The 72,089-nt window shown below is 42.1% G+C and overlaps 1 protein-coding gene and 1 pseudogene across 1 annotated transcript; both read left to right on the top strand.

Moving 5' to 3' along the window:
- The first annotated feature begins 18,366 nt into the window (after positions 1 to 18,366).
- On the top strand, positions 18,367 to 18,484 carry LOC124778850 (annotated as a pseudogene).
- Positions 18,485 to 29,243: 10,759 nt separating this feature from the next.
- On the top strand, positions 29,244 to 64,944 carry LOC124776069 (chymotrypsin-like elastase family member 1). Its single transcript, XM_047250912.1, has 6 exons — positions 29,244 to 29,250; positions 29,355 to 29,485; positions 43,203 to 43,294; positions 49,274 to 49,389; positions 53,779 to 53,978; positions 64,801 to 64,944. The coding sequence occupies exons 1-6, from the start codon at positions 29,244 to 29,246 to the stop codon at positions 64,942 to 64,944; spliced, it is 690 nt and encodes a 229-aa protein (XP_047106868.1).
- Positions 64,945 to 72,089: the final 7,145 nt, after the last annotated feature.

The raw sequence follows: 72,089 nt of genomic DNA, 5'->3' as shown, positions 1-72,089 counted from the left end.
TGCAGTAATATTTGTGGTACAACTACCCCAAAGTCTTACAGCCACCAACTCAATCACCAGATCTCAACCCCATCGAGAACGCGTGGGGCGAGCTGGAGCGACGTATTAGGACACCACCGTCCAAGGAAAGTCTGAAGCGTCGATTGAAAAAAGGACAATCTACATGCGGACTATTTAATAAAGATCATCTGCAGTATGCCGCAGCGTTTGAAAGAAGGGATAAAACAGAATGGCTACCCGACAAGATATTGAAACATTTATATTGAAACATTTAATGTTCCACAAAATCTTCTCTTGAAATAATTAGTTTTGCAAAGTGTTCGAATATTTAAGTAACGTGAATATAGGACTGAGTTGTATTTGAATAGTATTATAAAAGAACTTACGTACGTTATCTTAATATGGTTTATGCTATTATTTACGAGACACATCACGGAATATAATACTTGGTTATATGTTTTATTTGCTTTGTTACGAATAAAGTTATGATGCTACAAGGTTAACGTATTATAGAATCCGAACATTAAAGCGATTCACTGTATATGCGCGGAGGGAAACATTGTGGGAGGAGAACTAGGAGAACACTGAAACACTGATAATAATTAATGACAAGAAGACACACATTTATTGACGAGTACTCGACTTCGTACACATCGGCTCATGCAGAAGTTCTACTCCAGATGCTATTGCTGGATTTTAAACAATTCTTGTCCCACTAGAATGTTCACTGAAGACGGGCTTGTGAGAACTCGCTATATGCAGACGTTGCAACGCGAAGCACTCAAGTAGAGAGCGGTCTCCTCCACAGACGAGCTGACTTGGAACTGGCCGAGCTGCTGTAGCGCCCGCGCGTATCACTTCTCTAGCGGCACCACTGCTGCGATATCTTGGTGCGGCAATCGATGGTCTATACGCCATCTCTGGAGAGGGTTGCCGACCTATCGACGCCTCAGGTGCTGTCTGGTGGGACGTGCTAGGGTTACGACCCAAGCATGTCTCCCCTGTACGGGAATGTAGGTACGTAATGGATGTACGAGTGCAGCCTGTAGACACATGGTTGATGACATATTGAAGTTTGGGCCTGGCCGTGTGCAGTACTCGAGTAGCCAGATAGTAAGGTGACCTCTCGCGGTAACCGGGAAATCTGGTTTCGAGTCCCGGTCCGGCGAAAACTTTCATTGTCTTCATTCCCGTTTACAGCTGATGGTTGACATATTCGCAAGTGCGAGGACGTATCACAACATTTTCAGGCTGTTTATTGCTTGCCTGTTTCAAAGACTGTTTTCCTAATATGCTATACTTGTAATAAAACACTGTTATTTGGACCTTTCTTCTAACAAAGCAAAGGAAAATTTTAAGAGACTGTTTTACAGATCATCATTAATTGTTCTTAAATCGTTTTATCTAATAGGATGGTTTTGTCTTGGTATGTCGAGGTCCTGTTGATGTAATTTGTAAAATTACTTCTCCTGAGGAATAGTGATAAAAATCTTGACATTAATGACGTTAGATCCTCATTTTGCTTTGTCTTTCCACTCCCAGACAACATCAACCAGTAGAGCGTACCACTTTCTTGTCAGTGTTTTCCCGTATGTTCCTTTCTTCACTGCTTCTACGAAGTTGCTCCACACTCCATCCCTTATCAGTCCACCTAAGATTCAACATTCTGTAGCAACACATTCGAAATGGTTAGATTCTCATCTAGTCTGATTTTCCCACAATCCAAGATTCGGTACGATCCCACATATGAGACTACTTGGTACTGCAGGTGAAAAGTACTCACATTCCGCAGTCCGGTAGTTCTGCGGGATATAAAAAGCAATGAATGGTCCCAACTGGATATGGTACATCTCAAGAAGCTCAAGGGCCTTCTTCCCCACTAATTGAGGCCGTTATCATAGAGACCGCTGGTGAGTAATTCTAGTTCAGTGTGCTTTGTTTCACTTTAGTCTCTAGCGACAAACTTTATTACATGATTTCAAAAACTAAAAAATAAGGAAATATTCCATTGAAACGAGTATTTGCTAAGAGTTTGTAAGAAAGCACGTAAATGGGATTCAGTAATTAGCCTGGTGCAGTTATTTCTACTTAAAATCGCTTCAGACACTTACGCTCCCGTTTTGCTACTTTCTAGGTCAAACAGCATATCGTTTCGTCGCTCTAAATATGGTAGTTCCTGATTCGAATCTTTTTCATCGGAGAGGAATCTGATTTGGAAGCCGTGTAACCACACCATTAACTTTCGCTTAATTGCTACGATTGAAAGGGAGCGTGCCTATGTCTTGGAGGTAGGGCATCCGATTTTAGACAGACCTCTGCTCTCTTTTGCCAGTGATTATATGCGTCATATAAACGTGAGCTTTTCATGTACACTACCTGAAATGTTTGCACACTGAAAGCTAGCCGTTGTTTTGTATTTTACTTAAATGCTCATTTGAAACTTCGAAATAGCTCCAAACAGACGCTATTGCTTTTTTTCAGGCAAAGCCATGTGATAAAGCTATTTGGCTCAAAATACTTAGCGATAAAAGGCTAAAGTTTCGCAAGTGCAGCGTTAACACATTTGCGAATATTGGCAAGGAGCACTGCATAGCTAATGAACTCTTCTTGTATTGAGTCCTGTCTTTTAGAGCAAGACTCGTGCAATGCAAATGTATTTGCCATTCGTACTATCTGAAACTGAGTATCCAACAGTATCAAGTTTTAAATCCTGAATGATTATTATGTACAAATCTGAAATGTAATGTCCACTGTTCAAAGTGCTGTCAATGCGAACAAGAGGTGACTGAGACGTGTAGCCAATGGCACCCCGTACCATCACGCCGGGTGATACGCCAGTATGGCGACGACGAAAACACGCTTCCAATGTGCGTTCACCACGATGTCGCCAAACACGGATGCGACCATCATGATGCTGTAAACAGAACCTGGATTCATCCGAAAAAATGACGTTTTGCCATTCGTGCACCCAGGTTCGTCGTTGAGTACACCATAGCAGGCTCTCCTGTCTGTGATGCAGCTTCAAGAGTAACCGCAGCCATGGTCTCCGAGCTGATTGTTCATGCTGCTGAAAACGTCGTCGAACTGTTCGTGCAGATGGTTGTTGTCTTGCAAACGTCCCCATCTGTTGACTCAGGGATCAAGACGTGGCTGCACGATCTGTTACAGTCATGCGGATAAGATGCCTGTCATCTCGACTGCTAGTGATACGAGGCCGTTGGGATCCAGCACGGAGTTCCGTATTACCCTCCTGAACCCACGGATTCCAACGCGAGCAGCAGTGTTGCGATACGATAAACCGCAATCGCGATAAGCTACAATCCGTCCTTTATCAAAGTCGGAAACGTGATGGTAGGCTTTTCTCGTCCTTACACGAAGCATCACAACAACGTTTCACCAGGCAACGTCGGTCAACTGCTCTTTGTATATGAGAAATCGGTTGGAAACTTTCCTCATGTTTGCACGTTGTAGGTGTCACCACCGGCACCAACCTTGTGTGAATTCTCTGAAAAGCTAATCATTTGCATATCACAGCATCTCCTTCCTGTCGGTAAAATTTCGCGTCTATAGCATATCATCTTCGTGGTGTAGCAATTTTAATGGCCATTAGTGTACATACATACAAGACTGATAGGAGGTCGTTGCTGCCGGTGGAGAAAGGAATTCAAGGAGATATTGCAACACAGTACTTACGCTGTTGCTGAAAATATTACGTAAGACAAAAGAATACTCTTCGGAGATGTAGAGTGTGTGCATATCTTGAAGCGAAACAACCGTTAAAAAGGGAAAAGCCTCATGAAAAAAGAAGTACCTAACGTGGCTTCATGCTCAAAGAAAGGAATTTTAATATAATGAGAAGACGAATGCTGATAATTCAAGAGAAGAACTGGGTGACATTGTTGGCTGGGAAACCGCGAAGGACCGGTTCGGCCGTAAAACTGGAAGGGTTTTTCGATTCCTTGATTCCTTTGCGCACACTGACACTTCCTTCTCGAATTTTGGGTGCCTTGCATTTTAATTGTACCCGATAAACGTAGCTGGCTGTAAGGCCTGTTTCACACGTATACGGTTCCATTCGGTTCGGTTCGGTTCGATTCGTTTTCAGTTGCAACCGAAAACGAATGAAACGCTTTCATACATACACGATTCTCACACAGTTCATATTAGGTTTTGTGTTTTCTTCCTACACAGTCTCAGTGGTGATCATGAAGAGAAGCCAAGCTGTTGCCATGTTGTTCGTCTATGAAAGAATAAAGAGGAATGGTAGAATTAATTGGGAGAACCCTCTCGTTACTTTATGGCAGGAATTTGGAGCATTGTACACCATTTTCCCGAAGCTGCGAGAGCATGAAGACGAATTTTTTAATTACTTCAGGATGTCAATGAAATCAATTGATGAATTAGATGTGAAACTAAAGGACCGTCTTCAACGCCAAGATACATTTATGAGGGAATGTATTCAACCGATTCAGATGCTGGCCGTACCTTTGAGGTAAGACAGTACAATTAACACAATTTTTTGAAAGAGTCTCTTTTTTATTTAGATTTTAATATAAAACTGACATAACATATGTTTGCAAATAATACATCAGAGTAAATACAAGGAAAAGCGAAGTTAAATAATGTTTTACAAATTGTGAAACGCATATTCTGAGCTGTCATCGGAAGAAGAATTGTGACGACAGTTCAGGCCAAGGTTGTGAGAGTCCTCGTAGAACTGAACAGCGGACACTTGTGAATGAATACTGGCTTCAGGTAGGCTGACGTAATGTGCTGCGGGTTTGGCTGGCTCTGCATATACTGATTAGGGACCATCGGTGAGGTAGCAGATGAAGAGGCCATCGGTGGAGGCATATGGTGGAGGAATATGGTGTACCGGATGTACACAGTAGAGGATGCTTCCGCTGCCTGACTTTCTTTAGTACTTGCAGCACCCCCATTTGAAAATCTAGAGTGTCAAATTCATCGGAATCGTCAAGAGAAGGGAGTAACGCTTTAAAAAACGAAACGTGACGATTTGGTGTTTCCTTCAGGGCTGTAATCATTTATACACTCCTGGAAATGGAAAAAAGAACACATTGACACCGGTGTGTCAGACCCACCATACTTGCTCCGGACACTGCGAGAGGGCTGTACAAGCAATGATCACACGCACGGCACAGCGGACACACCAGGAACCGCGGTGTTGGCCGTCGAATGGCGCTAGCTGCGCAGCATTTGTGCACCGCCGCCGTCAGTGTCAGACAGTTTGCCGTGGCATACGGAGCTCCATCGCAGTCTTTAACACTGGTAGCATGCCGCGACAGCGTGGACGTGAACCGTATGTGCAGTTGACGGACTTTGAGCGAGGGCGTATACTGGGCATGCGGGAGGCCGGGTGGACGTACCGCCGAATTGCTCAACACGTGGGGCGTGAGGTCTCCACAGTACATCGATGTTGTCGCCAGTGGTCGGCGGAAGGTGCACGTGCCCGTCGACCTGGAACCGGACCGCAGCGACGCACGGATGCACGCCAAGACCGTAGGATCCTACGCAGTGCCGTAGGGGACCGCACCGCCACTTCCCAGCAAACTAGGGACACTGTTGCTCCTGGGGTATCGGCGAGGACCATTCGCAACCGTCTCCATGAAGCTGGGCTACGGTCCCGCACACCGTTAGGCCGTCTTCCGCTCACGCCCCAACATCGTGCAGCCCGCCTCCAGTGGTGTCGCGACAGGTGTGAATGGAGGGACGAATGGAGACGTGTCGTCTTCAGCGATGAGAGTCGCTTCTGCCTTGGTGCCAATGATGGTCGTATGCGTGTTTGGCGCCGTGCAGGTGAGCGCCACAATCAGGACTACATACGACCGAGGCACCCAGGGCCAACACCCGGCATCATGGTGTGGGGAGCGATCTCCTACACTGGCCGTACACCACTGGTGATCGTCGAGGGGACACTGAACAGTGCACGGTACATCCAAACCGTCATCGAACCCATCGTTCAACCATTCCTAGACCGGCAAGGGAACTTGCTGTTCCAACAGGACAATGCACGTCCGCATGTATCCCGTGCCACCCAACGTGCTCTAGAAGGTGTAAGTCAACTACCCTGGCCAGCAAGATCTCCGGATCTGTCCCCTATTGAGCATGTTTGGGACTGGATGAAGCGTCGTCTCACGCGGTCTGCACGTCCAGCACGAACGCTGGTCCAACTGAGGCGCCAGGTGGAAATGGCATGGCAAGCCGTTCCACAGGACTACATCCAGCATCTCTACGATCGTCTCCATGGGAGAATAGCAGCCTGCATTGCTGCGAAAGGTGGATATACACTGTACTAGTGCCGACATTGTGCATGCTCTGTTGCCTGTGTCTATGTGCCTGTGGTTCTGTCAGTGTGATCATGTGATGTATCTGACCCCAGGAATGTGTCAATAAAGGTTCCCCTTCCTGGGACAATGAATTCACGGTGTTCTTATTTCAATTTCCAGGAGTGTAGTTCAACAGAATCCATCTTCCTTTTTTTTTTGGTGCAGGATTTTTGAAAAAGGATTCAGGTTTTTCAGCTCCGCCAACATAACGTGGTACGCTTGGAACTGACTGTATGGGATTCTCATAATTTTCAACAGTTACATCCGCAACACAGCTATCATTGTCATAAAAATTTTGCGAGAGAGTGTCCTCTGTTCCCTTTCTTTAAATATTTTGTACAGGAACTGCAGGTGAGATGCATTAATGTAGGCTTTTGCTTTTGATGCCCCTGCTCCCGATTTCTCCTTTGTGTTGCTAATTGATTTTCGTTACGGGTCTCTCTCTTGCGTCCACTTCTTCAGAACGCGTTTACCTGAAAAAAATTTATTTCATTAATCACAAGACCTGTCAATCTCCCGTTCGTACTTTTATGTATCAACTTGGGTTACAATATTTTAAATAATTTTAATCTAGTGGTTTTTCTTTTCTGTTTTAGGTATTTGGTGAGTGGTTGCGCTTTCTCAGATTTGCTTTACACGTATCACCTGGAGAATTTCGGCTATAACCAAGATCGTCAGTTAGGTCTGTTGTGCAATATGGACGGTATTACGATTGGAAAGCATTACTGCTCCAGATAAGAAGAAATGGGAATCAATTGCCCAGAAATTTGAAACTATCGCTACTTTCCCGAACTGCTTGGGCGGTGTTAATGGGAAACATAAAAGGATCGCGCACCCTCTCAACTCGATGCATATCAACTATAAAGGATATTCGTCTACAGTTCTGATGGCAGTAGCTGATGCAGAATACCGATTTGTTTACGCTAATGTTGGAGCATATGGTAAGGAGTGAGACTAACATTTTTCAAAACTGTCAGATGTGGAGATCTATTATTAACGGCACCATACCTGAGGACAAGTGTCTTCCAGGCACAAATAACCCAAAAATTCCTCACTACCTCATTGGAGATGATGCTTTTGGCTTACATAAGCTCCTCAAACCGTACAGTGGAAATAGTTTGACGGTAGAGTAAAGGATCTACCACTATCGTGTGTGCAGAGCTCGCAGGTACGTGGAATGCACTTTTGGAATACTTAGCAACAAATGGAGGATCTTCCATCGCGCACTTAACTTGGATCTTGACTATGCTACGGACATAGTGAAAACTTGTGAAGTTTTGCACAATTTCGTACGAGACCGAGGTGCTTTTCAAATGGAAAACACGTTGTCCATCTCGGGTTTTGAAGATGTCCTCTCGGGTGAAATAACGAGAAATCAGGCAACTATGTTGGCAAAAAATGTGTTGAAAGATCATTACCGAAGTGGGTTCAGTGAGTTGGCGATTTTCTAAAATCTGATTTACCTCGATGCTTATGACAAAAATGGTGCTCTGTACTATAGTATGATATGTGTTTTAAATAAATGTCACTGATTATTTTCTTAATTTTCAAATCAGTTCCTTTTAAATGTTCTCAGATTCGCCGTGAGTTTACCTACTGCCATAATGTGCTACGCGTCTTACTCAACAAAAATGAATTCGTTACTTACCCAATTCTATATTTTTAGAGACGTCAGATTCATCAAAGTCGTTAAAAATTTCAACACAAACATCTTTCTATGCTTCCTGTGTCATCAATTTATCCTTATATTTGTCACAAGTTTCGTCCCACAGCACTGGCTTAGATTGCACTGTGGAAATCATCCGATCCACATCAACATCTGGTAAATCGCTCATTTTATCAGAAAAACTGCGACAACAAATAAACAAGAGATAATGTTTGAAGACCTCCGCTCGCTATCAGGTTAAAACAGAAACTGAACCGTGCGTGTGTGAACGCCTTGATTGCTCTCTGTTTCGTGGATGCGAGTTCCAACCTCATAGAAACCTGATGAAACCTATTCGGGTGCAGGGAGTATTCGGTGCTACACTGTTTCTATTAGGTACCGAATAGGAACCAAACCACCGTTTCACACTTGTCGGTAGCGACCTAAAAGGAACCGACAACTAACCGAACAGAACGGAACCGCGTACGTGTGTAACAGGTCTAACGCATGTGTGTAATGTGGCGTCAGCTTTGTATTTGTTGATGATGAGAGAAGGGATAGGGTGAATCCTGGTGTACTCCTCTTGAACGAAGCACCAAGAGGGCCACCGAGTTTAACGCCCCCATCTGGTGGACGTCTTGCCATTGACGGTGTCACATGTCCTCACTTAATGAGGATACCGGAGAGACTTTTGTAATTGAATCTATGACACTGGTGCAAAGATTACGCCACCACCCCTCCTGACCTTTGCCACAAAGACAGCCGCTGACGTACCCATCCAATTACTGGCCACGCTCAACGTTGCTTATCTTCGGTGATCTTACAAGCCAAGAATGTTGGCATACTTTTAGTAAATGTATTATAATATTTAAGTATTTTAATTATAGAACTTGCAGACCTATAGTTATGACTAAAACTCGCTTCAAACACTGCATAAAAACCTTTAAATCCCTAGATTTACAACAAGAGTATAAAGAAAAGAAGACCAAAACATCCAGAAGCATTCGGAGCTCATATTGTAGCAGACACTAGGATCCGGTGGGTCCCTGTTAAGAATCCAGCAAGTGCTTACGTTTTGAACAGATGATGGCTCTGAGCGCTATGGGACTTAACTTCTGAGGTCATCAGTCCCCTAGAACTTAAAACTACTTAAACCTTACTAACCTAAGGATATCACACACATCCATGCCCGAGGCGCGATTCGAACCTGCGACCTTAGCGGTTGCGCGGCTCCAGACTGCTGCGCCTAGAACCGCTCGGCCACTCCGGCCGGCTTACGTTTTGAACACAAAATGATCAGTAATGCTAACCGGAGACCTCTGGTGTGAGGAATACACTATTTTTGCTAACAGCGTTGTCAGAGAGGATGGACGAGCGGATAGAGTTTCAGGAAAACATCTGGTTTTGGGTGGAATCTGTACCTGAAAGTCAAAAGCATCTGTAGTGTTCAACGTCATGAGATTATAGAGGGCAATGCAAGACACTCCATTAGAGCCACATAATGTATACCTACAGGACATGTGCGTTGTCCTGGTGACCTCTCCATTGGCAACATAATCCGGGATAGCAGCTGAAAACGGTATAAAGGCAGTAGGATTAGTTACGAATAGGAGGGAAGCGTATAGAATCTGTTAGTGTGAACGGTTCAGCAGTGTAGTTGGTCTCATCAGATGGGGTAACAAACCAACGCCAACAACAATATTTCAAGTATATATGCCGACGTCACAAGCAGAAGATACAGAAGAAGAGAAAGCACTGAGTGGAAAATTCAGTACGCGAAAAGAGAGGACTCACGGCCACATGGAACCATGAAATAGGGGAAGGGATAGAAATTTTGTGCTTGGTACCAGTAACGAGAGAGGAGATAGGCTAACTGAGTGCTTCATTACATTTCACCTGTTAACAGAAAATACACTATTGAGAAGCCGCAAATGGAGGAGGTGTTTTGGGTGAAGTTCCAGAGACACAGGAATATTCTAGGTGAATTAGGTCATGGCCAAATAGCGATTCGAAAATGAGATATGGGACCGCAAGGCGTACTGAGTAGTGGATATAGCCACAAAACATAATGTAATGGTCATGAAGCGTAGAATAAGAGAACCGTCCGATAGACTCAGTGTGAAAATAAGTGGGCTATTGAATTGCTGAGCACTGATGAAATGCGTTCGTAGTTTTTTTTTTATACTGTGATAATGAATAACACAATAAGCAGTTCCTTTTAAAAGGAATGGACCAAGACAAAAATGGCATTCTTCGCCAAAAGAAGTTTACTCATTCCAACATAGGCCTTAATCTGACGAAGTAATCTGCGAAAGTGAAATCTTGGAGCGCAGCATTGTATGGTAGTTAATCATGGACTGTGGGAAAACCGTAAATGAAGATCATGGAAGCGTTTAGAGTAAACCGCTGTAAGAGGATGGAGAAAATTAGGTTAACTGATAAGGAATGAGGAGGCCCCCCTCCCAATCAGTGAAGAAAGAAACGTACGGAAAACACTGAGAAGAGAACGGAACAGGATGATATAACATGTGTTAAGACGTCAGGGGATAACGTTTAGTGTAATAGGGGAGGGTAAAACCTGCAGGGGGAGGCAAGGAGTGGAATACATCCATAATAACTGACGTTAAGGTTCAAGTGCTACGCTGAATGAGAAGGTTGGTGCAAGAGAGGAATTCATAGGCAAACAAGTTACCAGACTTATAGCTAACAAAAGACGGGAATGGTCCATAGTTCTCTGATGATTACAATATGACAGATTCCCCTTTGCAACTGCTATACTAGTAATTATTTCACGTAACAGTATTTAAAATGTGATTCGAATATTTTCTTTATTGCCAATCAAAAGTAAGCTCCTAATTGCCCCTACAGTATGGTACTGAATATGTCGTGGTGTTGACATAGATCCCTTTTGTGCCCATAATTTAACACAGCGTGCAGCCATTCAAGCAATACGTTGATTACATCCAGCGATACGAAAAAACAGATCTTTCGAAAGTGACTCTGTCTTCTGTAGCCTGTGAGAACTCGCCTTATATCGCCTCAAAATCTAAGATTTCATATCCATCAATAAGACACTTAGCTTCAAGATTAGACGTAATGATTCTAAATGGTGAAATAAATGGCGAATTCATGTAGTTCCACGCATCATTGCAAATATTTGCTTATCACAATCACATTAAGCGATCATGAGTCGTATTCAAACGTCCCAGAATTGAGCCACATTGAAAACAGCTCATTAAAATCTTAACTGAAATAACAATAACATCTGGCATTTAATAAAACATCATTTTACACTTCTTTAGCCACTTTCAAAGAGCGACGATTGGTATCTGAACTGTTGATAACATTAGCTAATGCCACTTGACGTTCTATATAAACTGGAGCACACACTTTGACGTCATCACGATGCCGGTCAGTATGCTACGAGTTACGTTAGCGCTATTAGCTCTCGCTCCGTGTGTGCTTGGTGGGTTTGTTGCAAATGTTCTTCAACTACTTTGCGTTTCCGACAGCTATAGTGGTACTTTCGTCACACTCAGACGTTTCCGTTTCCAGGGGCAACGCTATTCCCAAGTCGCAAGCTGGATGAAGATCGTTTTAGCGGCAAGGAGTTATACAGCGAGCGTATCTATGGGGGAGAGGACGCCGTCCCAGGCGAGTATCATTGGCGTCGACGACTGATGTCAGATACGACTAAACCCAACCGTATAACATGAAAATAGCAGTCGATAGGGTGATATTCATTGGGATATTTCGCGGAGAATCGTACCGATTATATTTGTTTCGGAATACTTTTGTACTATATCTCTTTATCAGAAACACGGCTAAGAGAAGAGAAAGACAATGTTTGACACAAAAGCATTAGTGGTGTTGGTTTTTTTGCAGTTCTCGGTGTTGTATAAAAATAACTTTCTTCAAACTCTTCTACGAACACGTTACAAGGAGTGAACACAGGAGAGAAGGTGTTTTCTGGATGTATGATTTTTCTACGGATTTGTTTACATTAAAGTAGAAGACGCTGAAACAGTCCGACTGAAATTAACGAAATTAACGCTCTTGAAATTCACAGAATGTAGAGGAGCCCTGTAAGATACAGCATTAGCAATGACCTTCACAATAAATATAGATAAATTAAGTACCTTGGCCAATGCAATAACGTGATGTGGAATGGGAAAGGACGAAGTGCTGCAGATACGTAATGACTTCGCTACCGTGTGTTGCTGTGTATTGCTATGAATCGTTCTATTTTAGGCGTCGGCCCGATGTGTTTCGGAGGACTGCAGTGGTGGAGATTTAGACTGACCACGAAAGTACTTGGGCTCGAACAAACAGATCTGTATGAACGTTTGCTTACAGGACCATTATGTACCTCTAAATGTGTTAGTGGGTGTCGTTTTCCTGCAAAACTCTGCAGTCATGCTCTAGATATCACTGTAGATGTAACTGTAGACGCCATACGCAATGCAGCAATCTTAACTATAAATGTAAATGCGGAATGTCAATAAAATGCTCCGAGGAATACGAATTACTGCAAAACGCACAGTGCAGAAATGCAAGTTGATCGAATGGCGTATTTGCACATTCTATAATATCAGTGTCGGACGCCACGTCAATGACACTTTTGAAGTTGTTCTCTGGTTCACCAATATCGTAGCCAGCGTTCTGCCACGCGTAACGAAGCATTAGTCTGCATACTCCCGCAGATAACTGACTGTAAACGACAGAATGCATATTCATGGTAAAAAATCTGTCGTGCAATTTCGGCTGCATATTATTACTGGAACGTAGTTTAATGAAGTCTGTTATTCTCTTGGCATATATTTTACATTGCCTGAAGAAATACACATCCAGAGGTTGTGCATATTTTGTAGTTTTAGGCGGAATGATTTTTAAATCTACATGTTTTCCGCCAGATGCTTCCAGTAGTACTCGTTCATCCTTATGTCCAGACCAGGAGTCACAAAGTACTAATGACTAACTCGACAAATGTGGATTCAAAATTGACAGAAAAAACGTCTTCAGATGTTGTTTCGTCATCTTCCCAGTCACACTTGCATCGACGACGACATTTGGAGGGCACCGCGTTTCTATTTCCCATTACACGCGGGGTCCAAACTTTCCACTGGATTCTTGGAAGCAAATATAGAGTTTGTCTGCCAATCGTCCGTCCATTGATATAGTAACATCGATCGTGTAAATATGTGTTGCACAGTTAACTGATTTGCAACATCGCGATACTTTCATGGATAGTGTTCTGTCACAAGAAAGTTCATAGTTGAACTGACTCTGAGCACAGTTCCATACAGAACTAATATCGATGTTTTCTCTCGTGATATGCTCATTGACGTCAGCAACAAACGTTTGAGCTCTTTCAATCAGCACTTCTTCGTCATCCTTATCTTTTCGTGCTTGGAGCATAGTGATACGGCGTGATGTTATCCTAAACTCCTTTTTAAAATTAGTAATAAATCCTAGCGAAGCTGTAAAGTTTGTACACCCGAGATTTCTGGTTACGCCCATTGCCCAATGTTGTAAATTCCAATAATGAACGGCGGAACCGCATTCTCGCGCTTCATCGAATTTCGCCATTACACGCTCATTGATGGTCTTGAACAGCAGTGTACGATTTCCTATTAAAACTGCATTTCCTTCTCTTTTCTTTGCCACGTAATCCAGTATGTTTTTAATATTGCTTTTAGACTTCAGTTTAGGGTATCTTTTCAGAAGCTTGTCGTATGTGTCGAAACATCTTATGTAATAATCATCGTACATGTTCTCCAGTGTGTTGTCATCAAACGCCGTGATGATACTTGCAACTTTAACCTTCTTCTTGGAAGACGGTTGGTATTCACTGTCACTGCTTCCATCGCCTCTTCCCGTACTTGCCGAAGCACTACCGTTTGCAATGAGTTGTTCGTCATTATCATCCCTATCATCATCATTATGTGTTAGTGTTACAACAGTATCTGTTTCTAACTTATGCTCATTTTTCTGCACTATAATAGATACTAGAAAACATCCGAATGATTCGTCTTCTACACCGATATCATCTTCACGAAGAAGGGTTCTTCGTAACTTCATCTCAACCAATCGCAATACATTTGCAGGACTGAGTACCAATCGCCGAGCCATCTGACGCTTCAATACACAAATAATGTCACAAAACGCAACTTCAGAGGCACACTGCACCGTCCCTACTGGTCCCGACTGGCGTACCGGCAGGTCAGTGTGCAGTGCGGCATGGCATAGGCAGAGGCCTCTTACGGACGACTGCAAAGTTTTGCCGATGTGGGAGTATCACTAGTGCAATACGAGACCTTTACATTATTTCTCAAACGATTTTGGTGTATTTGTGTTTGTTCGAGCACAAGTACTTTCCTGGTGAGATCTTTCCAACTACTTTTGATGTGAAGGTCACCAGGTGGCGTGCATGTGATTTCAGTCGCGTCACGTAAATATTTGAATGAACATTTTGTAATCAGTGCAGAACTTGCAGTGTCTTGTAACGTACTGTGATATTTATGCGCGTGGCGTCACAAAGATTCAGCTCGCCCGTTTTCGTAAACTAGAAGCTAATTTTTGGGATCGAGTTTATCTGTTCAATCCATTGTTTTCTGTTTCCAATCCTACCAGCCTCTTCTGCATTATGAGTAGTTTATTGCCCTTCTCGAAAACGTGCCTATGGAACTGTAACTTTTACTAGAACTTCAAATTACGTCTACTGATAAAGTTTTTGTTATCTATTTGCACAGCCTGAGTACATTATACTAACTGTATTTAGTAGTCCTGTTTATTGCTTTGTTCTTCCTTATCCATTAATTTATTCTCTGATACAAGGTAGCTTCACGCCGACGTGCCGCCATGTTGTCGACACCTGTTGCTAAAATCTTTGTCTCATAAATGGTAAGTCAGTTTGCGAGTATTCAGATTTTTCATTCGTACACAACTATTTCGGTTCATTAATAATAAATAATAAGTAATATACAGATACATTAACGTGAATTTATACGCTATTGCGGAATGCCGGCCAGGGTGGCCGAGAGGTCCTAGGCGCTACAGTCTGGAACCGCGCGACCGCTACGGTCGCGGGTTCGAATTCTGCCTCGGGCATGGATGTGTGTGATGTCATTAGGTTAGTTAGGTTTAAGTAGTTCTAAGTTCTAGGCGACTGATGACCTCAGAAGTTAGGTCTCATAGTGCTCAGACCCATTTGAACCACCTTCCGGTATGGAGACCCCTGTGGGAAACTAAATAGTTTGTTTCTTCGTATAGCAGTGAAGCATTTTGTAGAGTACATGGTATTAACGCGTATCCCATTTTCAATAATGTGTGCAGGACTTGCTTTCGAATTACATCATGTTCAAACTGACTTGCCGAAGTGTTTCAGTGATAAACGTTTTTGAGTCAATGTTCAGTAATTACAGTCACGAGGAAACATATTCAGAGCACTACTTTTGGCTGTAAGCCGGAAGTATCCACATTATATGATTTTTGGTTAGGACTTTATCAGCGTTTGTCAAATTCGTTTACCATTGCGCACTGCGTAAGTGTATGTGTTGCTGTTACTGTTTCATTGATTTTTTGTGGTCATATACCGTTTTTAATTGAATACGTGCGCACTATAATTGATATTTTAGAGCACAGCTTTATATATCAGAGCTTTATCTATCTATTGATGATTGTAGGTCAGTTTCAGACACAACTCACAAATCTGACACTTTGCAATAAGGAGCTGCAGTATTTGAACAAAAACCAATGAAATAAAATACTGTTTTTTAATAAACCACTTTCTAAGACTAGATAATTTGCTCTTGAGGTGTAATTTTTAGCAGAGTCCTACGCTCTAAGAAGTAGGTTACTAGTCATCCAGAATATAAGAGGCTGTAGAGCTATTAACAGTAAAACGTCTAATTTCCTCGAAGGAGTTACCACTGCTCAGTATACCCACCAACTGAACTGAGGCGCTTGAACCGATAGATCCACATTATATTCCTGTGTAATAGAAATCTGCCTATTGTAATCGGAACCAATATGTGACACCCGTCTGAGAGCTTTCGTCAGTACGGAAACGTTAGAAGTGTCCACAGGTGAAAGAAAAAATATAAAGTAGTCGGATGGATGTCTGCACTGTATGAAGGAAGGTCAAAACACTATACAGCGGAACTGTGTCACAAAATATGATGCCTTTGTGTGTGACCATTGTCGAAGATTAGTACAACTACGCTGATTGGCGCGGGACCCCCCGTCGGAGGTTCGAGTCCTCCCTCGGTCATGGGTGTGTGTGCCGTCCTTAGTGTAAGTTAGTTTAAGTTAGATTAAATAGCGTGTAAGCTGAGGGACCGACGACTTCAGCAGTTTGGTCCCATAAGACCTTACTAAATTTTAGCGCTGATTGTAAAGCACATTTAGTTCGAAACACTTCATCACAATTTCAAGAGGTGTGCCAAATGATTGTTGTGTTTAAAATATTACAGAAGTGACGGTTCTCGACAATGGAATGCTGCACCTACTCATTAAGGTCGACAGACGGCCTTGCCGCCCTTTCTTTTCGGTACAGAAGTTTGCAAGTCTTTGGCAAACTACATGCAGCAACAAGATATCATCATGAAGTCCAGTCCGTCTACAAGTCAGAGCAGAAGCCAAAATTTCGACCGCCTCTAATTCGTGTGTAATCGGAAGCTTCCGTGTTGGCCAGAATAAAACTAAATGTTGTGGATTGGCAGGAGAGCCAACCCACGAAGTTTAGAGGAAGCCGAAAGGCACGCGTTTAAGCTCACGCAGGCTGGCGTGAGGTCTGGAACACGACAAGGAAATTAGAACTTAGAAAAACGGACGCATATGTTGGAATACTTAACTTTAATCCATAATGTTGAACGTAGCTCTTGGCTGTACATTATTTACAATATCAATAGCAACTGACAATGGCGCCTTGCTAGGTCGTAGCAAATGACATAGCTGAAGGCTATGCTAACTATCGTCTCGGCAAATGAGAGCGCATTTTGTCAGTGAACCATCGCTATCAAAGTCGGCTGTACAACTAGGGCGAGTGCTAGGAAGTGTCTCTAGACCTGCCGTGTGGCGGCGCTCGGTCTGCAATCACTGATAGTGGCTGCACGCGAGTCCGACGTATACTAACGGACCGCGGCCGATTTAAAGGCTACCACCTAGCGAGTGTGGTGTCTGGCGGTGACACCACACTAAAAGCCCCACTTATCATCCGCTGAAACGGTGATATTGTGAGCGATTTGGAAGCACTGTTTGTAGCACAGCTTCATGTTGGATGTTTCACACATTCTCGTCATTAGCATCGCACGGCATACTATAATACGCCTGCGTAAGAAACTTACTGTAAGAACTGCTGTTGAAAAGTGTCCATATCGGAAAATAGAAATATTTTTAAGGTGACGTCCTTAAATTACTGTAATACATTGCCCGAAACTACTTGCACTCTGACAGCATTACTAATAGAAATCCTTTAACCATCATTTCCAGGCCATCGTAATTTGCTTCCTATACCTAGCAACATCTCATCGAAGTTATTTAAATTATTTTTCAACAGTCGTCACATTTCAGAATAATTAGATACTCGTTAACAGCACTGACCGCCGGTTTGCAGTATTTCATTCTCGAAAAAAGAAGCAATGACGCACAGAGCCCGCTGAATGTGTGATCTGTAAGTAGTCGACAGGTACCTTTCTTTCACATTGCCACTTTTGCGTGTGACAGATTTGCTAGAGCATGTATCAGCAAGACGTCCTTTCTTCCGAAACTGGTATTGCTTCAATTCTTTCCCTTCGTTTAAATGCTGAGACATCATTCGCTTGCAATTTACTTATTTAATAAACGCTTCAAACTGTAACCGCTGGGATAAAATCGGGTGTTATAAATATACTGTTCCATGTTCCTAGGCTGTAAGACAAACTTTAAGAGCAGTGAATTTCGTTCCCTGGAAAAAGACGAACTATTTTCCCTATGTTCCTTTTCGCACATTTCTATTTTAGACTATCCCATGTTGTCTTATTCGTGGTATTCTTCTGGTTTTATTAGGCGGTAGAGACGCGAAGAAAAATAGCAACCGCGGTCGCAGTCTGATAAATCGTCTCAGTTGTGTTACTTTTCTGCCTGTGTTTTCAATTCTTTATTGGGTAATCACCGTCAGACAAGTGAGAAATGCCCCTTAATGTCGCAAACGGGGATTGGATGACAGTTTTGGGGAGGTGGATGTTCTTCATTGCTATGCTGTTTATACGTAGTTAACGGATAACAAATACAAACGTTTCCGTCTGTTAAAGTCCGCAAGTTGTCACGATTCCCGTCACGATGCACTGTACATATTGTGCTTCTTGAATTTTTATTGTAGGTAGTATTGGCTGAGGCAACGACCTTGCCGCAGTGAATACACCGGTTCCCGTCAGATCACCGAAGTTAAGCGCTGTCGGGCGTGGCCGGCACTTGGATGGGTGACCATCCGGGCGGCAATGCGCTGCTGCCATTTTTCGGGGTGCACTCAGATTCGTGATGCCAAGTGAGGAGCTACTCGACCGAATAGTAGCGGCTCTGGTCAAACATCGTAAAGACCGGGAGAGCGGTGTGCTGACAACACGCCCCTCCTATCCGCATCCTCAGTGAGGATGACACGGCGGTCGGATGGTCCCGATGGGCCACTTGTGGCCTAATGACGGAGTGCTATAGTATTGACTGAGAAGTGGATTGCAAAGTATGAGTGCTATACTCCGTACATCACAAGAATAAACCTCATGTAAAGATTACTCTATTCTTCCGCGTTCGCTGAAACCTAATTCGATGTCGTTTCACGTGGAGTGGAAACCAAGCTTTCTCTAGTACAGTCAAGTACGATAATGAGGATACGTATTATGCTGTGTGTTACGCGTACATCGACTCAGTGATAACACGGGGCAACAGCCTTACCGGCGCATTAACGTGGACAGTACTGGCCAGGCAAGTTATATTGGGGTAGCTGCAGTGATGTGAATAGTTGCAGTAAAGTAAGAAGAAAAGAGACGAGGGAAGAACAATATAGCTTTGAATACCTTTTAATTTTTAAACAGAAGGAAATTATGTATGGCAAAACTCAGGAGATAAACTTCGTATGTGACCTGACGGAAAACATAACACACCCTCGACCTTAGCCAACGTAGGTTTGCAATTAAAAACAAGACTGATGAAAATTTCTGACTTTAACGAGGGTAATTTTGAGCTACGCGTGGCGTAATAACGCACTGCTGATTTCCCATGTAGTTAAATATTTAAGCCACAGAGCGTGTTACAATCAGTTGTCTGCCAATCTCCGAGCTCCACCCATGTCGGACTCCGAGGAATACATTTCAGTGCTGCTATGTAGATAACGATGCCATCAACGACAGAATCCCAAGCCATCAAAAAGTCATTTCCTCCCGCTCTTTTACGACGTGATGTTCTGTATTTCGCCATCGTTCGGCAGTGACATATCACAAAGCTTCGTGCATTAGTTCCAGTACGTTTGACATCTTAAATGTCTTGTTATTTCTCGCTACAAATCCCTTAACTTCGTTCTAGTTCAGTTCTATTGGGTTCGGATAGCAGTGTTACGGTGGGTGACAACTGTAAAAATTTAGCATTTCTACAGTGTGCTCGACGCCGTGAAAATTGTTTTCCAACGTCATCATTCTGGCTCGCAAGAGGCCACATCTGTCGTAGAGAAAAATGGACATAGTCAAATAAAAAGTGTTTGATTTTTCATTTTGTCTCCAAAAAATTGTTTGTGTGACGTTTTCTTAACTTCAGCAATCTTTAACAATCTTTTATAAAATATCGATACTTAAGAATTTATATTTGCAACGAAAACCAGAGTTCTGCGAGCGATATGTAATTTAGAAGACATGAGTTTTCTTGAAAAATTATGTTTATGTATGAGTTAATTAACATATATTTGATGAATTTCATATTTAAATGGTATACGTATTCAAACCGAAAAAAATTGTATACTTCAACAAGCTTCGAACTGCCGCCCCAAAGCATAAATGGGGAATATGCTACGACGCTAACGATTACGCCACGCATATAATTTACTCAGCAAATATTATTTAATACATAGTGTTTCTCGGAAAACGCTAGAGCTGATTTTTCCCTGAAAGGTTGTGATAAACATTAAGAACAACTTGAAGCTCGCCATTAATGGTCTTCCGCACGCATGTTTCACTACGAAGCAGCAGGCAGTGACATTCATTTTCACAATATATTTTAACAGCGATTCAATCAGAGCACTAGTAGCGTTAAGAAGACTATGACCGTACAGATTTTCAGATTTTTTAAATAAGAATTACGTAGCTCAAGCATGATTTAAAAAAAGAAACGTTGATAACTGTTAATATATCAGAATGTCCAAAGGTTTCATTTACAATGACATAGTATTAAGACATCTAATACATAGACCATGTGATCAAAAATATCCTAACATCCCCAAACACGTATGTTTTTCATAATAAGTGCATTACTGGTAGGTACTCGATATCAGCAACCTCAGGAGTCATTAGACATCGTGAGACCAGAATGGGACGCTCCGCGGAACTCACGGACTTGGAACGTGGTCAGGTCAGTGTGTGTCACTTTTGCGATACGTCTGTACGCGAGATTTCCACACTCCTAAACATCCCTAGGTCCACTGTTTCCTACGTGATAGTGAAGTGGAAACGTGAAGGCGCACATAAAGGACAAAAGCGTACAGGCTGACCCCGTCTGTTGACTGACAGAGACCGCCGACAGTCGAAGAGGGTCGTAATGTGTAATAGGCAGACATCTATCCAGACCATCATACAAGAAATCCAGACTGCATCAGGATCCACTGCAATAACTATGACGGGAGGTCAGCAATCTTGGATATCTAGTCGAGCGGTTGCTCGTAAGTCACACATCATGCCGGTAAATGGCAAACGACGCCTCGCTTGGTGTAAGGAGGGTAAACATTGGTCGACTGAACAGAGGAGAAACGTTGTTTGAAGTGACGAATCACAGTGCTCCATGTGGAGATCCGATAGCAGAGGGTGGGTATGGCGAATGCCCGGTGATCGTCATTTGCCATCGTGTGTAGTGCCAACAGTAAAATTCGGAGGCGGTGGTGTTATGGTATGGTCGTGTTTTTCAAGAAGGGGGCCTGCACAAAGTCCTGACCTGAATCCTATAAAACACGCTTGGGATGTTTAGGAACGCAGACTTCGTGTCAGGTCTCACAGCCCGACATCGATACCTCTCCTCAGTACAGCACTCCGTGAAGAATGGTCTGCCATTCCCCAAGAAACCTTCCATCACCTGATTCAACGTATGCCTGCGAAGCGGAAGCTATCATCAAGGCTAAGAGTGCGCCAATCCCATACTGAATTCCAGCATTACCGGTGGATGGTGCCACGAATTTGTAAGTCATTTTTAGCCAGGTGTCCAGTACAGATACTTTCCATCATACAGGGTAAGTTGAACCTACTTCCAATAGCGGAACGACACCAGTATACGAGAGTTACGGATGCTGACCAATCATAGCACTTGTGTTTTTTTACATCAGGTGTATTTTTATAATGAACGAAGTATAGGGGATTTAAGCCAGGCGTCAATTAGGGGACACTGGCCAGATGTTTTGAAAGGCAGGAGAACAAGGCGTCATCTGTTGCAACAGATGGGCCTGTAAAGGAGAGCTGTGAAATGAGGATGAGTCTATTTCATGTGGAGGACTTATGAAGCTATAGTCCAAATAAAATTGATTCACGGTTAACGTTTGTCACTTGCCTCTGCAGTGTTGCCACATCGGCTGCCGACTACCGGTCGATTATAGAGGGTGAGTCACACTACAAATGATTTTAATGTTTAACGCGGAGCAATGTTGTAAGCGGTGGCCGCGGAGTGTGTTGGAAATACGAGCTCTGTTGACAGCTGCTTTTTGGTGACCAATGACTGAACTGCGGCTGATAACGCTTTTTGTAGCCCTGAATTTTAAACTCATGTCCTAACTTACCTGCAACCTCGTGATATTCAATGTAAGCAAGATAACGGTGGTCAGCAATATGTGGCAGAACTAAAATCACGATCACTTTCAAGGCTGTTAAAACAAACCTTTACGAGAAAACTGAAGACAGAAAATGTTCAGTTTCAGCGCTAAAAGCAAACTGTAATTTCTCGATATCATTGTTTACCTGAAAGAATCCATATAGTGGTTTCACTTGTTGCTGGGTTACTAATGTTACCAACCAATGAGCAATCATGGTTGGCACTTGGTTGACGATTATAGGCGGCACAGTAACATTCATAGGTGACAGGAGAAAAATAAGAGCAAACAAAAAAGTAAATGATGCGGCAAAGTATTAGAAATAAAAAAACACACCTAACAAATTAATTGAATAAAAATACCCGTAATATTCAAACTATTTTCAGTTGATTCAGAATTCAAATTTTATGTACATTTGATGATATTCAGACTTATGACCTTCTACACCTCGTATTTATACGCTATACTGCACTACATCACTAAATATACATCTACATCATTAATCTAAAATTCACAATTAAATACCTGACAGAGGTTTTATCGAACCTCGCATTTATACGCCAGCCACTGCACTACACCACTAGATATACATCTACACGATTAATCTACATTTTACAATTAAGTTCCTGGCAGAGGGTTTACCGACCCATCATCAAGCTGTTTCTCTGTCGTTCTCCTCCCGGATAGCACGGGAGAAACGACCATTTAAATCTTTCTGTGTGAACTCTGATTTCTCTTTCTTATTATAATGGTCATTTATCATTATTTAGGTGAGCGCAAACAAATTATTTTCACTGTCGGAGAAGATTCTGCGGCAACAGAAAACATCTGTGCTTTAATGACTACCACTACAGTTCTCGTATTATCCATGGTGCTTTCGCCCATGTTTCGCGGCAATACAAAGCGAGCTGCCCTTATTTTTCCTATGTATCCAGTCAATACCGTCTGATGAGGATTCCATACCGTACAGCAGTACTCCAGAAGAGGATGGACAAGCAATTTCTGTTTGATCTTCCAATAAACTGCAGTCTTTGCTTTGCTTTACCCATAACATTATCTATGACATCGTTCCAGTTTAAGTTATTCGTAACTGTTATCACAAAGAATTTAGTTGAATTTATGTCCTTCAGATTTGTGTGATCAATCGTGTAACCTAAACGTAGCGAATTTTTCCTATTACTCATGTGTATGACTCCACACTGTTCATTTTTTATAGTGAACTGCCGCGTTTCGCACCACACAGGTATCCTGTCTGAATCACTTTGCGAGTGATTTTGATTATCTGGTGACTTCACAAGACGTTAAATGTCAGCATCATCTGCTAACATACTAAGAGTGCCGTTAACATTGTTTGGTTATGTAGATTAGGAACAGCAGAGGGCAAACCAGACATCCTTGGGGTACTTCTGTTTCACTCGATGACTTTCCGCCAACTATTACAACCTGTGATCTTTCTGAAGGAAATCACGAATCCAGTCGCTCAAGTGAGTCAATAGTCCATAAGCACGCAGTCTGATTAGAATTAGCTTGAGAGGAACAGTATCGAAAATCTTCTGGAAATCTAAAAACATGGAATCAGTCTGACATTCCCTGTACATAGCATTAATTACTTCGAGAGAACAAACAGCTAGTAGTATTTCACAGGAATGGTATTTTCTAAATCCGTGTTTCTCAATAAATCGTTTTCTTAGAGATAATTCATAATGATTATCACAATACTTGTTTCAAAATTCTAACGCAAATCGAAGTTAGTTATATGGGTCAGCAAATCAGTGGATTACTGCTATTAAGTTATATGGGTCAGTAAATCAGTGGATTACTGCTATTAAGTTATATGGGTCAGTAAATCAGTGGATTACTGCAATTAACATTTCTTGAGTATTGGCGTGAACTGTGGAGCCTTCCAGTCTTTAGATATGTATCTTTCGACGTGCGATGGCTGTATATGACTGTTAAGTATGGAGCTATGGTATCAGCATAATCTGAAAGGAATCTGACTGGTACACGATTTGAACCGGCGGCCTTGCCTTTCTTAAGTGATTTAGACTTTTGCCCTACGCCTAGGAAAGCTACTGAGTTATTGATGTTTACTTCGTTTTCTTTGTTAAAGGAACTCCAGAGAACCATGTTCAGTAACTCTGTTTTGTGACGCTGTCATTAGTAACATCACTATTGTTATCGCGCACTGAAGGTATTGATTGTGTCTTACCGCTGATGCTCTTTACATACGACCAGAATCTCTCTGGGTTTTCTGTAAGATTTCGAGACAAGGTTTCCATGTGTAAACTATTAAAAGCGTCTCGAATTGAAGTTCGCGCTAATTTCGAGCTTCTGTAAAGCTTTGCCGATCTTGTGACTTTTGTGTTCCTTCAAATTTGGCACGCTTCATTTGTTGCTTCTGCAACGGTGTTCGGGACTGTGTTGTGTACCATGGGGGATCAGTACCATCTCTTGTTAATTTAGATGGCACATATCTCCAAATTGCCTTCGATACTATTCCTTTGAATTTAACGCACGGCTGGTCTACGCTTACATAGATTCGAAGTAGTGGAGAATGTTTTTAGGTGTCATGCGAATTTTTACCTGCTTTTTTTAAATATAAGAATTTTAATTTAATTTTGGTGGGTCTAGATGTTAAGGTTTTCAGTCTCACTACAACAATCTCGTAGTCACTAATGCTTCCTGTTGCTTCCTATTTGCTCAGGATTATTTGTCGCTAAGAGGTCAAGTATGTTTCCGCAACCATTTACACCTCGAGTGCACTCCTGGATTAATAGCTCAAAATAAGTTTCCGAGAAAGCATTCAGTACCATTTCGGAATAAGTATTATGTCTATAATGGGCTTTGAACATGTACACTGCGTAACGCTGTAATATTTATCACTCTGGTGACCCACTCGAAACGGTGAATTGCAGTCTTATGAAATTCGGCTTCACGCAATGTCGTGCGAATCTTTCTGATATAAGCCGATCTCTGTGATTACAATAACTGTATACGTGACGCTCACTTGTGCTGTGCTGTGTCGTTAGTGCTGTGGATGAAACGCTTGTATATCATCAGCACCATAGTGTGTGTGTGTGTGTGTGTGTGTGTGTGTGTGTGTGTGTGTGTGTGTGTCTGTGTGTGTGCGCGCGCTTGTGTGTGTGGGGGGGGGGGGAGTGTGAGGGGGGGGGGGGGGTGAGTGTTGTTTTTGGTGTGGTTATCATGTGCGATGAAATAAGAAATAAAAGTGCTAGCCTCAGGATTCTGGATCCAAAGACATTACAAAAGAAGGAGGGCAAGGAGAAGTGAACTGACCAATTATTATGGCAGTTTGGCAACGGCGAACGGTCACGACGTTCGCATTGAGCGCTCTGATTACAGCTGCGATGTTCCGCTTTTTCCAGGTCGACAACACATTACCAAGTAATTTATTAACTTTTACTTCTAAGGTAATTTACAGCAATAGAAATTAATAAGAAGACTAATCGCCGTCGAAAACCTGAACCGGGAATTCGACAGTCTGCAACGCATAACTTGAAGAGTATGTCGTAAGACTCGATTTAATGCGTCGCTAGGCCGGCTCGCGCTAGAGTTAAGAGAGTAGAAACATTGACATTATATCACATCACGACTACTTTTTGTACAATACACACTGCCTGACAAAAAAATGTTAAGCACCCAGATGGGAAAGAGGAAATTACTGAAACTTTACAGGTTGAAGGGATATGTGATTTTATTTGTTATTATAAAAGCGAGTCAGATTTACAAACGACATGGCAGTATGGACCCCCGTTTCAGAAAGATATTGCATTCCTCTGGAATGTATGCATGCACTGATTCGGTTGCGAATGGTGTCATGTAGGCATTGTATCCTGTGCTGAGACAGATGGCCCCCAACTGTTGTCAGTGGTCCCTGATATCGTGGATGCTGGCACTAGAAGGGACCTTATGTCCGAGCCGGTTCCACAAATGTTCTGTTGGCTACAGTTCTGGAGCTCTTGCTGATCACGAGGGTATCGCAACATAACGGACACAGTTCACAGAGACTCGTGCCATGTGCCATGTGCTCCACTTAAAAATGGCACCGCGATAATGCGGCATGAGATGACACCTGAGGAAGCAGGATGTCGGTGACGTACCTTTGAGTCGTCAGAGTTCCCTCAATCACAACCAGACGTCTCTACACCATGTCACCTCTCTAATACAGGGTGTTTCAAAACTAATGATCTGATTTTGGATGAGAATAATTACGAAATATGTGATGTGACACCAAAATAATGAGTGTTGTCGAAACAGGCGTGGCCTAGAGCTTTAGAAAATCGCCGTTATATGTCAGTCAATGCGTCTCCTCAGTTAGCAGTCAGTTAGAAGCAAGACGGTGTCCGCTCAACCGTAGGCGTTTTGTGTACTGCAGCTTGCAAAAAGTGAGTCAGTGATTTCGGTCCAGAGTGTTTTCAAAAATGGGTCAAATGGCTCTGAGCACTATGGGACTCAACTGCTGAGGTCATTAGTCCCCTAGAACTCAGAACTACTTAAACCTAACTAACCTAAGGACATCGCAAATATCCACGCCCGAGGCAGGATTCGAACCTGCGACCGTAGCGGTCTTGCGGTTCCAGACTGCAGCGCCTTTAACCGCACGGCCACTAGAGTGTTTTCCGTCGGTGTTTTGCCGCTGATCCGGCTGTATCCAAAAACATCCGTCGTTGGTATCACCAATTTGAATAGACAGGATGCTTTCAGAAGCTAAGAGTCTAAGTCGATCTTGCACTTGTGATGACATGGTGGAAGGAATTCGGCGAAGGTTTGAGCGGAGTCCACGAAAGTCTACTCGACGTGCAAGCAGCGAACTGTCAATGCCTCATATGACTTTTTGGCAAGTATTAAGGCGTCGTCTGGTTTACAAATCATAGAGACTAAAACTTTCTGTCGGCGATTAAAGGAAAGGGGTCGACTTCAGCAATACTATACTAGATGGCATGAAAGTCAACACGTTTGTATCATATTTAATTTTCAGTGATGAAGCAGCATTTCATGTTGGCCGTAAAATAAATGAACATAATGTGCACCTATGGGGATTCCACAGCTCTCATGACATTATTGAGGACGAAAGAGACTCAGCTAAAGCGAACATTTTGGTGACATTTCTCGTGAAAAAGTGTATGGTCCCTTCTGTTTTGAAGAAAATGCAGTGACTGGAATGATCTGTCTTCAAAGGCTGCAGAATTGGCTTTTTCTGCAACTTCAGGAAGACTCCAATGACTTAATTTTCCATTCTGAAGCGCCTTGTCACTGTTGACGCGGCTGCCCCCGTCGGATGTCTGAGTCCTCCCTCGGCTGTGGGTGTGTCTGTTGTCCTTAGCGTGAGTTAGTTTAAGTTACATTAAGTAGTGAGTAAGCCTAGGGACCTATGACCTCAGCAGTTTGGTCCAATAGGAACTTACCACCAACACCAAACTTAATCGTCCAACATAATGGAGCTCCACCACACTGCCACAACGACGTACGTCAGTTTCCCAACGACATTCTACCTCAGCAGCACGGGACCCGAGACACTGCCCTCCATTCGTGGTCTACAAGATCGCCATGCAATTTTTTCGCCCGCGGATATGAGAAGGAAAGTGTATTCATCTCCCATTTACCTGTTGGCAGAGTGAAGAGGAGAGTAGCAGCTGCCATAACTTTTATAAAAGTATATACCTATAGTGTGTAAAGTTTATGACAGATTTAGGTATCGTCTAGATGTTGTTCGTGCTGCTGCTGGTGGACACATAGGGCATTTGTAATAGTTTATCTATAACCTTAAGAATTTTCGAGTATTTTACAATTCATTCCACGTCTGTACAACGTTTTTATCAACAAATATGTAGCTTTGAAATCGAGTCGTTGTTTTTGAACACTCTGTATATTATTAGACTGTTGCCCATCCCTAGATTCCGGCAATACTCTCCGACCGCGATTCTGTGCCCTGAAAGCAATGATGCACCATTCACCAGCAGTCCACGCTTCCCAGCCATGGCAACACTCCATACTCAGCCGTCTGTGTTGTGATATTAACGGCAGTGTAGGTATGGGACGCTAATCCAAAGTGTGGCTGCTGACGGTCTCTGACCAATAGTTGGGGATGACACAGAATGTATAAAACATTCTCGGACTTCTCGCCGTGTCAGTTCAAGATAAAACATCGAGCTTTCGACGATTTCCACCATCGTCATCGACAGGTGCAACTGACTGTCAAAATCGCTGTTGTGCTGGCCTTATATAGTCCAAAGAGGACCTGATTGGTGGGTAGTTACGTCATACTGTCACAGATGGTACCACAGACGTTGACACCATCTGCGACAGTATGACGTAACTACTGACCAATCAGAGGCCCTGTTTGCGCTATAGAGGGCCACCACAGCAGCGATTTTGACAGTTGCCTCACAAATCTGAATACTGCATAATACGACCAGGATGGAAAAAAAGGTGCAAACAGGCCTTGAAGGCCCAACGGTACAGACTGGAGGCCGTGACATCCTCAGCTTGAGGTATCACAGTATACGGATACAGAGAGGCGTGTGGTCGTTTTCAGTTTTAGTAACCAGCGCTACTACTTCTCAATCAAGTAGCTCCTCAGCTGGCATCACAAGGGCTGAGTGCACCCCGCTTGCCAACAGCACCCGGCAGACCTGGATGGGGTCCCATCCAAGTGCTAGCCAAGCCCAACACCACTTAACTTCGGTAATCTGACAGGAAACGGTGTTACCACTGCGGTAGCACCGTTGGCTGGCAAAATGAATACACACAATGAAATCCCTTTCAGACTCTTTCAGAACACTGTTTCACACGAGTATGCCGCATCTCTATGTACTTCCCAGTGATCACCCAACGTCTGACTATACTCATACCTCTTATATACTTTACCAGGCCTGGTAACAACATTAAGTAAAAACAACACTAATGTACTCTGGCGACTGCTCGACTTGTCACGTAGAATTGTAACTGTCACAATTTCCATAGCCGCCGATGGTGTGTACGTGTACTAAGCTACACTGACAACCGACCATGTCGTCTGGGTGCTTCACTTTCTTTGTCAGGCAATGGATACAACAGGCGCGATGATCACCGTCGGAAAAGGAGAGCTTCGTACATGTTTCCCAGTTCAGTAGTTGGCTGCCTAAAATGGTTAAAAATTAATGGCATCCCATTTCATTATTTAAGACGGTAAAGTCATAAACACCAGCCAGTCAACACGTCCATGACGGGTACGTTCCTGCTGTAGCCTCCAAATTTGGGCAGCACCTCTAAATGACACTGTAACTACTTGCTTCTGTAAACAATGAGAATTAAAAATTCTTATAAATTTCAGGGGAGGCTCCATTCATCGTGTCGCTGCAGCTACTCCTGGGCGAACGCCTCTACCACAACTGCGGCGGCAGCATCATCACAACCACAGCCGTGCTCACGGCCGCCCACTGCACCTCCGACCTGCAGGTTGTGGTATGTCACTCATCTCTGACGTGTCACGTGATTGACTTAAGTGTAGCAGATCAAAACGCGAGACTAGCGGGACTGCTGGCCTACATATTGCAGGGGACATTTTCTTTGGATACAAAAATGAATTATCACATGAGACACAGTTGTCGATAAAGCATGTGGCAGACTTTGCTTCATTTCTTTGACGCTGGGAAAATGGAGTCTAGAAAGGAGATTCCGTGTAGTAACCTCACGTAACCCATACTAAAACAGTACTCAGGTATACCAATATCTATTAATACAAACGGGAAGTAGTGAAAGAACACCGTCTGAACTCAAGTATCTGGAAGCCTCTATGTAACTTGCCACTTTACATCACAAGAGGCGGACCCGCTGATGTAAGAAGAGACGGCAAATATTGTTAGCAGATTGGGTCAAGTCAGGAGACCTCAGTGACTGAACGTAGGCCAGGGATTGTGTGTCACCTGAGCCACAAGTCTATTAGTAACATACCAATCTTTCTGAAGCTGCCCAAGGTGACTGTTAGTGGTGTGATTTTGCAACGGAAATGCGAAAGTGAAGCCGTAGCTAAATGAAGATAAGGCGGTAAACGTCGTCTACTGACCGTTAGGAACCGTCGAGCATTAGAGAGGGTGCATTAGACAGGGCTGTTGGAAAATATCGCATCAAATCAGCGGAAGGGGTCATTCACTAGTTTCAAAGTCCTGCGAGCAAGTCAGCTGGCAGAAACACTGTGCGCAAGGAGAAAAGGATAGTGGGGATACAATAGTCGAGCAGTTCCATGAAAGCAACACATGTCTAGAGCCAGTGCTAAGCGACGTTTGGATTGGTTTAAATAGTCACGCCAGTGGAGAGTGATTGAAAATGAATGGTTTGGTGTCATTTTTCACGCTGTACTGTGTGTTAATCCGATGGAAGAGTTTTGCCGTGTAGTGTAACCGCGCGGTTTGAGGCTCCATGTCACGGTCTGAGCGGCTCCTCCCGCCGGAGGTTCGAGTCGTCCGTCGGTCATGGGTGTGTGTGTTGTCGTTAGTTTAAGTTACATTAAGTAGTATGTAAGCATAGGGACCGATGACCTCAGATGTCTGGTCCCTTAGGAATTCACACGCATATGAACATTTGAAGAGTTTGGGTTTGGCGTATGTCTGACAAAAAGTTACCTGCCATTCTATGTAGTGCGAAGAGTTACCTACACATCTACATCTGCATGGATACTCTGCACATCGCATTTGAGTGCCTGGCAGAGGGTTAATCGAACCACTTTCACAATAACTCTCTATTATCCCAGACTCGAACAGTTCGCGGAAAGGGGCACTTATATCTTTCCGTGCAAGCTCTGATCTCCGATTTTTTTATTATGATTACGTTTCTCCCTCTGTAGGTCGATGTCAACAAAATATTTACGTATTAGGAGGAGAAAGTTGGAAATTCAAATTTCGTGAGAAGATTCCGCCGCAACGAAGAACGCCTTTCTTTTAAAGACGTCCACCCCAAATACTGTATCATGTCAGTGACACTCTCTCCCCTATATCTCGATAATATGAAAGTGCTGCTCTTCTTTGAACTTTCTCTATGTACTGCGTTAATACTATCTGATTATGATCCCATATAGCGCAGTAGGACTACAAACGAGGACGGACAAGTGTAGTGCAGGCAGTCTCTTTAGCAGTTCTGTTGCCTCTTCTGAGTGCTTTGCCAATGAAATGCAGTATTTGGTTCGCCTTCCCCACAACGTTTTCTACGTGTTCCTTCCAATTCCTAGGTATTTAGTTGCTCTTACGGCTTGCACTTACAGCCGTTAGATTTAACTTATTTATCGTGTAACTTAAGTTTAAAGGATACCTTTTAGCGCTCATGTGGCTGACCTCAAACTTTTAATTTTTAGGTTCAACTGTCAGTTTTCAGACCATACAGCTACAGTTTCTAAACCGTTTCGTAATTTGTTTTGAGCTTCTGATGAATTTACTAGGCGATACAAAACAGCACAATTTGCAAACAACCTAAGACGTCTCCTTACATTGTCACCTACATCGTTTATACAGTTAGGAACAACAGAGAGCCAATGTAAATAGCTTGGGGAATGCCATAAATCACCTTTAATTTACTCAACGTTTCCGGTCACACAACTGAGACGATATTCCATTAGCAAGCAATTTGACTACAAGCCGCTTGTGAGATACAGTGTCAAAAGTCTTCTGAAAATCTAGAAATACGGAAACAATTTGAAATCCCTTGTCAACAGCACTAATACATAGTGCGAGTGAAGAGCTAGTTGTGTTTCACAAGAACGATGTTTTCTAAATCCGTGTTGAGTGTTTGTCAATGGACCGTTCTCTTCGTGGTAATTCTTAATGTTCGAACACAATACATGTTCCAAAATTCTGCTGCATATTGTCGTTCTTCCATGGATTAGTTACACTTTCTTAAGATTTTTTCCTATGAATCACAGTCCAGCACCCGATTTTCCTACCATTTGTTTTATGTGGTCGTTCTACTTAATGTGTCTCAAGATGGTTACTCCTAGATATCTTACGGTAGACAATGTTTTTGGTAGTATGTTATCTCCTCTGTAGTTGTACAGTAGTGAATTTCTTCTACCATGTAAGCGCAACGTGTTACATATAGCCGGCCACGGTGGTCTAGCGGTTCTAGGCGCGCAGTCCGGAACCGCGCGACTGCTACGGTCGCAGGTTCGAATCCTGCCTCGGGCATGGATGTGTGTGATGTTCTTAGGTTAGTTAGGTTTAAGTAGTTCTAAGTTCTATGGGACTGATGACCTCACATGTTAAGTCCTATAGTGCTCAGAGCCATTTGTTAGATATATTTACGTTCAGGGTCAACTGCAAGTCCGTGGACCAATTGTCAATCGTCTGAAGGACATCACAGTGCTCTTGTGTTTCTGCCTTCTTGCAGACAACTGCCTAATCTGTGAGTACCTTTACGGACCTTCGGAAGCCAACGCTAGTTTGCTGCATAATGAGCTTTGCTTTCATTAGAAAGTTTGCTTTACCACTGCAATTTTCCACTCGCCCGGATGTCATCATGCTCTCCAAATATCTAAACTGTGCAACCTGTTCACTTTCACTTTCATTCGGTTTCATTTTCATATCTTCTTTGCCACATAATCTCATCATCTTAGTTTTCTTTGTGTTTATTTTCATTCCGCACTCTTTCAGTCCTTCTTCAAGTATGGACAATATTCACTAAAGAGATTTTGCTAAGTCCAAAAGTAAGCTTGAGGACGGATTTCAGCTAAATAATGAAAGTCAATTTACAAATTTTGCAACCCCCCCAATTCGTACCAAACCTCCAAAAAATCATTGTTTAGCCGGTGAATCCGTAGACAGTGGCATAAGTGGCGTACAGTATAACTGCCTAAGCTTTCCCAAGCGAGTTTTGCGATTATTAAGCCAGTACGCCCTTCAACTGACTTAGGCAGCCACCGATTACGAATTTTTCCTACCTGTAATGTGGAAATGCTCTTCGTAGTTTTATGTCTCCTTGTAAAGCCGTAACAGCGCCGTTGGATTCTGAAAGTGCGACACTACTGTCAATGTTTTACGTAATAAAGCGGGAAGAAGTTTATTTTTTGTGAAAATAGTTTTAACACTTGATGACGTTACGGTGCGTTTGTTTAACAAACACCGTAAAATGAACTTGTTCGCACTGATCATAAACTAACTATTAACGGAACGAAACCATGGTCTACTGCATGACAAGATCAAATGGCATCGTATTGACGGGTCACGACTATGGCGCCCAGTGCATAACTTGAGCGTACAGTCTGTGTACTTCGTATACGATCGTACATCTTCGGTTGTGCCGAAGTTATTAGTTTCTTTATTAATATTAGCGTTTCCTGGCATTGTAAAATAACCGAAAGATAGCATTTATGACTCGTAGACTCCTCGTAATGTCTGAGTGACAAAAGATAACTTTTGTTAGCAAACATTTCTTAATAATCACAATCAGTGTCAGTGATGGCTCATGAGTATGCGACTGCGAATAATACTAACATTAATGGTGATAATAATAATAATAATAATAATAATAATAAGATGCATAACTTATCTGACAAAACAAACAATAGTTTTTACGGAATTTTGTTGCTTTGTGCATAACTAAGTACAGTTTAGGGTTGGTTGGTTGTTTTGGGGAAGGAGACCAGACAGTGAGGTCATCGGTCTCATCGGATTAGGGAAGAACGGGGAAGGAAGTCGGCCGTGCCCTTTGAAAAGACCCATCCCGGCATTTGCCTGGAGCGATTTAGGGAAATCACGGAAAACCTAAATCAGGATGGCCGGACGCGGGATTGAACCGTCGTCCTCCCGAATGCGAGTCCAGTGTCTAACCACTGCGCCACCTCGCTCGGTCTACAGTTTAGGGCAATAGCGAAATAATGTGTAGGCTTTCGCAACTCCCAATTTCGCATTTTTGTGTAAGTGAAAGTTTTGGTGTTTTTCCATTTTTCTCAGACGAATGTACACGATCTCTAAGAGATATCAGTCCACGAATTTACTTCGGGGCTGAAAATCAAATATTCTTACGCCGCACCCACACAGCAAGTTGTGCCGTCTGTAGACTTTTCTTGTTAAATGCTCGCTTGTGGTCACGCTTATTTGATTTCGTCAGTCTCTCAATCAAAGGAACGGTTTTTGCGGCTAACTTTCCCTTGTGAGCTAATTTTCTGTTCCCAGAATGAAATTTTCACTCTTCAGTCGAGTGTGCGCTAATATGAAACTTCCTGGCAAATTAAAACTGTTTGCCGGACCGAGACTCGAACTCCGGACCTTTGTCGTTCGCGGGTAAGTTCTCTGGCGACTGTTTGGTACAATTTATTCCTGTTTTCATGCTTGATCAGTGTTCAGTTTTTGACGGGCAAGCACGACTCGCGATCTGTCCTCAGAGGTTTACTTTCCTATTAGCATTTAAAATAGACTCAACGTAGAGGTCCAAGCTTAACAAGTGCAATATAGAGCGAATGTGAACAACCGTGCTGTCGTGGGTAAGTGGTCACTGTGACATCAACAAATAAGCGGGTGCGAACTATGTTACAACAAAGGAATTCGAGGGTCGGAACTTCCAAAACGGAACGCAACTTCAAAAACGTTAAAACATTTATTTTGACTGAGTACAGAGAAACTGTGTGATTGAGAAACTGTTGTGTTCATTTGTTGCAGCTTTTGTGACCAACAATTATGTTTCCATCATTCAAAAAATGGTTCAAATGGCTCTGAGCACTATGGGACTTAACATCTTAGGTCATCAGTCCCCTAGAACTTAGAACTACTTAAACCTAACTAACCTAAGGACATCACACAACACCCAGCCATCACGAGGCAGACAAAATCCCTGACCCCACTGGGAATCGAACCCGGGAACCCGGGCGTGGGAAGCGAGAACGCTACCGCAAGACCACGAGATGCGGGCTGTCTCCATCATTTCCTTGAGAATGATTGCATTCATATTCATACGAACACCTAAATCGGGCAGGGAGGCATGTCTCACTCACTTACCAGGTGTGACGGTAACAGATTGGTATCACAGGATAGACGTATTGTCACTAATACCATGTATGACGCACCAGACGTGTTTCCCGGTGGAGGATACGATTGACTTGTCGCCTTGTTATCAATCGTTTGCGGTTTCCATTTGAAATCCACTTAATTTCGGCTGCTAATAGAGTAGTTGTGCAGAATCAGCGGTCGTTATGTCTTGCATCCTGCCGTTGCAGACGGACGTTACACCACCGCACAGAAACAAATTTCATTACAGTGAAAAACAAAAATGGGTCAATGCAGTTTCGAACTCGGCTTGCAGCCATGGAAGCTCAACGTCACAATCACTGAACTACGACGCTACTCGCCTATGAGGTTGCTCTATACTGCACACGTTGTTGGACCGTTCACTGTTCCTATTATTCTTCATTTTTCATAGTTCAGTACACCTTCTTCCTATTTTCATGCTTGATTTGACCTGTGTTCCTGTGTTCAGTTTCAGGAGGGCTGTTCTCTGGGGCTATTCACTGGGTTGTTCACTGAACCCTTTTACCACTAAATCTGGAAATTTGGGGGGGGGGGGGGGGCAGAGGTGTCATGGGAGTTCACCTTGTCAGCGCCTCAAGTGGATTACTGTATGATGAAAAGCATAACTTACTATACCACAGCTCATTCAGAAACCTACAAAATAACTTTACTATGAGTAAAACTTGAACATATACTGACGTCCTATCTAATTTTACTACTGTATATAGTGATTAAATTAGCATATCTGAGGAGTGTCTATCATGTAGCAGTATTTACGTCTAGCGAACAGGGATGAAATTCTGACGCAGTGTGCTACCATCTGGTGTCACTGATGTAAACTTCTAGTTGAGTGTCAAGGTCTAACTGTGCTCAACGTGAACCGCGTACGTTGTTGATCAAATTCGTATGCATTTGGCTCATAAGGCGATTACGTCAAGCGAGTTGCGAATGCAAAAAAGCTCCTTAAAACGTAAGCAACTGATGGTGTGCTCAAGTCCTTGTTGCCACGTTTCACGTAGTCTAGAGGGCAGTAGCGCGGTAGTGAGGTATCTTTCACATTGTGGCATCTATGTTACGTTTAACAGAGGTTTTCTTAAAAAAAAAAAATGTACTTTCCCTACGTATCTCTTTGCTGACGTCACGAGTGATTTTCGCTGTGGCATCTCATCCCACTGTCTCGGAAAACATCAGGTGGCCAACCACCTCTGCTAGTCAGCGTGGGAACTTGCTGCTCAATCCTTGATCCGTACATACTGCAGTGTTGATACATCCACTTCACATATTATGTGAAATAACAAAACTGGAAATAAAATGCGCTCTTACGTGCAGATAAGGGATTCCTTACAAGTTCGTAGAACCGCAACCAACCACGGATCTTAGGAGTCGCAAAAACTATATCAGACTATGTACAGAGCGCATAGCGGAATGTAAGTTCTTTTGTAGCATACGATTCGCGAATGGAGTGGGAAGAAACACTAACATGTGACACAATGAGAAATACTCTGCGTCATAGTCTTCATAAAGGTTTCTAGATCAGAACAGAATAGATACATTATATATCTTACTGAAAGGGTAGTTTTAATTTTATAGGGACGCTAAGATTGGGTAGTGTACATAGGAAACCAACCCAACATCGGCATACTTCAGTGGTTTGTAGAGATAGTCTAGAGGAACAAACTGAGGATAGGAACGTCGTCCAAAGACTGAACAGAGGCCAACGTCTCCCGTTACGACTCCCTGCCGTCAGGCAACCCTTACGGCAATAAAGTTTAGTTTTTTTACGGTGGCGGCCCATAAGCGCAACCCCAGCAATGGACCAGACAGTATTCTGAGCGCTGGACGGCGTCGAACGCGTCTACACCAGTCACAACAACATTTTATAGGCTGCTAAGCGCAATGGCAACAGTTTTCAACGTAATAGATGGCATTTGCTGCAGCAAGAATAGAATCTTGGCAAGGGTTTACCTCAACCCTCTCTAGGGTCGCAGGATGAAGTTTCTCAACAGGTGTAACTATGCTCAGTTATTTCCTCGAGACGCCTTTCACAACTCCTTGACGTTCGTCGTTTACATTCTTTTATTCCCCGAGTAGTTTGAAAGCCATACAATACAATCTTCAGTATAAGTCTTGATTCATTGGTGGTTACCTTTTACTGTGACGCATCTGGAGTAAGATGACGTTCTTCCTGGCAAACAAAACGGATTCCACAAAGAGGAACCGCTCTTCACACAGCAAACGCTCTTCACACAGGAACTTCTAAGCAGCAAAGGTAGCAAAACTGAATCATTTTTCCACCCCCTTCAATCCCAAAGCCCTTAGATTCTGAACCATCCTGACGCCCAGTAAAATAAGTAATGGGATATGGTAAAACCAGGCCTATCTTGTGACACTATTCTAACCTTCTTGATCGGCGAACACAGTACATCACTGTGCATAGAGAGTCTTCCGCAGATGCAGGGATAATTTGCATTGTCTCTCGCGGAAGTATAACGTTACTCATTTATAACGTTTTGCAGGTAATGTATCAAAGTGTTGTTGTAATGTATTAAAGTGTTCTTCGATAATAACTGTGAAAATCTTAAGTCAAAATTTGAGAAAAAGAAATCAACAACAAAATGGTAACGTAGATTTATATGACGCTCTGTACTTCACAAAATGTAAAAACGTATTAGTCAGTAATTACATGATCAGAGATTCGCAATTGAATATATCATGATCCGCAAAGTAGATAGGTAGTTACTTAATTAATTAGTTAGTTACATGTTCCATACATCATTTGAATGATTCTTTTATCCAAATGAAAGGAGTCAATTTACAGAATGTGTATTTGAGATTAGTCATAACATTGCCGAACACATTATTTTTAAAAGAATTAATCACTCTTGATCGCAAAATATTTTTTTAAATTTTTTATTTTAATGGTTATCAGTTTCAATCTCCAAGTTAATCATCAGACCTTTACATGTCTCCGTAGGCGGTGCGCTAGCAAACCGAGCGGTGCACGAATGTATATCAAGAGACTCACTCATCGAATGTCCCTCCGCTCGGCTTCTCTATATACAACCGAGGGAGACATATAATGGTCTAACGATCGTCGAGATTGAAACAGATAACCATTAAAATACAGTATTAAAAAATATTTTTTTGCGATCAAGACTGATTGTTTCTCATGAATTTCAATACTGGTCGCTGGGTTTCCAATAACGTCATTAAAAATCGTATTTTATTAGCTCAACTGTTAGACGTTTTATGTTATTGGGGAAATGATCCAATATTTTTGTTGCTCTATACTGAACTCCTTTTTGAGCCACTGACACCTCTAATAATGGGTAATAAAGGTAACTTTCCTCTAATGTTGTAGGTAGGAACATCAATATTCATTTAAAATTGTGATGGATTACTTATTACGAATTCGTTAATGACTATAGAACAGCGTGCTGAAAATTAATGTCACCGAATGTTTTACGTGAAACCTATTAACGCTTTTTAATAAAACAAACGTTATTAACATTCTACATGCTTATTATTCCTATTTATATATTTATTTCTCAATATAGTTACCATGGCGACGAACACGAGAGACCAATTTGTTCGTACCGTCACTCCTGGATGCCTGACTTTGTTGACGAATCCACAGTATCACTTATGCTTGCATCGCATTATCAGCCTCAAATTGAAGTAGTGGAAGGTGTTCTTTAAGCTCTGGGAACAGATGAAAATTAGATGAGGGCATGTCGGAGCTGTACAGAGGGTGATCGGTGACAGTTAACCCAAAGCGTCGGATTGTTGCAGCTGTCGCAGCCTTTGTATGTGGCCTGGCGTTGTCATGTCGAAGGAGAGAGCGCTCCATATGTGGACGAACTCTTCTAATTGGAAATCTGCTTACAGCACGCTGTTTCTCACGCAACGTCATTGTAAGGTTGCACCCCAGCAAGTTACACGCTACTGTTCGAACTCCTCAAGCGGCAGCAGGCTGTAATTATGCGGAAATGAAGAATAAAGATGTAGAACGCTAGTTTATTTATAAATATCTGATGTAAATTTAGCTACCACTTCTGCTTTACTTGCTCTTGTCTTCCAAACATCTTTTACATTACGATACCAATTCTGAAGTCCCTATCTCTTCCCTATCGACTCTTGTTTCTTCTCTCACTTCATGAGACAAGTCCTCCACTCACAGAGGCCTTCAGCCTACTTTTTCCACCTATCAGCTCTCTCCTCTACATTTAACAGTGGGATTCCCACCGCAGTCTTAATGCTATCGTCCATGCTTTTAATTTCACCGGACGTTTTTTCGACTTTTCTATATGCTGAACCAGTCCTTTCTACAATCATTTCTTTTCCGATTTCCTCAAATATTTTATGGAACCATTTCGCCTTAGCTTCCTTGCATTTCGTATTTTTTTTTCATTCCTAAGTGACTTGCATTCCTGAATTTTCCTGAATATTTTTGTGCTTCCTTCATTCGTCCCTCAGCTGAAGCATTTCTTTTGATACCAATGATTTCCTCACAGTTACCTGCCTAGTACCTCCGTTTTCGTTTCCAGCTTCTGTGATTGCTCTTTTCAGAGATGTCCATTCCCCTTGAACTGATCTGCCTACGGTGCTATTCATTATCGCAATATCTGCAACCTCAGAGAACTTCACAAATATTCACTCATTCCTTGCTATTTCCGTATTCCACTTCTTTGTGGATTCATTTTCCCTCACTAGTACTTTTTTACTTCAGCCTACTCTTCAAATTACTAAACTGTGACTTGAGTCAGCCTCTGCTCCGGGGTACGCCTTACAATCCATTATCTCATTTCGAAATCTCTGTCTGACCATGATGTAATCTAACTGAAACCTTCTGTATTTCCGGCCCTTTTGCAAGTATATCTCCTCATATTGCGATTCTTGAACAGAGTGTTCGCTAATATTAGCTGAAATTTTTTGAAGAATACAATTAGTCTTTCTCCTCTTCCTTTCCTACTGTAAACCCACAATCTCTTGTAACCGTTTCCCCTGCTCCTTCCTCTACAACTGTGTTCCAGTGACCTATAACTATTAGATTTTCGTCTCAGTTTTCGTACTGTATTATCCTTTCTATCCTCATACACTTTCTCTGTCTCTTCATCTTCAGCTTGCGACGTCGGCATGTATACCTGAACTATCGTCAGCGGTGTTGGTTTGCTGGCGATTCTGATAAGAACAAGCCTATCACTGAACCGTCCACATCAACATACTCTCTGCCCTACGTTTCACTCATAACGACTCGTACCACTGTTAGATACACCATTTTCTGCTGCTGTTGATATTGCCCCATAGTCATCGGACCAGAAATCCTTGTCTTCTTTCCATTTCATTTCGCTGACCTCTGCTGTATCCAGGTTGAGCCTTACCATTTCCCTTTTCAGATTTCCTAGCTTCCCTACCATGTTCAAGCTTCTGACATTCCACGCCCCGACACGTAGAAGGTTATCCTTTCGTTGGTTGTTCCATCTTTTTCTCATGGTTCCTTCGCCTTGGCAGTCCCCTCCCCGAGATCCGAGTGAGGGACTATTTCGGAATCTCTTCCCAGTGGAGAGATCATCGTGGCACTTTTTCAATTACATGCTACATGTCATGCGGATACACATCATGTCTCTTTTATTCTCTGGTATCCATTGTCTTCTGCATCCTCATGCCCTTGACCATTGCTAATTCTTCTGCCTTTCAGGCGCAGTTCCCCGACACAAGGGTAAGGCAGTGCCCTGAAACTCTGCCCGCTCCTTCATCCGACACCGAAGACTTTTTAATTTCTACTCAAAGACGTTATTCTTAGACCATGGTAGCGTTAGAAGCGTTGAAATGTCCCTGATGGATCTGTACTCCGATGACTTCGAATGGGTAATACACGTTAGGAGTCAATGGGCTTTGCTGACCGACCCGTTAACCTGTTACTGCTTTAGTGCAGATAGCACAATACTCTTTTTATTCATGTGGGTCGCCTCTCGTGAAGTTTAGTGTTCAGTTGTACATTACACAGGTGTGTCAGCTACTTTTGATAAGACCGCAGATGGGTCCCTGTGTCTATCCACCACCTATCGCCAACACAAAGCAGTGAGTTCCCCGGTGCAACTACTCTTTTCGGCTACTTTCTCCTACCATTTCTGACCCTGAACGGATTCCAGTTCTCTGTTCTAGTAACAAATTCTTCGACGTTGATTACTGCCTAAAGCTATCGCTAAAAAACAAGTAAATGAATTTTCGTTTAAAAACTGTTTCTAGTTATTGCAAACAATATTTCCGTGCGCATCAAAATGTCGCTTCGTACATGTAATGTAAAACGAAGTCCTCCGTTATGTGTGGAAAACTTACGTCAACGCCGCAACTGAAGAACAGAAATCGAGAGTCGTGGCAACGAGATTAAACATATATTGCGACAGCTCCAACGGCATTCGAACGCAAACATCGGTGACCTTTAGCAAACTATACGAGTTTCTCCAAGTTCAAGAAATATTAAACACTATCAAGTCATCGACTGAATACCTTCGGCAGCAGCCTGTGGCTGAGGAAGTCGGGTTGAGGGGTACACTTAGAATGCGAGGTCAAGGCCCCTATAATGTCACTCCTTAAAAACAACAACTACCAAAGCAAAAAATTTACAATTTATTCAAGACAACATTCATAAAACAGATAAGAGACAATCAACACGTGGCCATATTTAAGACAATACCAAAATCACACATAGCTTGCTTCTTAAGCAAGGCGTCACATTATAATCACCAAGACTGACTTAAAGAGAAGAGCCACAAAGAGATCACAATAGCGACAAAGATCCTAGTACACCCGGGTAATCGATAGTATCGTGCCAAAGAGCTGGTGTCCAGAAAAGGTGCACTACGGCTCACAGTCAGTTAACACTGACACACAGTGCATAGAAGAAAGCTCAGTTTACATAATGTGTGTCGACAACAAGTGTAATTTAAGTTTGTTGGAAAACCAAATAAAGAACATGAAACACAAATGGATAATTTTGATACTGAACCTGTTAACTGATTGCGGCCAGAGTATGTAATTATAAGATGAAGGAGAACTTAGCCAAAAGCTTACGGGTGTTTAACAGGGCTACACGGTCACCTAGTTACCACATACAGCCTGCTGATCTACAATGTATTCTAAATAAAATAACTTATCTGCCCCGCCTTTGCTCTCCCTCCGTCTGTTGCGTCTCGAGAAAGCACTATCGCTTACCTAAAGTCTCTTTACGTGACAAGACACCTACTATGGAATAACCTCTCCCGTTACATAACAGAATAATTACTTGGAGAAGAAAGTTGCTGCTTCCTTTATATATAAAACATCATAAAATCACGGTGCCTTAATCCCTACTCAGTCTCCATATGTACGCCTCTAACTACCGTCGTAATTTATTACTTTACTTCAAGACAAATTTTCCGTTACTTTCCTGTCTTAATTTCACTTTTCGCAGGATTATATACTTTAATGTAATATTTTTAAAGTACACTTTTTTCGTTAGACGATGACAATTATTAAAATAGCTTATAGTTCCGTCCAGAATCACATTCTGCATTTGTTTTTAGGATTAGTGATTTGGACCATATCAGTCATCTTCAGGGCAAAGTATGGTCTTCTTCTCTAAAATTTTGATCTGAAGAGTATAAGAACCGTAAATTTATGAGCTTTAATGTAACAGTGTTTGGAACTACAAATTATTATTCTTCTCACCTTACAACTGTTGTATAAACTCCTATTCTTTTTTGGATGCAAAGTACATGTTGATCCTACAAAGCAGTGTACAAATTACCCTTAAAATTCTTATGTGGGAACCTTAAATTCTCCACTCTCACTGAATATTTATTTACAATTTTGACGTTACTATTTTCACTGTTGACTTTCAACTTTTCTACATATTGAACAGCAATGTCTAAAAAGCAAAACCATTGTCCTGCAGTTTTGTCATTATTCAACTACTCCGAATTTTTTAATATTTATGATGAAGAGATATTTCGAAAACAAGACAACTTGGTCAGACTGTGAAAGCAGTTCATACGTCTGAAACACTTCCGCACAAATTCTTCACAAATGAGATGACAGTGTCATGATTTCCTTTAAGAAATATTTTCTAACCATGTGTCTGAATACTCTACGATATTTTTGTAGGTTGCTGTAAGATTCGCAATACTAATCTCATGTACCCGTTGTGTTGACAGGCAGTGGCTGGAGCATACAACATCAGCAGTAATTCAAGCACAGAGCAATACGTCCCGGTAATAGAACAGATCCCATACCCTGAGTACAATGAGTAAGTATATTCCACTGCAAGTCTCTGCATTAGAAGTATATGTCATCATTCCACAAAATAATTTAGCTGAACTACGACTTCACCATTGCAACACGTCCTTGCTGACTAAGGTCTTTCCTTTTATTTTATTTAAAAAAAAAAAAAAGAACACTACATCTGGATCCCTCAACGCAAACTACGGCTATCTTGTAGTACAAACTGCACATGGCTCCAGGTAAGGTAATCTCATGAAGAAACGATGGTGACGTGCTGAAAAACTATACTTTGTCTTAATGGAAAATGTTTTAACGTCATCATACAGAGCATACTGGAATACTTGTAGTGCGTACTTGTGTGTGTGTGTGTGTGTGTGTGTGTGTGCGTGTGTGTGTGTGTGTGTGTGTACATGAATATCTCATACTACGTCTTTTCAAACGTATATACAGCTCTGTTCGTCCTTTGTACCTCCTTGGTAATAATCTACTGACACTGTTCCAATGTACTCTTTACTTCCCATTTGAACATTCATAAAACTTTTCTCGTGTCTATTTATTCGATATACTGCTATCTTAAAACCTCTGTTACTTCTCTTTCTCTCCCTTTACGCATTGACAGTGCCAATATGAACATACACAATTATAAATTCATGCCATACAACAAAACATAAATATATAATAATTGCAAGTTGTCGTAATTGGCCAGCTTCTGTTCTCTCTTACTCTCGAGCAACATACGCTTTGAACGAAACATTTTGCACGTCGTCAACATTTATCCATAGTGACAGTCTTTCCTCTGCAGTGTTCAGTCCATGTTACAGCTCGCTGTGAAAACATAAACTTTCAGGTGTACAGAGCAAGGACACTTTAGGACGATGCGTCTTGTTTTGTTTATCATTCTGGTTCGGACAGTTTCTTTAGTTTCTAAGTCAGTCCAAATTTCTTGAAGTAGTTCATAATGTCATCCTATGTGAGCTGAGTTGGTGATACTTTGCTGTCGTCTCCTGGCTTTGTTGTCTTCGGTTACACAACTTGAGGCCGCAGTGAATGGGCCGACCTTAGGGATCCAACGGATGTCCAGCACGACCCAGCAAGTACGCTGACCAGTCTAGCTATCGCTCGCATTGAGGTTGACCCATCATCAGTGGTGGCGTGGAAGGTCACCTCGGTGCGTGACAGGGTGCGAAAGAATTGCCTCGGCGGGGGAAGGGGGGGGGGGCGGGGGTGGCGAACGTAAGGCGTCCCTAGTTAGTCTGACAAACAGATTCCAGGTGTTACCTGTGGCTGACAATGTTCCGCAGTTAGATGCAGTCACTTGTCCTGTTGGCAGATGAGAGATCCAATGTTAGGCCCATTATGGATGCTGTTGGGGCTATGTCTGCCAAAGAGGTGAAGAAACCAGTGTGCATTGCGTATGCATACTGGCTGGAGTCATTCCAGATTAGAACGATTCGTTCCGGATGAACAGCACTTCGTGCAGCATACTGCGGGTGGTGGCTTACGTCTTTAGCAGTGATATATATTGCTTTGGATCAGAAGAGCTTCTCTCTAGTTTCGAGTGGTTATCTGAAGCGTTAAAAAGTGTCATTTTCGATTACAACATAAAAGCAGAGCTTACCATTTGCAGCATATCGACAGGACCGATTGCGAACCTGTGGTACAGAGGCGACTGGAGGGTCTGAATCAGAAGGTCAGACGGTTTTACGACCGTGAAACTGTAGCTTCGTCGACTTGCGCCATATGGTGGTGGGACTATATTGATCAGACCATTACACGCAGTAGTCCGCTTCACAGGTAGCGGGGACGATGTGACGTGGACTGTGCGGTTCTTTAGGTTAGAAGGTTTCAGAGAAACACAAAGAGGGCATCAGTCACAAAGCGCGCAGTTCAAACACAGGAACAACATAGATCTAGAAACAGTCACTATAGCGCCTGTAGATTGTCGTAACTGTGTCAGAAAAATACCAGAGCTCCAAGTGTTAATAGAAAGCACTGAGGCCCAAATCGTTTTAGACACCGAAAGTTGGCTGAAGCTGGATATAAACTCGGGTGAAATATTTTCGGAGGACTTAACGGTGTTGGGAAAAGAAAGGGTAAATACAGTTGGAAGTGGCGTATTTGTGCCTGTTACAATTAGTTTATCATGTGGGGAAATTTAAGTAGATAGATCCTGTCAGTCAGTATGGATAGAGATCATTCTTGGCAACCAGCATAAAATAATAACTGGATCCTTTTACCGACACCGACACCACCTCCCCCCACCCCCCTACCCCCCCTCCCCACCCCACATTCACCCAACTGAGGTGATACTATAGCCGATAGGTCTAAAGAAAACTTGAGTCTAATTTCAAACACGCTTCATACCGACACAATTATAGTTGGTGGTGTCTTCAATTTACCCTCGATATGTTGGCGAAAATACACGTTTAAATCCGGAGGTACGCATAAAACATCATACTAAATGCCTGCTCTACACTTTTCCGTCCTCTTGTGGAGTACTGCAGCGCGGTGTGGGATCCTTACCAGACAGGATTAGCGGAGTATATTAAGAAAGTTCAAACAAGGGAAGCGCGTTTTGTATTATCGAGTAACAGGGGAGACAGTGTCACGGACGTGTTACAGGATTTGGGGTGAACATCACTGAAACAAAGGCGTTTCTCGTTGCGGTGGAATCTTATCGCGAAAATTCAGTCACAAACTTTCTCCTCCGAATGTGCAAATATTTCGTTGACGCCGACCTATATATGAATAAACGATTACCATAATAAAATAAGGCAAATCAGAGCTCACTCTGAAAGATATAGGTGTTCATTTTTCCGCTCGCTGTTCGAGATTGGAATAATAGAGAAACAGTGTGAAGATGGTGCGATGAACCCTCTGCCAAGCGCTTAAGCATGATTTATAGAACAGTCATTTAGATGTAGATGTTCATTTAAACAATGCAGATGTTGATGTAACGTAATGCCGTCATGTCAGAACATGTTTTCACTCAGCTAACTTCCGTCATTTACTGAACATAAATAATTATGAAGATCTAACAGACACATTAATCGATTACGGAAACAACAAGAATTCAACTTGATCCATTCATTATACTACCTCATAAATAAGCGGAATTCATTAAATAAATGAAATTTGCTACACTTTTTTTACATTGATGCTTATCATTTGCATTAATGAAAAATCGTTAATAAAATATGAAATAACTTTGAGAACAATACAGACCGACAAAGCAGATAACACTGTCGATTAAACGCATAACAATTACATAGGGTATCCAGATAAAATTATGGTAGTAATATATTGCAGAGAGACTTATTAATGGTTGTTTCCTTGGATAAGTGTATGGGGTACGAACCCAAACACTTAATACAATAAAAGTTGCTTCGTACCTTAGTGGAATCATCGCAGAGAAAATTTAGGTATCGATCGCTGTCTCGCAGTTAACGCCGTTACTTCGGGTAATTAGTTTCGAAAATATGTTACTTCACATATTACTGTTCTAATAGTGGACAGTAAGAAGTATGGAGGTTTTTGTTGGTCCCGTGCTCGTGCGAGGCTAGCCAAAGGATGAAGGCAACCAACCGCTTGACATAAACGGGAAATTCTGCTGCAGGTCTAGGTCCGGCACAAGCTTTAATATGTTATTGATAGGTGAAAAGGTACAGTACATCACGAGTTTCTTTTCGTGGTGAAGTTATATAATTGTGTCCAGAGTCACAGTTTATTTTATTTGCGGAGCGGCTACCGGTTTCGGTCCACTCTACCATCCTCAGGCCATTGGCATACATGCTCGGGAAACTAGCGTGACGACTGCGTACCAGATGATGCTCCGAGGATAGTAATGTGTACCGAAACAGGTAGCCAGGTGGAAAAATAAATAAACTGCGACTCTAGACACCGACATACACTTTTTCAGTTCCATATCCTTGGATAACAGAAGAGATATTGAACTGAATTGATGAAAGGCGAAAATATGAAAACTCCGTAAATGAAGAAGGTGAAAAGGAGTACGAATGTCTGAAAACGAGATCGACAGGAAGTGCAAAGTGGCTAATCAGGGATGGCTAGAGGACAAATGGAAGGATGTAGAAGCATATATCACTACAGGAAACAGAGATGCCGTCTACAGGAAAATTAAAGAGGCTTTAGGAGAAAAGAAAACCACCTGGATGAATATCAAGAGCTCAGATGGAAAACCAGTCCTAAGCAAAGGAAGAAGGCAGAAAGGTGGAAGGGATATATATAGGGTCTATTTAAGGGAGATAGGGCGTTATTATGGAAATGGAAGACGACGTAGACGAGGGTAAAATGGGAGATATGATACTGCGTGAAGAATCTGACAGAGCTCTGAGAGACCTAAGCCGATACAAGGCCCCGGGTGTAGACAACATTCCATTAGAACTACTGATAGCCTTGAGAGAGCCAGCCATGAGAGAACTCTACCTTCTGGTGAGGAAGATATATCAGACAGGCGAAATACCCTCAGACTTCATACTTTAATATGAAAATTACCGAACTATCAGTTTAATAAGTCACGGCTGCAGAATATTAACACGAATTCTTTATAGACGAATGGAAAAACTGATATAAGCCGACCTCGGGGAAGATCAGTTTGGATTCCGTAAAAATGATGGAACGCGCGAAGCAATACTGACCCTACGACGTGTCTTAGAAGTTAGATTAAGTAAAGGCAAACCTACACATCTACCATGCGTAGACTTAGAGAAGGCTTTTGACGATGTTGACTGGAATACTCTCTTGAAAATTCTGAAGGTGGCAGAGGTAAAATACAGGGAGCGAAAGGTTATTTACGATTTTTACAGAAACCAGAGGGCAGTAATAAGAGTCGAGGTGCATGAAAGGGATGCAGTGGTCGAGAAAGGAATGAGACAGGGGTACAGCCTGTCCCCATTGTTACTGATGCTGTACACTGAGAAAACAGCAAAGGAAAGAAAAGAAAAAAATTTGAAGTAGGAATTAAAATCCATGGAGAAGTAATTAAAAAAAGACTGAAGTTTGCGGACGACATTGTAATTCTATCAGAGACAGCAAAGGACCTGGAAGAGGAGGTGAACGGAATGGACGGTGTCTTGAAAAGAGGGTATAAGATGAATACCAATAAAAGCAAAACGAGCATAATGGAATGTAGTCTAAGTACATCACGTGATGCTGAGAGATTTAGATGAAGAAGTGAGACACTTAAAAGTAGTACATGAGTCTTGCTGTTTGGGGAGCAAAATAACTGATGATGATCGAATTAGAGAGGATATAAAATGCAGACTGGCGATGGCAAGGAGAGCGTTTATGAAGAAGAGAAATTTGTTAACATCGAGTATAGATTTAAGCGTCACGAAGTTTTCTCCTAAAAGTATTTGTATGGAGCGTAGCCACGTATCGAAGTGAAACATGGACGATAAATAGTTTAGACAAGAAGAGAGAAGAAGCTTTCGAAATGTTGTGCTACAGTAGAATGCAGAAGATTAGGTGGATGGATCATATAACTAATGAGGAGGTACTGAATAGAATAATTGTGGAGAAGAGGAATTTGGGGCACAATTTGACTAGAAGACGGGATCGTTTGGTAGGACACATTCTGAGGCATCAAGGGATCACCGATTTAGTACTGGAGGGAAGCCTGGAGTGTAAAAATTGTGGAGAGAGACCGAGAGATGAATGGGAGAAGTCTCAGGATAGATAGCATGGAGATCTGCGTCAAAGCAGTCTCTGGACTGAAGACCGCAACTGCAACAACAAAGGTAACACATTCATACCTAATACAGCTGACGTCACTGAATTCTCAACCAGCGAATAATACACATACGTCCAATATCTTCCCATCTGAACTTAAATAACACGCTTAACGAGTTCTTTAACAACGATAACGACTTTATTATTTGTCAATGATTTTTCTACTCAATATTTCCAAAGAACCGCTTTGTTACACACTGTTAGTGCTTACACTTATTGCAGGCATGTAGTTTGCTTTCCTTCTGTCCATCAGCACTAGTAGCCTCGTCGGGCCTTACGATATCGCCGTCTTCAGACTGCAGTACGCCCTGACGCTGGACTCTTACGTGCAGGTTATTGGCTTACCAAGCGCTGAATCCATCCCTGAAGGTATGTGACCGACTACAATTTCATATATATTTACGCCATAACATGTAAAGCTAAGAAGGGACCATCAGACCTGTCAAACGCGGATTTCGGTGAGTCCTAAATATATTGTAGAGTGACCTTTCTTGAATACCTGGCTTGCGGATTTTCATGCTGCGACTCCTATTTTCTGAGAAGATCGATGCTGAAATTTTTTGTGTGCCGCCTATACCTGTAACTTTGGTCCTGCTGCGACGTAGTGAGCGTAGCGCGGCGGCTAAGGTTCACGGCTACAGTGCTGGTAGGATGGGTTCAAATCCTTCCCGTGCATTTTTCCATACATTCTTGGTTCGTGGGAAAGACAGACTAATTAGAGTCCTTACGTCCACATCTTTTTATATGAAAGAGAAACATGCAGTAACACTGTAAAAATTATCTCACCCAAATCTAGACCACCTGATTTTCACAGGTGAACTGTCTGCGCTAGCAGAATAGAAATATAGAAAACAAGTCCAAATACATTTTATTGAACTCACCAAAACGAAATAATAATGCAATCTCCAGAAAGAATAACAGATTCGATCACAACTGCGGATCGTCACCAATATACAATAACAAATAACAACAGAAAGAGCCAACTCGTCACGGGAAGAGATCACAATCCAACAATATTACAATTTCAAATGTATGTCGACCATACCACGTCCACCTTCAAGATATGGGCCAGCTAGAAGAGGCGTTTGGCTGTGAGTGCCGGGGTGGCAGTTCTGTATGCTTACAAGCAGTACATCGAACTGCACGTTTTCGCCAGTGCGCCGCCCTATAAAACCGGTTTGGCGGATGTAGCTGCTGGAACTATTTACGTTCACGTGTCTGGGGTAGCAAAGTAGTTCCTGCAACCTCTGGTGAAGCTGTTCTGCAGATTCTGCGAACGGGTAGTGGTCCCTGGCGGCTATTGGTGGAGACCTCTTGTTGTGTTGGGCCGCCGGGAAATATTTGTGTTGACAACAAAGACGACTTAGGTTTTCCTGGTGAATATATGCCCTGTGGTGCAGGCATCCCGTGTTGGTTGGACGTGAAGTGGGATGCTGATGGAGTAGGCGCTACGATGTCTGAATGGGCGGCCACAGCAACAGGCAAGCTAAAATTATCACGAAAGATTTGAAAATGCTCTCGACTTGATAAAGAGTAATAGAGAAATCGCTTCAGGGGTTGGTTGCACAAAAATACATTATTTAATTCGACATCAGTGTGGTGCACCTCCTTTCACAGGACTGATCAGATACGCATGGTTCACATCGAAGTTGATCGAAGTGAGAGAACAATTTTTTTGAGTATAAATTAAATTGGTTTTCGGTATCGCTGTTGAAAAATCTGTGTTTCTCCAAAGCAGTAGATTTCGTAAAATGTGCATGGTGCTCAACAAATTTGCGTTTCAGCTGCTTCTGCAACAAGTATCATCCGGAATTCCGTTTTACGACAGAAAGTGATGGCGAGGAAGACGAATCTGTAATCCATTACGTAACAAACGGAATACACATTTGAAGAAAGATGACTGTAATGATCGATATATTAATGTAATTGATGGGACAAAAATGACATTTTAAAATAATTTTGCATGGGATATACTACTTAGTGATATTCTGTACAATGAAACTGAAAAAAAAAATAAACATGCCGACAGAATTCTCACCCGTAACACCAGAGCTGAAGGCGTGAACATTGGCCGCTGCGCTACGCTCGTTTGGTCGAAACATGAGTCGCGTTAAATTTATGGTTGGTACCATAAAACTAGTTTCTCCGAAACTAGAGGTTGTCATATGAAAAGCCGTATTCAGGACAATTTCCTCTATAACATACTGAACAGTCATCAAAATCCGTGTGTAACAGGTCTAATTGTCCCCTTGTAAATTGATAGTTACAAGTCATTAAAACCTTCCTGGTACAAGATGGCGTGGCTACATCGTCAGCTTATTCTCTGCCGGACTAAGTTTCGTAATGGGCAGTAATGTTATATTAAACAGAAAGAATTCTAACAAAACCCTTAAATTGTCTAGAAAAATCGAGTTGAATAGAGGTAATTATTATAGTTAATACACAGCAATTTCTTGTCGTTGTCACCTCATAAACAATACTGAAACTGAAAACACTATGTCTTCAACTTTTCCTTTTGCCTTGTGCAGGGTCGGTATGGCTACGAACGGACTTGGCATAGCTGATTTAAGGGGTGGACAGATGCCATTCCTACGCTCCCCTCCCCCACCCCCACTACCCTTTACCGCTAGGGACATAACGTGTGAACCCCAACTGTCTGTGTGTAGTATTATTCATGTGGAAACTTGTGAGAGTTCCCTAAATGTTTGCAAATAGTGTACGTGTTGTGGGACTGGAATACCAGTCAAATATTCACCCAGTCGGATGGGGAAAACCGCTTAAAAATCACATTATGGCTGGTCAGGGCACCATCTTCATCATTAAACCGCCGGACGGATTTGATGCGATGTCGGCTCCTCTCCCCGTCCCGGAAGTAACGCTTTAACAAGCCCTGTTATCCAGGACTGTTGTAACCAGAAACGGATACAAAATCGGAATAATGAAAATTAAAGTAATGTATCAGATAGTTACGACAGGAATTGTGGCAACAAGTACCAAGATCGAATGTGAGCATAAGATCTTTGACACGGCTCCAGTAACAAAACTGGATGGTAAACATTAGACGAGTGTTGCTTGTTGGCTGTAGAGCCTGCAGGCAGTTGAGATGTGCCGTTGGTAGTCAACACTAATACACATTGCATTAAAGCTTCTAACAAAACAAAAAAGTGACGGTAGTGTGAACTCAACATCCCGAAATCTGCATGAATTAATTAAACGTGGAGGATATGTAAAACAGCGCACGAGCAGTAACTGTCGAAGGTAGCACAGTGACAGAGATGGCTATTACCACAGTCTCTTCCGCCCCGGTAGCTGAGTGGTCAGCGTGACAGTCAATCCTAAAGGCCCGGGTTCGATTCCCGGCTGGGTCGGAAATTTTCTCCGCTCAGGGACTGGGTGTTGTGTTGTCCTAATCATCATCATTTCATCCCCATCGACGCGCAGGTCGCCGAAGTGGCGTCAAATCGAAAGACCTGCACCAGGCGAACGGTCTACCCGACGGGAGGCCCTAGCCACACGACATTTCCATTTACCACAGTCTCGTTCAGTGAAGTGCCGGCTTTCGCTTGGAAAGCTGGCGTGACGACTGGCATGACAGGGTATGGCCTGAGGATGGTACTGTGTGCCGAAAATGGTAGCCAACATGCAAAATAAATAAATTGCGACTGCGAACTAAAACATACACTTCGTATCTCCATAATTGAAATGGACGATTTGGGACGTCAGCTAGTATCATTTGTTAAAAAATGACGAAATTCCTCCAGCTGTATTAAGGTCTTGGTTTTATTGGCGACTAGTTTCGATGTTGTTACAACATCACCTTCAGACCCATACATGTTGACAGCAACTGTATGTGTCTAACACTAGTAGTCATGGTGAGAAAGGCGTGTTCCATGTGGAAAGCGACTACCTGCCTACCGCATGGAACAGGCCTATCTCACCACTGACTACTAGTGTTAGACACATACAGTTGCTGTCAACAAGTATGGGTCTGAAGGTGATGTTGTAACAACATCGAAACTAGTCGCCAATAAAACCAAGACCTTAATACAGCTGGAGGAATTTCGTCATTTTTTAACATATATCTAAAACATAAAGTTTTTCAGAATTTCAGATCAAGTGTCAGTATTTCGGGCCTCTGTATCACGTTGGGGAATCAAAGCATACTCAGTTCTCAGAGTTAGATACTGTTTATAGTTTAGCAACTTTAGTCATTTGTATATTGTTGTTTATCTAGTTCACGATATAAAGTTAATTACATCAATCAGGAATTCCCGTTACGTGTTAGTGTTGTTATTTTCACAAACAACTAAAACTATGACTGCTTGTGTTGTTAGTATCACTGTTCCCCAATAAGTACCTAGGTAGTAATGATTTTTTCTAGTACTTAACTACAAACATTTTAATTTTCAGTAATAAAACATTTGTTAATTTAAGAATTAACTAAACTGTTTCCCATAACCCCTCGGCTCGGGGCAGAATCTGTCAGTTCCTCATTGTTATTCCCAAATGATATTTCCATTGTAATTTCATAACTGCATAAAGTTGCCACGCGCATACATGCCTCGATGTACGTGTAATTAATAAATATTAATTACCTCTTATAATTTTATAAAATATTTATGGTTTTCCCTCTTATGCTTGCCTTTACGTTAATGTATCCATGTACTGTTGCCACACACTTATTGTTTCGTGCCCTGTACATGGTAACATATCGTAAATTTAGATTGCCTTTTCTGTATTCTCTTGTCCACATTTCAGGCGGGTCCGACGCAACCCTCTGGGGTTGGGGATACACGGAGACTGGTCGACCCACTGAGATATTACAGACTGTCACCGTCACTATCTATGACTATGGAACTTGCCTGGAATACCTTCAATACATGAATGTGACATCGTTTGTGCTCACAGAAGCCATTTTGTGTACAGGACCTTTCGATGAAGGCATTTCCATGTGTGCGGTGAGTATATAGACCGAACAGCCTCCTTCCGCTTTGCTTAGGTCTAAGTGCTGCTGAGGCTCAATTTCCAGAGTAAATATATCGCTCTGCTGCAGATTGTGCGTTTTTTTTTTTTTTTTTTAATTTGTGAGCCCTTTTTGAGCCGATCACTTCTCCTGTGAAATTGCAGGTATTATGCCCTGAAATTTACCTCCAGAAAGTTAATTCGATACATGGAAGATTTGACCCTTTTACCAGCGATAGGTGGAAGTGAACGTTATTGACGTGCATGAAATTATTTATCACTTACGACAGAACTTACAAGTGTGGGAGTGGCAACACAAAGGTCCAACTCGTGCATGATCAAATGTCTTTGCCAAACTGTTACCTACTATGGCTAAAGACCTGTAACATATAACGTGTTGGTGAATGCAATGATCCACAATCAGTGATATCAGCACTCGAAGATATGGCTCTGAGCACTATGGGACTTAACTTCTGAGGCCAACAGTCGGCTAGAACTTATAACTACTTAAACCTAACTAACCTATCACACACATCCATGCCCGAGGCACGATTCGAACCTGCGGCCGTAGCGGTCGCGCGGTTCCAGAGTGTAGTGCCTAGAACCACTCGGCCACCTCGGCCGGCGAAGATATCTGAGCAGCAACATCAGCTACTTATTTACCTTGATTGCTGAAACTTGTTAATCACATATAAGTGAAACAGAGAACGTACGTGAAACGTAGCCCTGTATACAAGCGCAAGCAAGAAGCTCATCACACCATGAAAATACATGAAATTTTCAACATGCTTTCAAATACATATGGTTGAAACTGGTAAAACCTGGGAGAGGTAGAAGTTAATGAATACACAATATTTAATGTAATAGAATAATCACGCAGTTCCCTAGCAGGCCAACTATATAGTTTTTTTCCAGAGTGATTTTGGATAAACATCGAATAAGACCACTTTTCTTTCGAAACAATATCAAAGGTTAACAAAAGATGCCCAAACCTAATACAAAAGTGATGTATGTATGTTTCGCATCTCCTCCTAAACACTGGACCGATTTCAGACAAATTTGGTACACGAATCCCGTACTGTCGAGCAACAATTGCCGAGGGTCAAGAACCACCTAACTACCAAAGTTAGGAGATGTAACGTCCTAAACAATGAGATGCGTGTAAAACTGCTGCATCATGCATGACGCTTAAATTAATACTTCTATGCTGCTAACTCTATTCGCAATAAATTTCGCCGACACTACCCATATACACTGCTAAATGCACCTACAAACTGGTATCATGGTACCGCAGATAGTTCAGCGGATATGATGTCATAAACAGCTGCATGACTAACTGCAGCCTTATGCATGACGTTTAAATTTATTACTTCTTACATAGTAACTCTACTCGCAATATATTTCGCATACACTGTTCCCATATGCCGCTGAATGTACCTACAAAGCTACATCATTTTATGACCCAAATATCAGGAAATATGTTGTCATAAGTATAGAAATGGGTGAACAACTGTTGCATCACGCATGAAGTTTAAATAGTTTTTTTTTTTTTTACTAGTAAGACACACTATAGTCAAATCAGAGAAACTCCTGTCACCTAGCGGCGCTTTTGACAGATTTCAGGTACGAAGCGCAAACGGCTTTGGGCGAAAACAGTAGACATCTATTGAGCTATGAAGACCCGTTGCCATAGAGACGTTCACAAAATTGAGTTGTAGTTAGGAGAAGGAGTTGCGACCTGTCTACACAGAAACTGTCCGGGATCATCTCACACTGAGTGTACTGCAGGAGTATATACAGTGATGAGCCACAGAAACTGGTATAGGCATGCGTATTCAAATACAGATATGTAAACAGGCATAATATGGCTCCGCAACGCCTATAAAAAACAACAAGTGTCTGGCGCTGTTGTTAGATCGGTTACTGCTGATACAATGGCAGGTTATGAAGAGTTAAGTGAGTTTGAAAGAGGTGTTATATGGTTCAAATGGCTCTGAGCACTATGGGAGTTAACTGCTGTGGTCATTAGTCCCCTAGAACTTAGAACTACTTAAACCTAACTAACCTAAGGACATCACACACATCGATGCCCGAGGCAGGATTCGAGCCTGCGAACGTAGCGGTCGCGCGTTTCCAGACTGTAGCGCCTAGAACCGCTCAGCCACGCGGCAGGCGAGATGTTATAGTCGGCGCACGAACGATGGGACACAGCATCTCCGAGGTAGCGATGAAGTGGGGATTTTCCCGCACGACCATTTCACGAGTGTACCGTGAATAGCAGGTATCCGGTAACACACCGAAACACCGACATCGCTGCGGCCGGAAAAAGATCCTGCGAACACGGGACCAACGACAACTGAAGAGAATCGTTCAACGTGACAGAAGTGCCAAATTCCGCGAACTGCGGCAGATTTCAATGCTGGGCCATCAAAAAGTTTCAGCGTTCGAACCTTTCAACGAAACATCATCGATATGAGCTTAATGACTGCACAGCACAAAGCTTTACGCCTCGCCTGTGCCCGTCAACACCGACATTGGATTGTTGATGACTGAAAACATGTTGCCTGGTCGGACGAGTCTCGTTTCAAATTGAATCGATCGAATGGACGCATATGGGTATAGAAACAACCTCATAAATCCATGGATCCTGCATGTCAGTAAGGAACTGTTCAAGCTTGTGGAGGCTTTGTAATGGTGTGGGAGGCGTGCAGTTGAGGTGATATGGGACGCGTGATACGTGTAGATACGTCTCTGACAGGTGACACGTACGTAAGCATCCTCTCTGCGACCCTGCATAGATTCATGTCCATTGTGCATTCCGACTGATTTGGGCAGTTCCAGCAGAACAATGCTACAGAGTGGCTCCAGGAACACTCTTCTGTGTTCAAACACATTAGCCGGCCATCAGACTTCCCAGACATGAACATTACTGAACATATCTGGGATGCCTTGCAACGTGCTGTTCAGAAGAGATCTCCACTCCTCATACTCTTACGGTTTTATAGACAGACCTGCAGGATTCATGGTGTCAATTACCTGCACCACTATTTCAGACATTGGTCGAGTCCATGTGGCACGTCTGCGTGCACACGTGGGCCCTATACGATATTAGGCAGATGGCCCGGTTTCTTTTGCTTTTCAGAGTATAATGCTACTCGTAGGTTACTTAAGGTTACGGATGCGTCTTCCGGAGATGTATTAAGACCAACACTTGTTCCGAACCACAATCTGAATAAAGACACGAGCCTACATCTGCTTTTTGTCCTTAAAAACTCACGAAAACGGAACAACAGAGCTCCCGATTACGTGAGGCGAGTGCAAGGTTTGCTGCAAACTGCGATCTTACCAAAGTTGCAATCCTTGGTGGTCAGATACTCTCGTATTCACTCTAGATAAAACGTATGCAAGAGTGTTGGCTGTATCATGCTGCTCCGGGTGACGACGAGGAGGAAGAAGCTCTGCCTCAGGTGACGAAGCACGCTGCGTCTCGCGAAACGTGGCGGATACAGAACGTTCAGTTTCCGTTTGGCAAAGCCAGCCAATGTCCGTTAGTTCGTGCTAACAGACTCTTTTACTTACTCGCTTTTGGCATCAGTACCTCCGCGCTGACAGTTGTTGTGAGCTGGGCACAGAAGCATCGCGGGGCTGCTGCAACCATTCACGTTACGCGAGTTTGTAAACTTTTCCGTGGCATGAACTCAGTCTTACTCGAGTGCTGTTAACTTCTGTTGTTTCCACCTGCAGCCGTTGACACTTCGTAGTAGAAATCTGGCGAGAGCGTTGCCGTCTGTCAGGGATACACTTACGCCGACTCGACTATAGCAGAAAGAAGCGACAGGCGACTTAATGTCTGATCACAACAAGTGAAATGCGTCAAACGTTGCGGAATCTTTTGATGTATGAAAGGCGTACGTTCGAAACGGCCGACTTTCTAATTCTTGGTAGATTAATGCGTGTATCGGACTAGGTCTCCATTTCGAAACCTCGTCTAGGAATGGATCCCGGAGCATGTCACGGTCCAGCAATTATTTTCAATTTTTCAATTATTTTCATGGGTCCATCTACTTACATAGCGTACCGATTCATAATTGTTATGAAGCGGCTAGTATTGATAACACAGCAAACTTGATGGGTAGAAAATGGTTCAAATGGCTCCGAGCACTATGGAACTTAACATCTTAGGTCATCAGTCCCCAAGAACTTAGAGCTACTTAAACCTAACTAACCTAAGGACATCACACACATCCATGCCCGAGGCAGGATTCGAATCTGCGATCGTAGCAGTCCCGCGGTTCCGGACTGAAGAGCCTAGAACCGCACGGCCACTGCGGCCGGGGCTTGATGGGCAGCTTTATGGAGAACAAATATCGATGGGCTGCACACCAATCTGAATGCAGACAACGTAATGATCAGAAGTCTGCTACCCCGTCAATCACATAGATTCAAGATTATATTTTTGGAAAATAATCCCACCTAGATACGTTAAGGCATTTCGTTTTGTTTAGTGAATTTCCTCACACTCATAATCATCGCAAGCTCACTCAATTAATTTATTTTCTTTAGTAATGAAAGCCGCGCGGCGTAGCTACGCGGTCTGAACGTCTTGCCAAGGTTCGCGCGGCTCACCCCCTCGCGTATTCCAGTCCTCCCTCGGGGGAGCGTAAGTTAGTTTAAGTTAGATTAAGTAGTGTGTAAGCCTAGGGCCTGATGATGGTTCAAATGGTTCTAAGCACTATGGGACTTAACATCTGCGGTCATCAGTCCCCTAGACTTATAACTACTTAAACCTAACTAACCTAAGGACATCACACACATCCAAGCCAGAGGCAGGAATCGAACCTGCAACCGTAGCAGCCGCGTGGTTCCGGATTGAAGCGCCTAGAACCGCTCGACTACAGCGACCGGCGGGACCGATGACCTCAGCAGTTTGCTCCAATAGGAACTTACAACAAATTTCCTAATTTAGTAATGAGAGATCGGATTAAAGTCAGACAAGTACGTTGCCATCGAGCAAAGTGATTTCCTGGATCACACATTGACATTTAGAAGCATTTTTGCCAGCTCTGCGACCGCAGTGCGTATTTGTCGAGGTTTGGAACTATTCACGTGTGTCGCCTAAAAATTGTACGCTGACAGGTAGTGATTTATATGACTATTTATCGGAGGCATTACTGTCAAGTGCGGGAGGGATCCTGGCGCATCATTCGGTGGCCCAGGTGTACGAGTATCGGGAACAGGCGGGCTGGGGCCGGTAGGAGAACAGCTCCAGGCCACGAGGAAGGCCCACAAATTCGTGCTTCCGTACCTTCCAACGTGAGCGTGTCTCAGTAGACTACGGTACGGACCTCACCAACCCAATTTGTTCTGTTACTATTTGCTAAAGAGCTATAAATTACGGAACGTTAGGATTCGTAGAGTTTGAAGAGCGATTAAATAACACCTGATGAATGTGGCAGAATAAGAGCCAAAACACAAACTTATCATGACTGGACTCCACACACTTTGTCATTTTAATCGACATATGGAGAAGTAGAGGACAAACTGTAGAAGAATGCAAAGATTTCTTCAAATAAATGTAAAGTTAAGAGATAAATCAAATATATAGATAGCAAATTTCGAAAATGTTGTTTCAAAACTAGCGCCAGATGAGGTTTTTAATGAAGGTTGAGGTAAAAAAGTTCCAAATGTTTCTTTGCAACTGATTAAAACAAAAATAAACTGCAAATTTTTCTACATAATGTTAAGGGAGGAAGACAGCTCTCCAAAACGGCAATTTTTGTACCTTACAAAGATTGAGAACAGACGTAAAAAGCTACATCAATCTGTCTCCTGAGAAGGAGTAAAAATACTAATTTCATTTATTGCCAACGTAGAAAAGAATTACATTTTAGTCGAGAAAAGGAAGAAGAACTCAAGAAGAAAGCGCGGTTTGGCAACAAAAATTAGAATCTTAGAATTCAGTGTTTAGCTATTGCCGACCACCATGCAATACTGTCAGGAGACATAGCAGTGGCAATAAAATAAAAAGCAACACTTTGAAAATAATTGTAGAAAAAAGAGATCTTAAAATATAGTCTACTAAAACAGAGTATAAATAACGGTTATGTATAAAAAGTGCCACGATTTTCTCGTGGAGCTAGTATTTACCGAAAAAAGAAGACAGGTAATAAACATCACGTTTTGCAGTAATTTCCATCTGTTTGTTACAAGTGGACACTATAATCAGTATCGGTGCTGCTGGTGGCTACCACGCACCCTGACACATTTTTCAGCTATTGCTCGTAGTACATCACGCACTCTTTCTAATACACCTAGCTCCATTCGCATGAGATCACATGCTAATCTTTTTGACCCTGCGAGTATGCCACCGACAGTTCCAGCCCATACAATGTCAGTGAAGTGATACAGCTATGTCCGTGATTGCTAGAGGATTTGCAACGCCTCACTCGAGGGCGTTGTGGTAATTTACTATGGCATCTACTATGAATTATCTATCAATAATTGTTTGAAAGAAATTTCCACCATTTGTCACTTGTTCGTTTATTAACAGTCAAATGGCTGAAATTACTTTCAAAAATTCTATGTGCCTGTTGTCCCCCAAGAAGGAAAGATCATTATCTACCAATAAAATGCAGGCTATGAACTGAGATCTTTAACGACTCATACCTAAACAATTATTTGTTTTCAGTCGTATCATTATAGTAACTTTTCTTCTAGTTTTCACTAATACTACAGCCTGTAGGAATATGAGACTCTTCTTTTTTTCTTTTAAAGACCATGTATAAATGTGGACCAGACTTCATAGACATATCTAAAGAAGGATGAAAATAGCCTTTAATTTGATAAAAGATGTGTACAAAAACAGATATATCCCCACTCAAGCAGAGTTTCAGTATGCTACAGTAATAAAACCAGAATGATTATATGCAGCTGCAAGTCTGAAACTGACCGAGAGCGAAAATAGGAAACGTGTAGGAGAAGTAGTGGAAAATTCTAAGAAAATATTGGTGTCAAAAAATAATCGTAAATACATGAAAATGAGTAATGAAGATCTGTTCGAGAACACTGAGAAACGAAAAATAACGAGAAGGAAACTTAGAACGAGAATTTATGGTCATCTGATTCGGATGAATCGAAACAGAATATGCAAGAGAATTCAACCGTGAAAAGTCGCTCTCCTGCAAGATGCCCCAAGATCTGAAAGAGATCGAGATTGAAGAACATGAAATTGTGAAAAGAGGTATTTTTCCAAAACAAGGTTTTACATTCCCTTCTCCAGGGAAAACAAGAAAAAGGAAATTGAAGAAAGTATCCAGAAATTCGGAAACAACAGCACTCTAATCGAACGGAAACTTATTGGAAGAACCTGGAGAACAAGATGTAGATATTTACAGGTTCCGCAGGAGAATCAAATCAATATTTTTAAGTTTTTCTTGTTAACGCACGTTTCCCTTTGGAGATCTAATAATACGAACATTTACGTTCAGTAAATTTTCATTCGTGTGGGAAATTTCTCACAAAATGCGGAAAAATTAACAAAGAGCGACTGCAAGAGGATGCAGAAGACAATGGAAACCACAGCATTAAAGATAATGTTCTCTCCATTGGCTAAGTATTTAAGATTAGTCTCTCATTAGAATCTCCGTTACTGCAAAGGGGGAGGGAACCATGAAAAAATGATTGAATGACCAACGAGAGGGTAACATTATAGATGTTGGAATGTGGAATGTCAGGAACGCGAACGTGGTAGAACATCTCAAAAGGAAAATGCAAATGTTTTATCTAGATACTGTTGGGATCAGTGAAGTGAAAATGAAAGAAAATATCAGGTGGGAAGCATAGAGAGTTGCATCAACAGCAGCAGAAAATGGTATAACGGAAGTGGGATTCGTTATTAATGGGAAGTTGCATTAGAGAGTGAGTAAGTTTGAACAAATTAGTGTTAGGATTATTCTCATCGAATCGATAGTAAACCAGCACCAACAACCATGTTTCAGATATACATGTCAAAGAAACAAGGACCAGATTATAACTTAGAGAAAGGATATGGCGGCAGACAGCAGTGAACAGGTAACTCAGTATGGAAAGGAAGGTAATAATGGCATGGGTATGAAGGACTTGAACGTGCGGCCTGTGGAAGAGATAAACTAGGATAGAGTAGGGTGGAATATGTCCATCAAGTAACTGAGGTCGTTGGGTGGAAGTGGTTCTCTGGGGCGAGGAAGTCGTGGCGGTCCGCATCAAAACCGTCAGAAGACTGCTGACCTGAAAAAAAAAAAAAAAGTTCTACATTGTGTGAGATCGAGAGGCAGGCATTAACATTGCAATCGTACATAATTTGTGTTTTGATAAGAATAAAAGTAAAAAATGCTGCTGTCCCTCAGTTGAAACTGAAAGAAGACAAAGATTTCTGATCGGACGAATAAATTGATTATTAATTACGTAACAAATGCAGAACATGAAACAACAGCTGAATTGCGCAAAGTTATAGTATTCTCTGTCAAATTCATTCTGTTTTCGATAAGATGAGCCTTTTCTTCAAGGAAAGTGAAGCCAAAACAGACTTAACCATAATCCTGTGAACCATCCTTCACATTAACGTTCCAACCAAGACATCTAGTAACTTCTGAGTGAAATGTTTCAAGGTTATGCCTGAGGCTGGTCATTTACTGATAGCTTTTAGTAAGTATCTAAAAGAGATAACTACCAAAACGTATAAGACTTACCGTCATTTAATCTTTGCATCATTGTGTCTTCAAAATTTTTATGGTTAATTAGTTCCGTAGAGTTCCCCATAACTGAATCAGGGGACGTAGGCAGATAGGTTTTATTTTGTGGTGTCAGAGTGATAAATCTGTCACAAATCCGGAGAGCTTTACTAGGCTGTTGGAGGTGGTATGCTGTTGCCTTACTCCAATCTTTTAACTGACTTATCCAGCCAATTACAGGCGGATCTACAGATTAAGGAGGATTTCGAACCACGACCCAGCTCACCATTTTCACGTTATCAAACATTTTTCAAGGTGAAAGATACAATAAGTAACAGACAAAAATGCGGAGACTGATCGTGAATCGGACGCAGGACTTTTGGATCCGTAGTCGAGTACTTTACAATTTTTTTAACAGACACTGTATTTTCATTTCATTTGTTTAGAAATACTTTTCATGAAACAGTATTAATTCCATCTAAGAAACTTTTTACAATACACCGAATGGAAAAGAAATTTCACTGTCATACATCTAGGAGCAGCAGATTCCATATCTTATCTTCCTCTTCTGGCCTCTTTTGTATAAAACATTCTTCTGTCTTATAAGTGGATAATCATACATTTAAAAAATATTGTTCTCACATTCTTCAGTCTCTTCTAAAGCAATGTTCATAGATAGGCACTCACAGATGATATGTGTCGAATAGAGTACAAATGAAGTCATTCAGCGCATGGTGTTCATCAGTGTTCAATAGTTTAGTGTCAGATTGTTGTTCCATGTAAGATACATTAATTTTACGCTATAACTTGCTTATGAAATACTATTTTCTACTTCTTGCCAAATTTTCTGTTGCGTTCTCACCTAGTGTATTCGTTACAGAATCCAATTTCGATGTAGGGTTTGTAATTCTCCGTTGAGCACAATTCTGTTTCACACATCACATAGAGCCACCGAGCCACACATCAGTTTTACATTAACAAGAGAGGATGCAGAATTGTTTGGAAACATTTGTACGCGCCATGGTGCGTGCTACATGCATCCATCACTCTTATTTGGTACGCCAATACGAGAAGACTGTCACTTCCTTAATTTACAATGAAACTGGCTATTTCTGTCATTATTTTCTATATATAAGACTAAAGAAAGTGCTTATTCCAACCACCAAAATAATAAGTCAATAACTAATGTGAAACTAAATAAAAATAAACGCATAGCTACAAGTCCTTGTAAATTACAAAAGGTGTGAAGAAGAGACAGTAAAGTTGAATTCTATACTTACCTTTTACTAGTGGCAGACTGCTATCCCCAGAAGAGAAATGAGATATATAGGGCAGTGATGATGTCTTAATGAGCAGACAGTACCTAAGGCATTGCTATAAACATTGCTTCGTGTATTCTACGGTTTTTGTCTCTTCTACAGTTAACCCTCACAGTACCAGAGGGATAGGGTGCAGAGCCTATTATGCCCACATTTTGAAATTGTTGCAGTCTAATCAATAACTTTACTTTTCAAAATTTAGGAAAAATTTCATTGTTTTTAAGGAATTCTTCTACCGAATACCACATATGTTTTAAAATATTCAGTTAAGCTTAACCTAAAACTATAAATCTCGGTAGTAGATGTCATTTTCCCCAGCGAATGTCGTATTCAGTATTTTCAGATTCGGAGCAATTATTACACATCAGTATCTCTTTGGAGAGTACAATCAGAGTAAAAGTCTACGAAAATGAACCAAATTTACATTTTCAAAATTTTTTGGGTTGGTCATAAGGTCCATAGGAGACGTCACTGAAAGTGCGTTGATTTTGCTAAAAGTGTGCTAAAACGTATTTTCAGCTTCTGGACACTGCTTACACACCAGTATCTCTTTAAAAATTATGTTGCTAATAGCATTAAACCACAATTACAAATTTTGTTTCTTTTTTCAATTTTTGAAGGGTGGGCATAAAGTACCACCACCCTCCCATGCTAATGCACATTGTGGAAAATGCCTTGGTATTGCTAGGGTTAATAACTTGCACAGCAAGTGGCAGTGGTGACTACTACTATGCATTTCTTCTGTGTACCAACGCGGTGGTCTCACAAGACTCTGTGTGTGCTGCGTACAGGGCGACGATGGAGGCCCGCTGGAGCAGAACGGAGTGCTGGTCGGAATCGTGTCCTTCTCACCGACGTCGTGCTCCACTCAAGGGGGAGCCGCAGTCTACACGAGGGTCTCCGCATACATGGACTTCATCACCGAAAACATTTAAGTGATCACTACTCCTGTCAACAAGACGCTACTCTTGACGATGTCTGAGGTTTTCAGCTTTCTCCCATACTACGAATTCTTACCAAGTACAGAATCATATATGGAGCATAGAATTGTACGACTTATCATTTTTATTGGGAAAGATGACACTCCACACCTTGAAATCAACATATTGAGATGTACTATATCTCGCGTCCGTCGGCCGTCGTAATTTAATATATTATTATTGTTATTATTATTTTTTGATTGTTGCCGACTTACGTGGCGGGCCTTCATAAAAATGATATTTAAGTTGAACAATGTAATAAACTTTTCATATAAATTTCCTCGGCTAGTCAGTTGACGTTAAAGCAAAAGATCTTTAGTTATTAATTACAATTGCGACCCACACACGCGCGAGAGTATTTTTCTTACCTCCGTTAACCATTGTATTGTAGTCAGAGTCCTGGCTCTGGGTCTCGGCTATGCTACTGAAAATAAGAATCTTAAAGCTAAGTATTTCTGCAACTTCGTGCGGCTGTGGAGAAAAATTAATATTATGCTAATAGCGGGCGAGTTTTCCGCTTCCGCTAATTTTTCATAAGTTAATATCGCCACGTAATGGCGTCGTTGGCTGCATCGGCCGCTGCGATTGTTGAGCTGTAAAGTACTTGAATGCAGGTTAATTCAAGGAAGGCGGACATGAAATCGGGATCACCTCTTACAAATTAAAAGTGCACAATAAATTTAAATCAGTATATTATATGCTTAACTCATACAAATATGCTTACATTCGTCAGCACACACAAGATGTCCCTCTAGACACATTCAAGACAAGCGAAGAAGAAAGGTCGACTAAAAAATTAACAAAAGAGTGTAACTGGGCGTCTCTTTAGATCATTCTGTCATAAATTATTTCTTTGAAATCTAAACCTACACAGAGAAATTATTATTTTAAGGCTACATGAGAAAAAAAATCTCTTACAAATTATGAATGTCTTCTTTATAAATATGGTCTTTTCGTAATATGGCACTGGGGACGCTATATTGCCCCCCGAAATGTTTATGTCATAAAAAATGTTCGTGTTTTTTGACATAAATATTTCCACTTTCATGTCCACAGTGTCCACACGCAGAGTTTTCTTTCATAGTCTATATATGTCACATCGTATGTTGTAATTACTGAGGTGTGTTGCACACAAAGTGTAATACAGATGAAGTTCAAGGTATACAACCACGAGTTAGTCCGGAATATTTGAAGTCCCAGGGGTGTCAACTGTTCGCTCCCCATTTGGCGCGGCCGTAGGGAAACCTGGGGAAAACCTCGGCGGAGCGACAGACTAACTACTTGGGTCACTTTCACTTAAATGTTTCTGGGATGTCATTGGAATACAGGATGTGCAAATAATGTTTTGTTGCACTACGCAAATAAATGAGGTCATTAAAACAATTGATTGCGGTGTCGTTGATGATCTACGCCGCGACGTTTGGCTCGCGACGGCGTCGGTTGGTGTGTTCGGTGCTCGGCGTTCGCGGCGGCTGCGGAGAGGTCAACGCCCGCTCGACGCCAGCGTGTCTCTCGCCGTCGCGGAACGTCAGAATCAGCTGATCGGCTGCACCGTTGGCGATGCGCTTCTGTCTCGGCCAGGCGCGGCGGAGTGGGATGATATCCGCCCCCCGCTCTTGTTGGCAGGAGTCAGCTCTGCTACGCATCTCCGACGTAGTACATGAAACACACACACAACCAACGTAATATTTGTTTCCCGCTGCAGATGGTTACGCTAGTGGGAAAGGAGCATTTATTAGTGCGGCAGTTGTTGTTAAGTTTTCGCCAGTTTCCGAGTGTCAAGCTAGCACTGTCTTGCAGAAAACATGACATGGACCTTCTCCCGTGAATGCAGTTTTGATGCGCCACTGTTTCCATTACACGTCAGTTTTTGTCTTGATAAAATTATTTATGTTTTCGCCGCACTCGCAGGCACTGGTGAGTGTCCCAATACGAGCTTAGCACAAACATTCGCCGTTTCTGCGGTCGCTGTTTTGCAACAGTCCACGCATCGCATTCCAATCTCGCATTATTGTGCTCACTGAAACTACAGTCTGTCCCAAAAATATTGACTGTGGGTTCACTTCACGTTAACAGTTCACATTTATAGTAAATTCACAGTTTTTCGTGCGTAATATTGGCGTTTGGCGTCCTCACCGCTGTTGAACGTTCAATACTAGCACTTCACTGTCCATATTACAGTTTCACCTTCACAGTTTTTCACACTGCTTAAAGTAACTGTTTCGATTAGTTCACAAACACTAATGTATTTCGTTCAGTCTGAACTGGATTTTGGCTAGTGCTGGATTTTACCAGTTTCTCGCACTAATTATCTCTTTTTATTTTCCACTTAGAGTCGTACTTGCCTTCAGATTTTTTGACTATACAATTGTATTTCCGTCTCATCTGAGGTAAGTCCCCATGTCATGTCTGCCCACTCATTGCGTACTTGCTCTCCAGAGCCAGGCTCGACTTTACAAAACTTTGCCTCTCGCATTATTGTACACATTTTATAATCTTGGCCTAGCGTGCAAGTTCCTAGATTAGTGTTAGATTTGTGACTTTTGTTTACACTACAAATTCGTGCAAATCTCTGCCTTAGCAGATGGCAATATATTTTAACAGTGCTTAGCGGTAGTCGCGTTTACTGATTTGCTTTGTACTTTGTCCACAACACATGAGGTACCTTGGGTGATGTACACCCTGCACTCATGTTGTTTAGTAAATTATGATTGAGCATATTTCAAAATCGGTATAGACATAAATACATAGAACAACATATGCACTATAATATTGAACTTCATAAGTTGCGTTACTACTACAGTTCAAAAATATTCATGACACACTAATGAAAAATTCTTTCATCATTACATGCTATTGAATTTTTTTAAAAAATATTTTTAAAGCATTTTTCAACATGAAATTTTTAACATATTCTTAAATCTACGTTCACTTTTTTTTTCAAAATGCAATTGCTTAAAAATACTATTATTCCTTAACATCTACAAAATTGAATCGCACTAATCTTGTGTGCCTCATTGTCTTTAAATATTACACTAAAATCGGAACATTTACACACAGAAAAAATACGCTATAAACTTAACCTACTACACACAAAGGTAAACGTTGCTCTACTGAGCGAACTTCTTTAAGTCTTTGTATGGATAGAGTCCTTTAATCTCTCCAGATTCTACGTCACCCAACAAATAGCTACATCCATGTGGTATGTCTATGATTTTGTAGGGCCCGGCATACACCAGTTGCCATTTTTTATTCTTTTTCGCTAACAGAGATGACTTGGGATGAGTCCTTATTAGAACCAAGTCACCTGGTTGATACACTGTTACCTTCTTTAGTTTCTTGTCATGCTTCTCCTTTCGGCGCTTCGCGCACCTCGTTAAGTTATTTAGAGTCTCAGCTATAATTTGTTCGTGAGGTACAACTTGTCGTGGTACAGTTGGTAATGGTGACAGCCAGCTGTCGGTTTCATTCTTTCCAAACATGACTTCTAGTGGAGTATAACCGGTGGCTGAATGTGGCAATCTATTATGGAGTTCCTCAAAAGTCGAAACGTATTCTGCCCACTTGGTGTGGCGGTTCGGAATGTAAGTTCTCATGAACCTGTTCAACTCTTTAAAGGTACGCTCTACAAGACTGCTCTCCGGGTGAAATCGAGCTACAAAAATGTGTTTAACACCTTGCTCTTGTAGAAACGTTTTCCATTTGAGACCAGTAAAATAGGTGGCATTATCGGATAATATAATCTGTGGTTTGCCAACATTAACAAAATAATCTGTTCGTAATTTTTGAATGAGGGGTGTGGCCGTTGAAGCTTTTACAGGATACAATTTTAGAAATTTGGAAAAGGCATCATATACAGCAAATACATATTTCACACCACCTCTGCCAGTGGGTAGTGGCCCTAGAATGTCAACAGAAACTAGTCGTAATGGTTTGTTAGGAACAACAGGATGCAATTCACTTACAGTGGGCAGATTTGTAGGTTTCGTCCTTTGACAAACTACACATGTCCTTACAACATTCTGAATTATTCTTTTCATATTCTTAAAATGACATTGTCTTGCGAGAAGTGCTCTACATTTTTCAATACCCACGTGTCCCCACGAAAGGTGCACGTGCCAGATTAAATCACTAATACATACTTCCGGTACACAGATACACCACAAGTCCTTGTTAACCTCCTTCCGGTAATATAATACCCCATTTTGCACAGAATAATGGCTACCTATCTGATTTCCACCCGAAGATAGGAGTTCTTGTTTGACTTTTCCCCAAGCTGCATCTTCGTCCTGTAAACTAGGCAGTTGCTTGCACGTCTGCAGGAACTTTTTTCGACAAGTAGGGTCTTTCATAACTAAAATTTTGTACTCTGTTGCCTGTTCTAGTATTGTTGTTAACTCAGGCAGACCTTGTGGCAACCGTGACAAAGCATCAGGCACTACGTTGTCACAACCTTTTATATACATTATTTGAAATTGATATTCCTGCAGAGCAAGCACCCACCTAGTCAACCTGTCGTGCATTAACTTGCATGTCAGCAAAAAACTTAAGGCCTGATGATCACAGAAAATTTTTACATTTTTTCCGTACACATAGTATCTGAACTTCCTCATGGCCCATACTACTGCTAGTGTTTCGAGTTCGGTGACTGTATATGATCGTTCACAACTTGACAACACTCGGCTTGCGAAACCGATTATTCTTACGTTCTTGTTTCCACCATCCTCATCGATTTGAAATAAACACGCGCCTAGTCCGACAGTGGAGGCGTCTGTAGCAAGGCAAAATTCCTTTGACATGTCAGGATGTGACAGTAGATTAGCATTTAGAAGGGCTTGTCGTATTTGCTCAAATGACTGCTGGCACAGTTCATTCCATATCCAGGGTGTATTCTTTCTCAACAAGTTTAACAGGGTATTATCATTTAAAAGCTGGTCAGGTATGAATCGTCGGAAAAATGACACTAGACCCAGAAATGCCTTTAACTGTTTCTTGGTTCTAGGAGGAGGGAAGTTCTCAATTGCTGCCATTTTCTTCGGATCGGGCACAATACCTGTAGGTGATATTACATGACCAAGAAATTTTATTCTCTCCCTGCCAAATTTGGATTTTGCGAGGTTTGCTGTTACGCCTACCTCAGAAAATCTTTTTAGTACGCATCTCAGCGTGTCCATGTGGCTTTCCCAATCGGGAGTAGCTATTAATAAGTCATCGACATACAACGTTACTCGGTCCAACAAATCTGGTCCTAATACTTTATCGAGCGCTGCAATGAAGACACCTGCACTAACATTTAATCCAAATGGTAAAACTTTAAATTGGTAACTTCTGCCGGCAAACACAAAGGCAGTGTACTTTCTTGATGATTCAGTTAGTGGGATTTGCCAATACGACGAACGCATATCGACAGAGGTCAGATATTTAACTCCATAAAACTTCTGTATCTGTTCATCCAGGTTTTCTGGTCGCGTTCTGACAGGTACAATTATTTTGTTAATATCGCGCGCATCAAGCACGAGACGTATACTGCCGTCCGCTTTCGCTACGGCCACGAGCGGACTGCTGTACGGGGATAGAGATGGTTCAATTATCCCCCAATCAAGCATTTTTCTTATTTCCTTCGTAACTGCCTCCTTCTTTGACCACGGGATGGTGTAGTTTGCGTGACAGAAAGTATCGTGAGGTACCACTTCGATGTTATAGGTGTAGCCCTCGATAACACCGGGTTTTTCCGAAAACACATTCTCATAATCTGTAAGTAGCTGAGTCAATTCGTTTTGTTGTGCTTCAGTCAAATGTTCTGACTCCCTAACTTTCATGGCTATCAGTTTCCTTTTTTCCTCTCTGTCTTCAGTAATAAACTCCTTATAACATGCTTGTCTTGTACTTAAGTCAGAATATAAATTCATTACCTGTATTCCTTCGAATCTCGTTTGAAAGCTCCGGCAATATTTACCGTGCACTTCCCGTGTCCTCAACAACGGCAAAATTACACGTCTATCCTCATTCATAAGGCTTACTTCCCCGCACAAGAGGTCGATTTTTGCGTCCCTCTGGCGTAAAAATTCCATCCCCAGGATGCAAGCAACACCTAATCCCTTAACTACTAGGAACGAGCTTTTCATTGCTTCATTTCCTACCGTAAACTCGACTTGCACCTGGTGCTTTATGATATGAGATTGTGCACCTATTGCACCTGTAACACAACAATTCTTCACTGGCAATACTGGTATTCTATTATTTTGACTCAAGTACTTGTAAAAATTTGCGCTCATGACATTGGTTGACGCACCGGTATCGACTATTATGTGTATTGGTGCTCCATACATATCTGCTTGCAATATAGCCTGCACAACACTTTTGTCGGTTCGGTTACATGTCTGCGGTATGTCTACAAGTTCCTTTTCTATTTTTGTTCCTTCATTGTATCTCAGCATACAAAGTTTATGGCTGTCATCTGTGAATGTGCCCTCACTACACCATCCTGCAGCCAACAACGGAGAGCGTATTGTGGCTGTCTTTAGTTTAACGGATGAGCATCAGTGGGTTGACAGTTGTCTGTCACTTCCACTAACCTCACATTGTGGTTCTGGTTGTTGTTGTTGCTACTGTTGGGTTGGCCGCCCTGCCTCCCCGATGGTGTATTTTGATATTGTGTATGGCTCTGGTTTTGTGGTGGTCGGTTGTAACTCCCTGACATGTTCTGTGACGGACCTGGGTTGGCGTTCCATTGTGGCGCTGTGTTTTGTTGCCACTGTGGTGTCGGTTCGTTACGACCACGCCACTGGTTTCGGTTGTTCCGCCATTGCGGATTGCCGTTACCATTATATCCATTACTCATGCGTCCATCATGATGTCTTTTTCGATTTTGACGATTATAACCGTTGCCGTTATAACCATTGCCATTGTTTGTGCCTCGATTCTGTTGCCGGTGCTCTTGCCTATTCCCGTTACCATTTGGTACTAAGTTACTACCATTACTGTGGCTGCTATTGTAATCGGCTTTGTGTTGATTATAGCCTGCATGGTTCCACTTGTTTTCGGTTTTCATATCTTCGATCAATAGGTCAACAGAATCCACTATTTCCATGAATTGTTCT

The sequence above is a fragment of the Schistocerca piceifrons genome, chromosome 2 (genome assembly GCF_021461385.2).
Source record: "Schistocerca piceifrons isolate TAMUIC-IGC-003096 chromosome 2, iqSchPice1.1, whole genome shotgun sequence".
Taxonomy (NCBI): Eukaryota; Metazoa; Arthropoda; class Insecta; order Orthoptera; family Acrididae; genus Schistocerca; species Schistocerca piceifrons.
The sequence above is the reverse complement of the archived record's forward strand: the minus strand, read 5'-3'. Positions and strand labels throughout refer to the sequence as shown.

Bases quoted from the DNA above. Each gene is read 5' to 3' on its own strand.
- LOC124776069 (XM_047250912.1), top strand. The intron at 43,295-49,273 runs GTAAGTATATTC...TCTGTCCATCAG, and splicing joins CCATACCCTGAGTACAATGA to CACTAGTAGCCTCGTCGGGC. The intron at 53,979-64,800 runs GTGAGTATATAG...TGCTGCGTACAG, and splicing joins AAGGCATTTCCATGTGTGCG to GGCGACGATGGAGGCCCGCT.